This window comes from Manduca sexta, chromosome 7 (assembly GCF_014839805.1).
Source record: "Manduca sexta isolate Smith_Timp_Sample1 chromosome 7, JHU_Msex_v1.0, whole genome shotgun sequence".
Taxonomy (NCBI): domain Eukaryota; kingdom Metazoa; phylum Arthropoda; class Insecta; order Lepidoptera; family Sphingidae; genus Manduca; species Manduca sexta.
The window spans coordinates 1,026,078-1,098,166 of NC_051121.1; the positions used below are offsets into that span (position 1 = coordinate 1,026,078).

The window sequence follows — 72,089 nt, forward strand, 5'->3', positions numbered from 1 at the left end:
CAAACTACCTCTCGAATATGGAAGCTTGCCAATACTGCTATTACCTGCTATAGAAGGAGGAGCGATGAAAAGTGGAATTTGACATAGAAAAATGTTAACAGATTTATTTAGCACTAATGTGAAATAAACAAAAAAAAAAATTGTCAGTAGGAACCGTGTTGGGAATTTCTACCAAACATAAAGCATTTTACGACTATGTTTTATTATACTATTTTCACACGTCTGACCTCGTAAAGGAAACAGATCGAAAACATTAAATACTGTTTTATTTCGTATGTCAGGGGTCAATGCTTAATATATTTTACGATAAGGCGGGTCGCTTTTTACTTAAAAAGTATTACGGATAAGATAATCTGTAACTTATGTAATCTTAATTACGTTGAAATTGTTGTACAAGACATAATTGTGTGATTATATGTCGACGTTCGGTGAAATTATTTCTGACGTGATGTTCGGAACTGTTAGAATATTATACCTTTGAAGAACTACAGTGGGTTTCTAAAATGCAAGAATAAGATTTGTACTGATAATGGCCATTGTTAAACCAAAGGTAATATAGAGCTTCCTGCAAGAGCACCGTGTTTGCAAATGACGTTACTCCCAAACCAACCCATCACGACTCGTCAATTTGTAGTGTTTAGTGTACGGCATATCAAAATCAATTCTATTTGTAAAGAAATTGAGACCAAACGTAGATTTACTTGCTTACATTCGTGTAAATATCATTAGTATATCATTATAGTATGACTGTTTGGTTAAGCAAGTGTTTGTTTCCGAGTATTCGGTTTGAGTTAGTTGTTTAAGTATTTGTCTGAATTTGTTAGAGGATAATACGTCAAAAAAGAGATTTTTGCTGTCAATTCCCATACATTTGTCACTTATTACACGATTTACTATTCGAAGTATACACGCGCGCAATGTATGCTGTCGTGTTTTAATTCCAAAGGCGCTGTTCAATATGAATACTACAATGTATAGAACATTTCATCCACGAAGTCGCGCTCCACGTTTTGAGCGAGGGTGTCTCAGGGTAGGCGGACTGATCCAAGCGCCTTCTCTGATGTTATCCACTCAATAAGCGATTAGGTAAACTAGAAGGGTGCGACTTCGTAGTTGAAATAATCTATACGAAATTATTACTTTACGTTTACTATTACGCAAAAATTCGTGCTAGGGGTACAGATAAAGTTGAATTGAACTGTCGTTTTAAAAGGACATTTTTTTTACTTATTCGTAATATAATTTTTTTTATGTTTTGGTATTTAATATTTTGTATTTTGTGCTTAAAAAATATAGTAAAATTTTTTATCGCGTCTACTATGTCAGTGACGGTGTTCACAATGTAGTGAAATGAGAGGTCACAGTTTGATTCCTACGGAGGAATATGTGGCCTCAAATATTTAAGTTTTATATGTACTATCCTTTTATTCTACAAACAGTAACAATTTAGAGAAACAGCGAGAATTAACTGTTCTTAATCCTTCGAATAAAGCCGTTCAATATATATTACGATTTTCAAGCGATATTTACGACTTACGAAACTTGATATATTTGTTAGAAACATGAGTATAATCGTTTCGGTACGCATGCGTGTAATGCTAATGATAGATATAAATTATTATAGTGCGAAACGTTGTTTAATTAGTCGAATGATTGTCGGTCACGAAGGCTCGTCGTTACGTGCCGCGACGCGCCGCGTGCAATCAAATTCCTATTGTTTGTTTTTATCTGGTTCATGATTTGTTTTAAAGAGTAGTTGGTTAATAAACACATTGATATTTTACAAGTTTGTTCTCGCGGATTCACTCGCATATTTTCCCGGAATAAAAGCCCTCTGTAGATACTTTTCTGGTATTAAAATATCCTCCAACATATTAATCAGCATAATATTACGTTAATTGTCGACGTTGTCAAAACGGTTCAGCGTTAGCTTGTACAAACATCTACACAAACTTCGCATTTGTAAAACTAGGGTTTTTTAATACACAAAAGGCTTTAGTTCATACATTATGAAACTTATTTAATTAAAAGTCTTGACCATACCTCGAGATAAATTTAGTAAAGCGGGCATTAATAAATACAAGGGACTTTCGGGGCCGTATTAGTAAATCAATCTTATCTTTGAGTAGGATCTCAAGTATACAAACGTATTGAACCTTTTGAGAAATAAAGGTAAAACTGATATTAAGAGCTCGTTCGCAGCTGAGACCGCCATGTTTAATAAACAAAACTTAGCTGAAAAAAAATCGTATGCTGTGAAGATATCATTTGAGATATTGTTGATATCTGTTAACTAAATAGCAAGTATCTTAAGATGCTGTCTTTAATTTAACAGCGCCTTAGCAGAAAAAAAATTAAAAAAGATATTGTTCTTCAGAGCGAAACTGAATGGCCCTAGGTTCCACATCTGAGCCCAAAACAAATTTGTCTTGAGGGAATGGATTGCACGCTTTTTTATTTCAAAGGTGGCATAGTGTTTGTTATGCCATAAGGCTGATTCCAAGGGTTGCGAGCGCCTAAAGTGCGGACCTGAAAGTCCGGTGTGTTTGTATAAGCCGACCCTTGTCAGGCTAACGAACGTGTCATGTTAAAAAGAGAGGCTTTTATGAAGGACTAGCTTTTGCCCGCGGCTCCGCCCGCGTTATTAAGTTTTTCAGGCTGAAGTTTTCCGTTATAAAAGTAGTAGTTTTCCGGGAGCCTATGTTCTTCCCAGGGTTTCAAACTGTCTCCATACCAAATTTCATCTTAATACGTTGGGTAGTTTTTGAGTTTAACACGTTCAGGCAGACAGATGCAGCGAGGGACTTTGTTTTATAATAATTTTTTTAGAACTTTTTAAGTGAAACAATCCCGTCATACATCATTGTTGCATAACTTTAACCGTTTACGCAGCGCAGGCAACGGAAGCTCTCAAAACTCATAATTTTCCCCGTTTTTGCAACATGTTTCATTACTGCTCCGCTCCTATTGGTCATAGAGCGATGATAATATAACTTTGAGCACTCCACAAACAATGGACTATTCAATACAAAAACATTTTTTCAGTTCGAATCGGTAGTTCCTGAGATTAGCCATTACTGCTCCGCTCCTATTGAATATAGCGTGGTGATACATAGCCTATAGCACTCCACGAACAAAGAGCTATCCAACGCAAAAATAATTTTTCAGTTTGGACCGGTAGTTCCTGAGATTAGCCATTACTGCTCCGCTCCTATTGGGTATAGCGTGATGATATATAGCCTATAGCACTCCACGAACAAGGAGCTATCCAACGCAAAAACAATTTTTCAGTTTGGACCGGTAGTTCCGGAGATTAGCCATTACTGCTCCGCTCCTATTGGGTATAGCGTGATGATATATAGCCTATAGCACTCCACGAACAAAGAGCTATCCAACGCAAAAAGAATTTTTCAGTTTGGATCGGTAGTTCCTGAGATTAGCCATTACTGCTCCGCTCCTATTGGGTATAGCGTGATGATATATAGCCTATAGCACTCCACAAACAAAGGGCTATCCAACGCTAAAAGAATTTTTCAGTTTGGACCGGTAGTTCCTGAGATTAGCCATTACTGCCCCGCTCCTATTGGGTATAGCGTGATGATATATAGCCTATAGCACTCCACGAACAAAGGGCTATCCAACGTAAAAAGAATTTTTCGGTTTGGATCGGTAGTTCCTGAGATTAGCGCGTTCAAACAAACAAACAAACAAACAAACTCTTCAGCTTTATATAATAGTATAGATTTCCAGATCGTTAAGATAAAACTTGTTTTTTTTTTTTTAAATACTATTTTTTTTATATTATGTGCTCCTATTATAATTATTATAAGGTTTAAAGTCCCTTTTTCGCATTAATTATTCTAATAACTACATACTTATACCTATTTATATTTTTAGTTTCTAACTTGATATAGTCACTTGCTTAACCCAGTGTAATATGTTAGAAGAATGTCACGGTGTTACGCGAGCGCCTTATAGTTATAATATTTGCTGTTGCAATTTTTTTTGTTATATTATTGAAATTCTTTAGCGTACATTAGGACGCCTTGTGGTTAACTAGATAATGTGTAGGTTTATATTTACAGGAATACTGTTATTAAGTTTTGGTTAAGTTTAAGGCAACATATTTTATATGTGTGATCACCAACGCCATCTTGGAACGGCGGCATTTAAAAAAGGAAAGCAGCTATTTTAATTTTAGTAAAATTAAATACTACTTGGTAATTTACTGACGAAGATATGTAAGTAGCCTCTACTGATGTAAATTGTCTGTAAATTCCACCTAAAAAACAACAAACTTTGCACTGCTATTCCAAGATGGCGTTGAAGTTTAGAAATACTATTGGTCATCTGTTTCCAAAACTGCTTTCTGTATTAGGGAATTTCAACGTTTTCTTGCCTGTTACTGTGTCTTAGAAATAAGAAGTGTAGGTTTTAGTGGATGCTACGTAACAGTATTCCCGTAACCTGTTAATTAAAACTTAGCGTTAAAAATTATGTATTTATACGTTATTGTTTTGGGTGCATTTTAATTTTCGGTATATATATATATTTTTTATTTTAACATCACATTAACAATTTGTGATATTGCACTCATTGTTTTATAGTGCAATGTTGACAGCAAAACGCAGGGATGATATATTGATTGTGAACAATATAATAAACATTGTGTAGGTATTTGTATGGTAAATATTTCTGTACGAATAATGTGTAAGTGATTATGAGCGAAAGGATTTAAAGATATTTTATCTTTAACATCAAATCCTAGGCTTCTCTCCATTACTATCAACAATCTGAAGTGTAACTTTTCCAAATATTCAATTAAATTATATTGCACCATCTAGAAATCAAGATTGCGCTTGCACCTTATTCGTTAAGAATAAAATATTGCATGTAAAATAAATTTGATGGTTACATGCAATATTGCTTGTTATCCATTATTGGTTGTTTATATTTTTAAATCCTAATAAAAATCGCCCCAAATCCATGTCGACAATTTATAAACTATAAATTATATATCATAAATATTTTGTTGTGTACATGCCAGTACAAGTTGTGTTAAATATTAAAGCATACAGAGATGTTTGCAACAATGCATAAAAACGACGAATTATTACGAACAATTTGGAAGTATATATTATTCGAAAAATATTTTACAATTGTATTAAGCATTGTAGTGTGGTCTCGGCATATGATGAGCCGATGTTTTCTAAAAGCGGGTGGTAGCTGGTAAGGTACCTTAACACCTAGTTTGGGGAACTCAGAAAACTTAAAAGGGGAATTAAAGAATTTATTTTATTTTTCGAACCAGTGTTTAAAATTATTTTAGATAGTAACTAATACCAATTTATCGAAGTGCGCTTTAATATAAAACAATCCTGATAATTTATAGGTTGTGTAATGTGTATATTACTGGCTTGCAGCTCTGTGTTTAGGTCTATGTGGATATATTCTGGTGATATTAAGTCCGGAACTTGCCATACTTATAAACTTAAACTTTGGTCATTCACAAACAAGTATTTCAGGTGGTAACACACTGTCAAGATCGTAATTTCATATCATTTTACTGTGGATATTCATAAACGGTTTCAAACGCTGTCTTCGGATCATCTCAAGAATATACAAGTATCTATGAAAATAAGTTATCTGTAATCATCACAGTCAAACTTTATTTTAAGTGCTCCTTTTAAATACTGAAGATAGAATTTAAGAATGTTTATTAAAATTGATTTTCAGACTTTATTGCAACCTATATTTTTGTCTTGTTTTGAAACGCAGCTTGTTTTGGGAGACACGTGTATTCTCGGTATCTATGATATGAAAAGCGTCTGAGAACACGCTGGTAACATTCGTTCTGATAGTTGATGTATTTTGTATTAATGGTCTAGACCGCCCTTCGTGCTTATGTGTGGCCAAATCATTATTGCGTTATTCCTTTTATATTGTTACAACAATCACTGTTTTTAAAAAAAAGGTGCTTAGTCTGATTTGCCAGTTTGTAGGACTTTTATTTTAAAATGGTTGAAAAGGCAATGATAAATTGTGGATTTTTACTAATTGTTATTTTGTTGTATCATAAAAACGTTATCAAGTCTGATATTGTGCGGTTCAATTATTTTTCTGTAATGATGGCAAAGCCGCGTGTCATGACTGGTTACGATATATCTACTGTTATTTGATAATGATTTTATTTTTTTTAAATTGATTGTGGTTTTATTAATACCTGTGCATTGGGAATCACTAGTTATTTATTGTTTTATTTGCTAATACCATCAGGGTTATAATGCGGAATGTTCAAGTAAGAATAGAAAAGATGACACATTCATGGTATTTTTAAGAATGTGACCACAGTGTTATGTAAAATTGTTCAAATATAATGATTTATATCCCGACTTTGAATCTAACCTTTTAAAGAGCTATATTGTTTCTAGTAATAAACTGTTTATGGTGCAATTTCGTTTGTATGCTGCATATGTTTGAATTTACTTTTAACAAACTTTGATATGAATGTTTAATTTATTTCGCTATAAAACGATTGATGTCTAATTTTATTTTTTTTTATTTCATTGACAAAATTTGCGCGTACATAAATTAAGCATTTATATGTTTGTAATTTGCCATTTTAGCTTCCGTTACAATAATCATGATCGACATTATTATTGGATCTGAATTATATTAATACTTAATGTTTCCTGTTTGTAATGGAATTAATTCTCACCAAAGAAATTTAATTATTGTAATACTCGCAATAAATTATCACTTTGGATATAGATTTTATTGTTTTATTTTTATTCATCATCATTTTCTTTATTTACTGCGAAAGTCAAAAAATATTCTAACAGGTTATTCTCAAATGAATAAAATAAAATAAACATAATTCATTGAAGTATTATATGCTACAATCTTTGTAAATAACCTAATATTTAAAGCATAAACCTAATCATTTAATTTTTAATCAGATTTTAATTGTACTGTCTATGTTAGATTTTAAATGACATTTAAAAAAAATATGATTAAAATGAGCAATTAAATAATAAATAACTAAAGCAACTTAAATTAAATGGGATTATATGCCTATGCATGTTTGCATATAAAAATATTTAAAATACTCTTCCTGTAGCATCATTGCATATTTTAGTACATTTTCATTAATGGTCCATAAGAAGAGTTCTAAAGAAATACATTGAACAGAGTAACGCCTTTCTCAGTTTAGTATCGAAAAACGTCCGTAACAAATTAAATACCGTATCATATAAAATCTGCATATTGAAGAGATAATCCCAGGGAGATCGCCAAGACGAAAAGTGACTAAAATTTTATAAAGTAGGTAAGTACTTACTTTGCAAGCCAGATGTTTATCTTTTCTTCCTTTCTAATGATCTAACAACACAAATAACCTTGCTTTTATAACAGTGATTAAGGTATAGGTATCTTTTTAGTAATTTTATTATACGTAATAATGATTAGCATCAATGAAAGGAGTAGATCAAATATTAAATCCAAATACAGAAAAATATTCAATAAAATATTTATATTGTAACTTCATCGTTGGATAAATATGACCAGCGACCGCTATTAAATTTCCCGCCGAATTTACTGTTCTTGACATTGACAGTGCAACGTTTCGTATAACGAAGTATTTATATCGCGAAAAGGTAATCTTCAATACAATCGTGACTCCTGCTACTAAATCTACTAGTAGATAAATTATAAGTTATAAAATCTTTAGCCAATTATAACAAAACAAGATAAGATTACATACTGTAATTGTTAAGAGTTTTATTTATTTAGTTTAAATTTTTATTTAAACATAATTATCTAGTCGGTGTAATCGACTAACATTTGCTATGACGTTTCTATCAATTATCGATCCGTTCCACCACCACCACCCTAATGTCGCTTTGAAATGGCCGACGTTTAGGGGGAGTGTCTGCGGAAATTGAACTTCTTAGTATTTTTCACAAGTTAAGGTAAGTTAATATTTATAAATGAGAAGTGTAGTGATAAAGAAATTAGTACGAAATAAAAGTGCGCCGCGTCCTTTTGGTATAATATTAAAATCGATCAATTTCCGGTGTCACAGCCGGTCGAGTTATTCAAAACAAAAGGTGTAAATTATTTTGTATTTTTCCACTAACACACTTATTGTTTTCAAATAAGTTTGTGTATATAAACAAGTTTATAAGAGAATATAATATTTGTGATAAATATTCTTGTCGTATAGAGTGGATATAGTGATTTGTTTCTGATTAGAATTTCAAATTGGTCACGTACGAAAGAAGTGCAATAAAAAATGTAAAGATAATTATAGAAAACGGATAATCTGTTGTCAAGTTGCAAAGTTGTTACCTTTTTGTTTGATTATAATCAAAGCATCAAATCTTTATTCCCTGAGTTGTAGTGTACTGGCGAGTGTCATCCTATTTCTCTCAGCACTTCGATTGATTTGCTGGGTCCTGTTCCAGCGTAACATTTGATCAACGTGTTTTTCTTGCAGCTGCCACAATACATTCCAAATTAAGACTGAGTAACATTTTTTTAACAAAAAGTGGATAACCATGGCGTGGCGTTTCAAAGCGTCTAAGTATAAAAATGCGGCGCCGATCGTGCCGAAGCCCGAAGCTTGTATCAGAGACATTTGCGTGGGATCCTACCAGACATATGGCAATAATATATGTGCGTCGGCTGCTTTCATGGCGTTCAATTGGGAGCATGTCGGGTCCAGCATGGCAGTCCTACCACTAGATGACTGTGGGAGGAAGAGTAAGACTATGCCGCTGCTTCACGCGCACTCTGACACAATCACGGATATGGAGTTCTCGCCATTCCATGATGGCTTGTTACTGACCGGTTCACAGGATTCATTGGTAAGTTTGTTCTGATCCATATTGTATAGTAGGTTTGTTTATATTAGTTTTAATTTTAAATAATATCAGCCCTGTATTATATACTTGCCCACTGCTGAGCACAGGCCTTCTCTACTACTGAGAGGAATTAGGCCTTAGTCCACTACGCTGGCCGAGTGCGGATTGGTAGACTTCACACACCTTCGAAATTCCTATAGAGTACTTCTCAGATGTGCAGGTTTCCTCACAATGTTTTCCTTCACCATTAAAGTGAACGATAAATTCACAAAGAATACACATTTGAACCTGCGGACATTTGTCTTGCCAGTCCGTTCCACACCCAACAAGGATATCGCCGCTTCAACTAGGCTATGGCCTTTTAATTTTAGATATATTTTATTTAGGATGTTCGGTTTCATTACAATCTTAAAGAAATATTTATGTCCCATACATTTTTTAAGGTGTCTTTTTGTCAAAATAAAGACATAATACTGTTGGTCTACATAATATAAAAGAATGCAAAGTTTTCTCTGTAGATTGGTACTGTGCAAGTCAATATATGGTCAATATGCTATTTTTGTAATGGCTATTAACCCCTAATGAATAATTGCTATGCCCTCCCTCTGGGGATACATTTAATTTGCATAGTAGACATAAATATGTCTACTGCCCTAATGGGTTTAACCCCACAGACAACCCTACACCAATTTCAATTGTATTACTTTAAAATTACCTCTAAATATATGGCCCATACAAAAATATTTTTTGTTTTTTACATCCTTCGCATTTGTGTCTTTTCTTTGGACTTTGTCACATTTAACTCTAAATACAATTCATTCATGTGTTGCATGAATGGAAAACAATGGTGTTTACATTCTGAGATTGCCTTCTAATACAATATGTTCACTGCTATCAACATATTATAATTGCTAAGTAGTAAAATTTACATTTTCAATATAAATGCGAATTACTTTATTGTATCATGATACTATGAAGGATGTAGTACATAATTATTCTATCCATGATACATCTTAAGGTGACAAGCATCTTTAATGTCACACAATTTTTTTTTAATGTCTGATATTACATATCATGACAAAATTATGTAAATGTATATGACGGCTGACCCTTGTAGGGAACAAGCGGAGGGATCAATTGATAATATTCATTCATACTAGCACATACTTGAACACATTTTTTGGCTTAAATTCTATTTGCAGAGCAGAGTTGTTATTTCTTTTAGTATGATTGAATATTAAAAATACGGGTAGGTATTCTAAGAGAATGATGAGACAGGACCATAAAATTAAGATAAAAATAGACCACACTATTCTGGTAGCACTTGTGGGCGTACTGTCCTATATGATTAAGAGGGAAAGGTCTTTTTTTAATACATTGCATTGGCTTTATTTTGTTGAGGACTAAGTAACATTCAAAAGGTCTAAATTCTTGCGAAATTTTGTAAGGCCTGGAAATCGTCACAAGAAATTCCTAATTTAAGTTATTATAAATTATGAAATTAAATTCAATATTTCGAAAGTGCGTGCGTGCTCTATGGGTTGGATTCATTCCAATCCCTCCATTCCATTCCCCATTAGGTCATTACTGTTGTTTAAAGGATAAAAAAATGAAATTTTGATACAACAAGCATCATCTCTCACCGTCCCAATTGTGAACTGAAGCAAAAAAAGTAGTTTACTATTTCACCAACGATACCAGTGAAATGTTTTCAGTCACGTGACCAGTGGAGGGTGTTGGCCGGTTACTTTCATGTAAACCTTTCTCCTGTGATAGTGTTTTAGTTTCTTTTTGTCTAAAAGACGAGCAAATGGCCCGCCTGATTCGTAAGCGCGACCACCCACAAACAAAATGCTGTTAAAAAAATTGTGTGACTTTGAACTGCGCTTTTTGGAACATCATTGAATGTGCTCAACATCGTCAGACATTCCATGTATATTTACACTGGCTATAATTTTCTTTCAACCGTAGCATAGTCGTGCTTGTACGCTGTTGCTTAGCGGAGAATGTTGTGGTGTGGTCAACCAAGAACCAGGCATACGTGAGCCCATTATACATGGTCTAATGTTACTAGATAGAAAGCGCGGGAAATTTTTAAAATCGAAATTGTAATTCATGTTAAGTGCTAGACAGATATCACGGGAATGACAAAGTTGGGCGAATAACTGAGTAACGAGATCACGATTACATTCCTACACTGAAATATTACACTGAACATGACTTCTTTGGGTATATTCTCTAAGTATTTAATCAATGCCGTAAGTCCGATGGTGCCAATCTGCTCAGGCACGGGCGCAGACCCTGGGCGCGCAGGTACTTAAAACAGGCCGGCGTAATCGTGCCGACTGGTGAGGGGTAATCATCTCTCGTCAGTCGACGCTCTCTGGACTCCAATCCGCTTACCATCAGGTGCAGTGGAGTCACTTTGATGACCGGAGCCAAGTTTTTGGTGTCATGCCCCATGCATGGTATATAGTCGTACATACAATATTATATATCGTTATATGGCTAACTATTTAAATGGTAATTGTGAGGCGTAAAAACTTGCAACGATTAAGTGCGCATTGAACGCTCGCTGCAGCATTGATAATTATAATCGTTTAGAATGGATCGTCTTTGAATTACTCGAGTTATGCAGAGCCGTATCAGCATAACGTCATTGTGTATGAATCCAGTGTTGAAAATCGATTATTCGTGATATATGCGACTTTCTCACAGGCGTTTACCTTAAATTATGCGGTTGTATACATTTTGCGCTATAACAGTCGTGTTGCGTCGCAATTAACGTTGAAGGAAAAACACTACACTGTTACTTCAAAGTACTATGCACAAATCACGAATCCTCTGAAACTGCACTGTGTTATTGTTTACGGAGTTACAAAAATAAACTTCAGCTTAATGCGTTATTAAAGTATAGTTTTATTTATTGGTCATCAATTTGATGTACAACAATACATAGCATTAAATTAAAATCATAATATAGATCAGCCTAAGTGCCATTGTAATGATGGGCGAAGAATGTATACAAATTGTATATAATAAAAGATAACATATCTGAAATCAATAATATATCATTAAAATTTTGTGAAAATAAAAAAATATTTAATTAAAATGAATGAACTGAATTGTTACAATTAAAAATCTTAATGAATAGTATATTTACATATCTTTAATATCGACATTAAGATTAAGTATTAATTATTTTCTATTTATAATGATATACGTATTTTGTGAAGTATGACAAACAACCATTTCTAATTAAACTAGAATATAAGGAAAAATTATAGATTAAACCTATATTATTACTGACAAACAATGACGCTAATTAAGACTAGAAACAAACAAACTCGTGTAAATAAATATGTAGATAATAAACTCGTTTAGGAAATTACATAAACTGTTGATAAACACTGTATCTATGTGGGTCATTGTCTTGTATTGCCATATATGGGCACAAATTTCTTAATTAAATTAGGTTCACATAATGCTTTCTTCGTTTAGTTTTAACGGTATAGCATATGGGATATGGACTAAGGAATACTGAGTTCGATTGTTATGTCTGAGAATTATTGGTGTAGGTTTAGCTTACTCGAAATCCAGGATTTGAATCTTCTAAAGCGAGTTCCATTTGGCCATTTGGGCTCTGGCCAATGAGATCCACCACGGCCTGTCGATAATAATTAAAAATACATGTCAACAAAAATATAGATCGGATCAAAAAAAGTTCGCCAGAAAGGGCCGTTCGAGTTACTAAAGACGGCCCTGGACTACACGTTACATCATCATTATCATCATCAGCCACGTAAAATCCACTGCTGAACATAGGCCTCCGCCAAAGATTTCCAGACGGACCTGTCGAAAGCGGCCTGCATCCAACGTGTACGTTACAGGCACTTTATAATTATTTTCATATGCATATAATGGCACGTTGACATATAAAATTTCGTGCTCTTTCTCGTAGGGCGTTATTCCCCCACAGTGCAAACTTGTAACGCGGTCCTGTTAAATTATATGAGAAATTACTGTGGAATGCCGTGGTGAATGATCCATATAGCCCTGTTTACGCCGGCTTCCCTTTCGTTATTTATATAAAATCGAATTATCTTGAAACGGTTTGTAGATCAAGTTTATACAATTAGTAGTAACTATATGTTGTGTCGGGTTGCCTTTTTGGAAAATTTCACCCTTCGCCACTGGTGGAATGATATTCTGTATGACAATTTCTATTGTCTCAAACTCAACGTGGCGCGTTACGTGCTTTTTACGCATTGTAAAAATAATGTGTTGCATAGAGACTAAGGCCCCTGGTATGTTATACAGGTAAAGGTGTGGCACATACCGCCCGAGGGTCTGAAGGAGTCTCTGTCTACGGCGGAGTGCACGCTGTCTCAGAAGCAGAGGCGCGTGGAGAATGTGGGCTTCCACCCGGTGGCGGACGGACTTATCCACGTCGCGTCCGGACACGAGCTTGCCCTTTGGGACCTCACCAAGCAGAAGGAGGCTTTTGGTAAACTTATAACGATAAATATGAAGTCGGTCACAAACGTAGCTGAACAAATTCAAAAATTTCAATTGATTGTATTATATTTTTGTGTTCCCACCAACAAGCCAACTACTTAGAGGTTCTTATGTTTAAATTTTAACATCGATGTTTCGAAAAGTGCAGCTTTTATGATCGCGGAGCGTACTCAATGACCAAGATGTTTTTTCTTATTGGAATAAATTACAAATTTTACTTAATTTTAGGTAAAGAAAAACAAATCGTTTAAAATTTGTGTGTAGATTAGAGATACATAATTGGAAATTTTGAATTTGTTCGCTACTTTTCTGACTCTCTCTTACATATCCCTATGTCCCATGGGGTAAAACATGGAGTTTGTACTAAGTGTGACATCATTGACAACAGTAAACAAAGACCATGGGGAGGTGATCCAGTCAACGTCGTGGAAGAAGGACGGCAGACTGCTGGCGACGTCATGCAAGGACAAGAAGGTGCGCATACTGGACCCGCGCGCCGCCGCCGCCGTGCTCGACGTGGCCAACAGCCACCAGAACATCAAGGACAGCAGGATCGTGTGGCTCGGGGACCAGGACAGGATACTTACCACCGGTCAGTGGCGCACAAATCGTTTCTATTGATTTGATTCTTTCCTTATAATATTTCGGCTACAGCTGCCAATCTCGAGGGAGATCAGCCAACTACGCAGGATATATTATTGTGCACAAATGAGTGCGCTATACACTGGTGTATTCCCTGTTCCCTCACTCACGTAGTCTGATGAGACGGCAATCCGACATGACCGGAGAGAGATTAAGCGCAAGACCAACGGTTTTGCGTGTTTAATTTTCTATTACTGTACTGATGAAGAAGGAATGTTTGCTGTGTATATAAAATTATGAGTAGTTAATTTTTGTTAATTTGTTTTTTCAATGCTATGGAAAAAAAAACTTTGGCCTGTATGTGATAAATGTGGCGGCTACCGCACTCAAAGTGTAGAACTCGTCGTATTGGCCTAAGTAACTGTGTTAATCCTGAGTAAATCTGTTTTCGATCAGGCCGAACGTTAACCCTTCTCCTTTCAATGTTGACAATGATTTCAGGCTTCGACTCGGCTCGCCTGCGTCAGATAATGATCCGCGACGTGCGCAAGCTGTCGCAGCCGCAGCGCACCCTGGAGCTGGACTGCTCCACCGGCGTGCTGATGCCGCTGTTCGACCCTGACACCAACATGCTGTTCCTGGCCGGCAAGGGCGACACCACCATACTCTACATGGAGCTCACTGACAGGGACCCTTACCTTATTGAGGGGCTCAGGCATTCTGGTGAGTAGTATATTCTTATTTAATTCATTGACAGATTAGTGTTTCCATAGATTCACCGCTCGGTGTCATAAAATGTGTGCTGACGATGCTGGCATACAGGAGTTGCAGAGGCTGTCTTGTTAAAAAAAATACTTCTTACAGGCAAAGTGTACCAATAACTGCTGAATACATCTGTCAAAGTTATATAACATTATTTTGTCTTGTTACCCTGTGATGGTGAATATCATCTATTATGGTAAGACAACTGAATATAGTGTTTATTACTAAAACATGTAGAGTTATAGAAGTTTGATTGTTAACATCAGGTAAAATGAAGTCACTTTTGTTCACTACACGAGACAGAGACTCGGCATTATCGGTGATGACTGTACATTAATATCTTACTTATCGTTACCATTGCTTCGAATCTTTATCTATCATAAAGATACCGGTCAAATTATCAGTCAGCGATATCGGTTCAGCAAGTTATATCTTGAAATGAAAGCATGACATGTAAACCTTTTAGCAGTGGCTTCTAGCAGTGCTTTTAGCCGCCCGGAGCTGTCGATAATTTGCCGCCTTTTATGCCTACTGCTACCTACTTACCTGCTACTCATCTGCCTACCTGAACAGTTATTATATGTTCAGTCAGGCACAAACATAGCTGAACAAATTCTAAACTTTTAAAACCCTTCTTCACATTGACTTCAATCATTATATTTTAATTTAAAATGAAGAAACCTTTTAAAGTTTATGTTACTGAAGAAAAAACAATTGTTTACACTGACACAAAACTTGAAAGGCTATTTGAGATTATGCATTTGTTGAGCACTTTTGTGGCTGACTACAACATGGTGTTGCTAAATTAATAGGCACAAACTGGACACTTGAAAAGCTATTTGAGATTATGCATTTAGACAAAAAGAGATAAATGCTTATAAAGACATAAATGTGTGCTTCAGGCGAGCAAACGAAAGGGGCTTGTCTGGTGCCGAAGAGGGCGCTGCGGGTGATGGAAGGCGAGGTCAACAGGGTGCTGCAGCTGGCCGGCTCCACCGTCGTGCCCATCATGTACCAAGTGCCCAGGAAGGTGAGACACACTCAGGGGCGCCGGGTGTATAGGATTTTGAGCTTAATATTTCACTGACCTCAGCTTTATTTTCATGGTACTCCACTCCACCTCAGTGGTGTTGTGATACGACTAACGACTGATGAGTGATAATCTCTGATCAGCCGATAGATCTACGCTTGGCTGTTCAAAACCGGATATACACGCATTCATGCATATTAGTATCGATCAGTCTTACTTATAAAAAATTCGCAAAGCTATGCTTAGTTAAAACACAAATTTACTCGATCAGCTGTAAGTCAAAACCCGCCATCTTGCCTCTTAATTAGATTTAAATTAGTAACCGGTGATGTTTTTAACTGCTATTCAGGCAATTCTTAATCACTTCTTAATGCTAAAACAAGTTTATAAGTAAGACGTATATGTAGTAAGTGTATATGTAGTATCGGGTTCCCTTTTTGGGATTTCGTCGCTATCCGGGTAGATAGCCTACCATCTAGCAAACATAATTGTCCCGCAGAGCTACCGCGAGTACCACGCGGATTTGTACCCGGACACGAGCGGCTCTGTGACGTACCTCAGCGCGCCGATGTGGCTCGACAACCAGGACCACCCCGTGCCCAACATATCGCTGCACCCGTCCGCCAACAACTGCGTGCAGGTGGGTGACGTTTTATTATTATGCAGTGTTGATGGATCTTGATCGGTTTATAAATATACAAAAAAAAACAATGGATTTTTTCGCGATTTTTTTTTTGGTGAATGTATTGTAACTTTTCGGAGGATCAACAACACAGTCCGCCCTGAGACGGGACCCTCATGGCTGCAGTCTTCGATACGTCGAAAGTAAAAATTAAACAAATTGATTGCGTAAAGGTCTGTTTTGGTTTTATTTTAATGCCAAACATTCGCCTAAACATAAGAAGTAGCTAAGTTGTCTATTGGTTGATTTCTATAATTATTTTAATCGCACCGTCGAATTCATAGCAAAAGTGGACCAATCAGAATGAAGTTTGACACACTAACAGTTTTTTTTTATTTTATTAATTTTCTTGTGTTTTTAATATTTTTGATCTGTGAAATTAACCTAATTTTCCGGATTCTATCTAAGGTGTTGTTGATTGAGGTGACAACACCTCAGTCCCCCCCGTGACCATGAAGGCTGCAAAGTCTTCGAAACGTCGGGAGAAAAATAAAAAACAAAAAACCGCGATAGAATCCGGAAAATTAGTTTAATTTCAATGTCTAACATTCGCGTAAACATAAGAAATCATTATTTTTGATATGTGTTAAAAGATTTAAAAAAAAATTACACAAAAATCTTCAAAAATTACGTTACGTAATACTTGAATGGCTCCTTATATAAACTGTATTACATGTCATTCATTATTTATAACGCGGTCAAGATCCATCATTCCATTAAATTGTTTTTCAAAGTATGCATGTTATTTTTTTATGTTTGTAGTAAAGCTAATTGGCTTATTATGCGGGAAGTAACGGAAAAGAATATAATTTTAACATAAAAAAAGAAGTTAGTAATAACATAGTAAGGAGGGAGGGTTGGAAATTTATTTATTTTTGTTTTATATGTGTGGGATTAATTCAGTTTTTTTGATTTTTTTTAACTTGTTTTATTAGACTGTAAACAAAACCCACTATGGCGTTTCGATTGTGGTTTTCAAATATAGATTAATAAAAAAACTTGTTTTATAATTTAAGAATAATATATAACATACCCTGTTTTAGCGAACATAAACAATGTTAATTAAAAAAATCTTATAATGTTAATAAAACCTTTTTTTACTTCTTTTCCCGGAAGACAGTATAGTGTACAAGGTTTAATTTGCTTGGGTTATTTGTTTTTTTTGCCTTTTTTTCAGATGTTAGAGCTGATTGATGGTTTAGTGTTTTTTTTTTGGGTTAAATTCTTATCAGCTTGTGTTTTTTTTTTGGTTTTAGTGTAGTGTTTTATTTTGTAGTTTGATGAGTGTAGTTGGTTGATTTTATTTTGTCGTAAGTATTTTTGGTTTAATTTATTTTTCATTTGTTATTTTTATTTATATTTGTGGGCGTGTCGTAATTAGTGTATTTTTTAAAGGTGCATCGTGGGAACCTAGAAGAAGTAGTAAAGGCTATTATAGCGATGCCACCGATAAAAAAGAGCGAAACGAAAAAGCCGGTTTCACCAGCACACATCGAAGAACCGAAGCCGGTAGTCAAGTCGCAGCCAACGCCCGAACCGAAAGACGAAGACCGAATCGATTTCGTCAACGTGAAAGACATGATCAAAGGCATGGAGAGGCAAAAGAACAAAGATCCTAAAGAGACAAACGGGTTCCACAAAAAGATCACAGACAACGGGCACGATTGTTCGGACAAGAAGCCAGAAGACTACGAATGTGATAAGCCTGAAAATAACGAAAATACAAACGAGAAGAGCGCAAAGACCATTGAAAAAACAGACAGCACAGAGTCTACGGAGAGCTCTTTGTCCAGAAGTAACAGTTTGATAAACGGTGTGCCGATGCAGGCGCCGAAACCGCTTCCCAGGTCTTCGATTTCGGAGCCAGGGTCCATGGAGGAGCACTCGGAAGCGCCCAAGCCCAAACCAAGGACTACGTCGGTACAATTATCTGGCTATAAGGTATTGATTTAAGTGGGATATAAGAGATTTGTTTTTGGGCTTATCTTTTTTTTTATTTCGTGAAAAAATAGGTCAGTGTGACACGATTTCTTTATGACAGGTTTGATAAAGAGTTAAGAGTATAAGAGTATTTTGTAATACTTTTTGGTTCCTTTATCTATGTGAACACGTTGATTGTTCACAAGTGTGGCGTAATACCAGCCCTGTATTACTATACCATACATTAGCCCTCTGTTGCTCATGGACCTCTAATACCGAGTGTAAGGCCTCCATCACACTGGGCTAATATGGGTAAGAAATTTCGTAAAAAAAGTATTAGTCTTGGCTAAAGTGGATAGAATGTAATCTTCATTAAAATTTGCTGTAGTCAATATAAAGGATATTATAAAAATAAATTTGGTAGTTCATTATTAAAACGTGTAAAAATGTGTTATGGATTTTTTTTGATTATGACAAATTTAATTGCAAAAATAAAAAAAAAAATGGTAGCTCCTTATTAAAATGTGTAAAAAATGTGTAACGTTTTGTTTTGTTTATGGCAAAATTAGTATTTTGTACTAAATACAAAATTATTTCGTCCAAAAATTTAGTAACGACTTATTCAAGTTTAATTAAAGATAAAAATCAGTATCGTTTGTTTCCAGCCTCGCCTGGGCCCGAAGCCGTTCTCTGCGTCGGCCGGCAGCGACGACTTCTCCTTCGACAAGGTGTTCTCCGTGCCGGCCGTGCCTGGAGCCAAGTCCGACTCAGGTCTGCCATAAACGTATTCTTCTATCTGGTGTTTAGAATATTTAGAAAGGACACGTCATTAATGCTGCGAATAAAAATCCAATTTTTTCAATGTTACAAAACATAAAAGTCCAATACAATACTTATACAAACGTATGCATAAATGAATGTCGTTAATTACTCCTAACATTCACGAATTAGTGATACACCCCCCCCTCCCACACACAAAATCAGGCATTTAGCGATAGTTGAAAACTTGGGTTTTGTAAATTTATCACCAAGATTTTAGTTGTATTTTCGACCCATTAATTATGCACGTTTCCATCACTAAAGCTCAAGGTTCAGGTACTTTAGTATCAAGTAAGACGCCATACTTGCATATATGTTATAGTAGTGTGTAAAACAAAACAAAAAAAATTGCATTACTATTTTTTTTTTATTGTTGGCACAGTGTCCTCGCCGTCAGCGCCAACAGCCACGACCCCAGTGACGTCGACCCCAATCGGCAAGTCTGACGAGAAAGAGAAGTCACTATCTCCCACCAGCGACATGGACATCGCGCCTAACAAAGGTGAGGCTGTCGTTAGGTGTAGAAAGCACTTTATACCCTATAAAGGGCCTTGTAAGACTCATTTTACCGTCCACAATTTATATAGCGTGAGTGTGTAGTGTGAAGCCTCCTGCTCATTCCCTGCTGTACAAAATTCTATAAGGTAAGGATTGGGTCGGGAATCCAAAGAAGGCCTGTTGGGCTTAATGCAAAATTCGTTTACGGCTAATGTAATAAACGATCCGAAACTTAATCTGCAATCCGATGTCGAGAATTAGTCAGAGTCGAGTAATTAGAAGAATCCGATGTCGAGAATTAATCAATTAGAATATTTAGTTTTTAGTGAGCGTGTCAAAAATATTTGTTGATAAAAAAGATTGGATCGTTAATTGAAATCGTCCGTACGCGCATTTTGTATTACGTCTTACCGGCGATAATTGAAAAGTATTTATTCCTTATAAAAATACTAGACTAAAATATTTACACTGTTTATTTCTGCTGAAAACTGCAGCTCGTAGTTTTTATTTTATTAGGTTTTTTAAGACCAAGGGTGATTTTGCCACGGAGTGCTTTTTTGTGTAGTAAACATTTTTAGAGCAATGTTTTTTTCAGAGGAATACACAAATGGCAAGTCGGACACTAGCCTGGAAGAGGAGGTGAACTCCTCCGACTCTGGGTACAGACCGAAGACGCCCAGCACAGTGGAACGACGCAAGATGTTTGAGAACACAGAGTGAGTACATTATCTCGCCATATTGATGCATGCGGTATGCTTAAATACGTATCCTTAGTAAAGTTGTAAAAAAAAGTTTTTTTAATCAAAATTACATATGTTATCATTGGAAAAGCACAGAATGAAAAGTTATTTTTGTAGTCAATAATTACATATTATTTTATTTTTTTTAAGAATTTTTCCTTTTGGATATTGTTTTTTTGAATGAATATTAAAATGATTGTGCGTATGTGCAGCGGCAACCAGTCGATAGCGGACCGGCGGCGCCTGTACGAGCTGCGCTCCGTCAGCGCGGCCGAGCACGCCGACGCGCCCGCCGCGCCGCCCTCCCCCGCGCCGCTCCGGTACGCACACACACGACACGACACACACCACACTATGGCGGGTTTACACCGTATGTACGGTGGTCACTATCCAGGCGTATACAAATATATTCTACCACCAGCTTAATGTAATATATTCTACCACCAGCTTAATGTAATATATTCTACCACCAGCTTAATGTAATATATTCTACCACCAGCTTAATGTAATATATTCTACCACCAGCTTAATGTAATATATTCTACCGCCAGCGTCATATATTTAAAAATCATATAAAAATTACATTAGAAAATTACAAGGATAAAAAGTAGCCTATGCGTTAATCCAAGATATGGTCTATCCGTATGTCATATTTCATCGAAATCTGTTCACCTGTTTTTGCGTTTGCTTCCAACAAACATTAAAATTATTTTCACCAATTTTTGCATTAATTATAATATTATTTAGATTAATAAAAAAAATAACAATTACGTTTGTAGACGTCGCGACTCGCTGAAATCTCGCAAGAGTCCAGACCGCGAAGAGAAACGCGCTTCTGTGCCGAACGTTACTACTAAAAGGACTTCTACTGTTTTTGGTAAGTATCTGGTTTTTACACACACTCACGCCTTTTATTCCCGAAAGGGTAGGCAGAGGCAGAACCCACTCCGGTGGACTCCCAACTGGTTATTCGGCACTTCAGTTGTACCATAATACAACTATGGCACCGAGGCAGTTTTATAACATAGAGATTACTATGACGCTTGCAACATAAAAAAAATGTTATATAAATATTTTGAATCGCCAGATTATTTGTGTCGTTTGATCTAGCTTTTGTATTTCTAACATTTTTATAAATAGTGTTATTGTTATAGATTTTGTTATTAAAATCAAAACATTAAATATTTCTACTCAAAAGTTTATTGATTTTCATTTAGATATGATTCCGTTCCGTTCCATTGAGTCTGTGATCAGTCTGTGTATATGTGGTTCCAGCAGGCCGGCGTAATTGTGAGATAGGCTACCGGACTCATTTTTGTTCTTTACTATTATGAAATATTTACAAAATATAAATTATAGCACTGAAAGAATTATTAAAATCCGGGAAAATATCAACAAGTTATAAGTCTTTGAATTTCGGTGGAAAGGGTAATTTAAAAGAAACAGAAAAGAGACGAAATACGCACATGTGACGTCATCGGGAATTACGACTCGTGCTAAAGAAAGAGATGAAGCGATATCCCCACATCGCGCCCACTTCTGTACATTACAATATTTTAAATATGAATTGCTCGCTCATTTTTTAACATTTTTTTATGCAGTTTTCGCAGCAGTGCTTCTTTTTCGTATTATTATACATTATATATAGAATAATGTACAAAATCAAGCATAGGCCGGTCCTCTATTGTCGAGGGGTAATCATGTCTCGTCAGTAGACATTCTATTGGACCCTACATCAGGTGCAGTGGGGGCTTTTTGCCATGTGAAAAAAAAGGATTGTCTTACAAACGTCCATTAAAACTATTATTTATACCTTTAGTTTTTAAAAACATTTCAATGTTTTGTTGCTGTACCAACTTAAGTTGACCTGTTGAAAATGCTTTTGAATGCTTTGAGTGATGTATGTCTTAACAGACGTTATATAATGTACAACATTTAGATAAATAAACGCATTCCTGTTAAAAGTGGAGGTTTTTTTATAAATTATGTATTCATTTCCACAGGTAAAGTGTCCAAGTTCCGTCACTTGAAGGGAACGCCCGGCCACAAGTCGACGCACATTGAGAACATAAAGAATATTAGTCGCCAGATATCCGGCGAATGTAACGGCTTTTACGGTGAGTAATTTTTTTTTCTAGTTTTGATAAATATAATTATTTATACGATTCACACCATGTGCAATACATTTTGGCAACCATGGATATAATAGTAATTTCTTTTTATTATATGTGTTCGGGTAATATGACCGAACACCTTAGTTAGCATAAATGGACGCGGCGCATTTACGTAAAAATTGTGTTTGGCAATAGCGCTGTAGTTGTAAAACAACCGATTACCGGGGCAGTCGGGTCCTGTCCTCGGTATCTTAACATTAATCTAACATTATCTTAACATTGAACATTAACTTAACATTAAACCTTAACTTTAAGAGTGACGAACATTTGCAAACATTAATTTGTGAGTGACATTAAATAAGTTATCAAAACTCAATACTCTCTTATTAATTACACATTGCATCCTCGCTATTTACTCGTACAACATGAATCTGAATTACATGATATTTTAAAAAAAATAATATTAAATTGTCGTCGTAATCAGACAGTGTCATTGTCGATTTTTGGGACAATTATTGTTAATACACCAACGGCTCAAAAGCCACACAGCCAGAGCGTAAGAGTAATTTGTTACGTGGTCAGCGAACGGCGTGCGTTGCGCGGTGCCGCTGTCGGGCGGCGGCGGGCGCGTGGGCGTGCTGGAGCTGCCGCGCGGCGCCTCGCCCGCCGCGCGCGCCGCGCCGCCGCACCCCGCCGGCACGCACCCCGCCGCGCTGCTGCACCCCGCGCCGCTGCAGGACTGGGCCTGGGACCCCGCCGACCCCGCGCGCCTCATGGTCGCCTGCGACGACGGCGACGTGCGCGAGTGGATCATACCCGACGGCGGTCAGTACTACGACCGATGGGGTCGATGCGGATTAGGAAATTTGTTATTTTAAGTGATAATTATTAATTCATTTCCGATTTTTATCTTAAGATTAGCTTCTCTGTTCACCTCATTTCAACTTGCATCAAATTGATATAGATGACGAAAAAAATAATTCAGTAAAAATTTTCACAAATAATTAATAAGTCAACTCAAATGCTAGAAAGATGTATCATTTTCATCTTCACATTTTCTTATTTACTTTTTACATCTGCACAACTTTGTAAGTAGTGAATTCCTGCATTCAAAATATCAAATCCTCGCTCAGGCCTCCAAGAATCGACGAACGAGCCAGCCCGCAAGTTCTCGGCTCACCCCGACAAGATATACATCATCAGATTTCACCCGACCGCGTCTGACTTACTCACCACCGCTGCCCACGACCTCACCATCAAGATCTGGGACCTGAGCCCCGAGGAGCCTAAAGCTGAGATCACACTGACCGGCCACACGGATCAGATATTCGCGTTGGATTGGTCGCCGTGTGGAGAGTACTTGGCTACTGTTTGCAAGGATGGATTGATTAGGGTGAGTTTTTAATTAATATTAGGGAGAGGGTTTCTAGACAGATAGACCGATAATAAAGTTAAGTCCGACCCATAGTGTGGTTGGAGGTCAGAGATCTAATAAAGTGGCTGTTTCAAACTGCTCTGTTGTCAAGAGAAAAAAAAAATCAAGCAGATCGAACTAACTTTTTACTTTCGTCAGAGTTATCGATTTATTGTTTTATGCGGGCATGGTACAGTATCACCATTACACTTTATGACAAGAGCAGTGGGATTCAGAGAGAATGTCGGCGGACGAGTGTTGGTTTACTATTAACCCATCGCTATTCAATATAATTATGCTGGACGGTTTGAAACTAACATATTCAGGCACATCTTGGCTTGGCTATTATGGCGGGTTTTACGCTTTGTTTACGGTGGACTGGAGGCTATCCGGGTGCTTTTATCTTAAGTTAAAATGCCTTCCTTGTTCATTATTTTGTTTCTCGCTTTGGTATTGAGTGTTGGTATTACCAGTCTTTCCATTTGATTTATTTCGATGCAGGATAGACAAATTAGTGTCCCCTGAGACTTGCAGATCTTCACTGCTCGGTATCATTACACGCGTGCCACTGCTGATCCTGGCTTACAGGAGTTATAGTAGCGGGTATAGCGGGGGAGGGGGGGGGGAGGTCTGTCCTATCACAAGTGATGTGTGTGCGCAGGTGTACAAGCCGCGCTCGTCGCCCGCGCCGGTGGAGGCGGGCCCGGGGCCGGCCGGCAGCCGCGGCGCGCGCGTGGTGTGGGCGCTCAACGGCACGCACCTCGTCGTCACCGGCTTCGACAAGTACGTATAGATCATTCCATACGCGAAGACGCAGCCCACTACTTTTAATAATCGTTTACAGTGAACGTGTGTACCTTGTGCGCACACGCACACTAAGATGGATAGCGTCGGGGAAACGACAATTGGAATTATCAACATGGTATTAAAAAGGACAAATATTTACATATTTTTTTTTAAATAATTGTTTAAGGTCTACTAATTTTGATCGTTTATGAAGATTGTAATTTTGTACATCTACTATAATAGTACTATTTTGATATCGACTCTGCGAATGTTTGGTTTGTCACCCTGCGCAATTACTACTCAATTTACGCAAAGATAGACACTCCTAGTACTCATTGAATTTCATTATGGTTTAACAAAACAGAACTTCATAATATTACAACAAACCTTTGATCTTGTTTGCCCAACGCAGGGTGTCAGAGCGTCAGATCTTGTTGTACAAAGTGGGCTCTCTGTCGGCGCCGCTGTGCACGGTGGGGCTCGACGTGTCGCCCGCCATCTTGCACACGCACATCGACCACGACTCCGCCACCATATTCCTCACGGGACGGGTGAGTACAAAATTATTTTTAACTAGCTGACCCGACAGACGTTGTCCTGTCTTAACTATGTATGCACGCGCATTCTGTCGATCGCTGACAGTTATTTCAAACCACTGACAGTTATGTAAAATTTATATTGTCCTTAAGTTTCCTTAAATTTTCTAATTTTCCGCGCCATTTTTTGAATTTTTTTTCGGTCGGTCCAGACGTTTACGCGTAATGGCGTGACCAAGGTAAATAGGGATTCATTTTTATATATATAGATATATGGGTCCATCCGTAAATTACGTCACAGCTATCTGTTGCTATAACACAATTTAGGCAAAAATAATACTAGCTGACTGTTTTAATGAACTTTGCCGTAATAATGGCGTCAAACTGACCACTAACGAGCATGCTCACGACTCGTACCTTCTCTACAGTGTGTGTGTGTGTGTGCAGGGCGACTCCACGATCTACTGCTACGAGGTGACGTGCGAGCCGCCGTACCTGTGCGCGCTGTCGCACCACCGCTGCGCGTCGCTGCACCAGGGCATCGCCTTCCTGCAGAAGAACCTCGTCGCTGTCGAAAAGGTTACTTTACATTTTTTTTTGCTAAGGCCAGGATGTGGGTATGGGGCCGTTCAAGTATTACGTAACGCAATTCGGTCGGGAGGGGGGTCCCGTACAAAGCGTTATGTAACATTTGTTTTTATATTTTAAAACAATAACGAAGGTATTTTAGCGACTTTACGGTATTTTGCGTAAAAAAATTGAGAATATTACAAAAAAAAAAATCATTTTAGAGTTACATAACTTTCGGCGGGGAGGGGGGGCTGGGGAGTACAGGAAAACGTTACGGCGCGTTACATAGGGGGTGGGGGGTTACAATCTTCAAAAATTGCGTTACGTAATACTTGAACGGGCCCTATCTGGTGGAAGCCAGATCATATTTGCAGAAGCGATGTCGGTTTTTAAGGAAAGGAATTGAGATTAAGATGATGGTTTGATTTAGGTATTATGAAGTCTCACTCACTATAAATGTATGGCGTATTTTTTTTTACATAAATGGACAATACAGTTAATCGTCTTGTTGGTCTAATATCTACTTCCTTTGCCAGGGATTTTCGCTGTAGTGAACTTATAAATTCGATACCTAGATTAGAAATATTATTAGTTATTTGAAATTGAATTTTGTTGTATTAAAATATTATTATTATGTTTATTTTAGGTGGAGTTCGCTCGCGCGTTGCGTCTCACGAACGGCAACATCGAGCCCCTTTCGTTCACCGTGCCTAGGATAAAGGTAAGGTTTAATATATATATTCCTTTTTTTGCAGTTTAATTAATTTTGTATTTTTCAATGTAATATTTTGTTTTGATTGTGACTGTACAGAAAGTAATTATCTTTCAAATACAAAATAGAAATACAAAAACATTTATACGCACACCATGGCATAATCAATTTACAAACAAACCAAGAAAGGAGAAAAAAAATTGTAATAAAAAAACACACACACAAATAGACGAAAGTTTACGTCAATAACATAAACACGGTATGCTTTCCGTATATTGCGTTCGTGTGTGTAATTAATAAAGATTTATATTTATTTATATAACGTGTTATTAGAAGCAGTTTTACTATGTATCATGAATACCACATTGTGTCACAGAGCGAGTTGTTCCAAGACGACCTGTTCCCGCCGACGCTGGTGACGTGGGAGGCGTGGCAGAGCGGCCGCGAGTGGCTCGCGGGGCTGCACACGCCGCCCAAGCTAGTCAGCCTGCAGCCGCCCGGCATGGAGTCGTGTACGGACATATACTCTTTTATTGACACATTCATCGCGATTCAACAGTCGTGTTATTTAGGCCGGAACGCGCATGCGGTGTCTACACAACTGGAGTGTTAAAAATACCTATCTATAACTGTCTCACTCACTCGCGTCGCGCAGTCTAAGGCCAGTGCGCGACAACACTCAGCGCGTGGCAATCGCACTGGTGGACAGTTTATTGTTTTGACAGTCACAGTGACCTGTCAAAATATTGTACTCATAACAAAGTTCTTCATTCAACTCCTTACTCCAGTGCAGCCTAAGCAATACAGGGCCCTTATTCTGTATGATATTGTAAACGCGTAACGCGGCCGTGTCATGTTATCTTCGAGAAATGTGTGTGGAATGGTATTCTGTAAGCCAAATTTCTATAGTCCTAAACATGATGCGTTGTGTTACGTGCTTGTTACGCACTGTTAAAATAACGTGCGGGATAGAGAATAAGGCCCCTGAAGCGTTTATTTAAACTGGTTCAGTCTTACGGTTCCGCTCGTGTGTTTCCTATGCATTATTTCTCCAACGAAAATACCTCAAATATAGCCATTAGATAATACTTGGTAAGTGAATTTCACACGACAGATACAAAAAGTGATAACCTTGCTTGGTAGTCAGTGTAGTTTAGAACTTGCAAAAGTTGACGTCCGCGAGATTTTTTTACCGTTAAAATACTGCCTAACTATCGAATTACTGTCGCTAGTGTAAACGTATCTGCAAGATTTGGCGTAATATATGGCTGCAAAAACATATTAATATATACTTAGTTTAAAATCGACTGCACTGTTGTAATATAGTCTCTTGTGTGGTGCAGTGTCGTCGCAGTCCGGTTCGTCGCCGAGCTCCCGCGATCCGCCGCCGAAGCCGGCTGCGCAGAAGCCCAAGCCGGATCTCATCAAATCGCACGTGCCCATGGACGCCAAGGAGAAACAGGAAAGCGTAAGTACATACATACAGTCTCTGCTTTTGGCAGTCCGTGGAGCCAGATACTAGAAGGGGCCTAGGGCTTAGGCGCAACAGGCTTGAGCCCGATACATTACTCTTATTGAACGTCAGTTAATATAAGATAACTTTTGGTGGCAAACAAGCAAGCGCCGTGGCGGCTAATACTCTCCATAGTTAACGCATTTCATAAGTGTCTTACATGACATTGCAATTTAATACAAACACAAAAAAATTAACAATATAATATATCTGTGCCGTGCCGTTGTCTCAGATCATGAAGTCGCTGTGCGCGAAGGTGCAAGTGAACATGAAGCTAGAGCAGGACAGCATGGAGGGCGTGGACGAGGCCGAGTGGGACCAGTGAGCCTGGCAAGTGCAATTCATACGCTTAGTTACTAGAGGCTCGCAGGCGACACAGTCCGCGAACGTTCGCGTTACGTTTGCGTTCGTACGTTACGCACCGACTTGCGGGTTTGAATGACGTCAGTAACGTTAACGCAAATGTAAAGTAAACGCATCAGTCCCATAGCTCCCCTTGTATCTACACATCTATATTAAGACTGTAATACAGACGTATCCCTTTCATTTTGTATAATTTTTAATATCTTTGCGTCATTATACACTTGTCCATTTAGTAGTAAGATGGCTTATGAAGATTTTTTGACATGTTCTGACCCATATCGGCTTAGATACGGTCGATGTGACCAAATTCACTAGTGCACCTCTATTTTATCTCTAAAGGGTATTGGTTCTCATACAAGAGCAATCGATTGACGACTCTATAGTTTTTATAAGAAGAATCATTATGGCATTAGATTATGTCACTGTATTACTTTACAGTATTTGAGATTTTTTCTCACATGTTTTTCATCTCTAAAATTATAAGGATTGTCAAAGTATTAATTTTTTGGACACACAACATATTTATGTTTAGATTAGAAAGACGGTTTTGGATAATTAATAAATAGTAGACGATTTAGACTTCTTTGGATCTCTGTATGTATGACGATTGCTCGTGTATGTGGAACACATACACCAGATTAAACAATAGTATCAGCCATGTACCCTCTTATGAGAATGTAAAATTATACCCGCCATTGCGCGACGGATTCCCAAAATATTTTATAGAATTTTTTTCCCCCGTTGTATGTATGGATTTTACATTTTAAACACTTAGTAATACCTGTAGGGTAGAGTAATTTAGTAATTTAGGCTAATTGTAACAACAGCACCCAAAGTTCCAAATTTTCATACGAATCGGAAAAAATATCGATATTTTTTTATCGACAATTGTAACACTTTTGATTACATAATGTAATGTATTTATTGGCGACGTTAAACTGTTTTCAAATTAGTATTTAGAGAACCCCAACTGAAGTTCATGAAAGAATTGTTTTTTAAAACATCGATAAAAATTTACAATGAAAAAAAAAATTACTTTGTTCAATATAATTGTATGTTATATTCAAAACAGATCGGCAAATGGCAAGAAAATATCTCAAAAATGTCTCTAAAATTTTACTAATTTGAAAATAGTTTAAAATATCGTGATCTCATTGACATCCGACCTAAATCGTATCCTGTGACCAACAATGACACTTGCTCACTTTAAATGCTCACTTTATGTACGCATTTTGTTTCCATTTGAGTTGTTTTGGGTGGAGCTTGACATGTTTGTATTAAATATTGAAATGTGTTTTGTCAAAATGAAAAAAACATCTTCCAGAACATTCCAATATTATTATACAATCCGGTCTAAATCTACCAGAAAAAAATATATTTTTTAAACTAAAATTTGTTATATTTCTGCTGCTGCTGAAATGTGTTATATTTCTGCTTGACACCTAATAGAGGATGCGTGATGTTATGTTCATGTGAAGACAACAAACTTTCATATGGTAAAGATTATATAATGTCAAGTTTTCACCACCCAAAACATCTCAGTCCGTCGACATTCCTACATTTGCCATAACAAGATGCATTTATTTACAATAAGTAATATACTTATGTACTGTACCTGTATAAGGAGACATAGGGTACCCATATGTTAGGGAATTGATAGAAACTTATTTTATGCATAACTCTTTTGTACTTACTGTCATACAACCGTTTTCAATAAACGATCTAAATCTCAATTTTCAATCCGATTTCAAAATAACTCATTTGTAAGTTTGTCAAAAAAGCTTTGCTCTGATTGGTAAATTTTGGAGAAAGATCGAAAAGAAGATTGTGAGATCGTTTGTTGAAAATGGCGGTTAGTTTAAAATATATTATTGCGTTTATTTCGAATGGCAATTCTCCTTTATTATATTAAACACTAAAATACAGAACATTTTTACTTAATTTGGAATTGTTAAGGTTATACAGTATTTATTTATTTTTCATGAGATTATGTAAAACTAGTAAATATGATGTCGGTACGAAAGAGTTAACGTAAAATACAAGACTGTCGCGGCATTCGTTGCGAATGTAATGAAACATGGAAAATGTAGAAAGGTGAATTTTAATAAATGTGAAGGTACAGTTCACAATACAACCACTGCGACAAATCGCAGTACCTGATATATTTTTCTAGGTAAAGTCCTTATTTTATCGTAGTAAGGTAATATTCCACACGAACTGGCCTGGAGACACTATAATCGTGTTGCGTGTCGGTTTGATTCTATTCGTCAATGGTTTCGCGACAGTCTTAATCTGGTGGTAGTTTCGCAAAATGTTCCAATCCACAATATTTTCTATGGATTAAAATATATAGTTAACTATCCGTCGGTATAAAACGGCTATTTATTGATGAATAACTAGGGTCCGTAGCCAAGCCGCCGTTCTACAATCGTTCTCGCTAATAGATTTTTTTTTTATTCGGACAAGGCAAAGTGTCGCCACTGCATCTGATGCCCCTCGGCAGTCGACACAATTATGCCGGCCTGTTGGAACCCGATATACACAGGCTGATCCCGGAACGCGACACACTTACGTGTTACTGCGTCGGGTTTTAACACCTTGTGTACGGTGGTCGCTATCTGGGCCGATATAAAATATATCTAGCAAATTTATGGGAATATGTCGTGTGAAAAACTTATCGTTCAAAAATGTCATTCGTATATATTTTGATGTTTTCTATAAGCGTAAACGATTGTAGATTGTGTCTTCGCTACAACTCTTCATCTATCTTTGAAAGTTGTCCCTAGAAAGAAATAAATTATCAATAAATGTTTTTTTTATGACCCACTCAGGTTGATTGGTTACTTTTTGCAAAACTACGTTAAGTATATGTGTAAAATTAAAATATATAATTCGTCTAGTACCGCTAGTTGATGCCATATTCACTCGTCACATTTTGCTCAACACGCCAAAGAGTAATGTTTTCTTGTCAAATTATGAATTTATTTTGTGTATTTGAAAATTAAATAGTTTTTTTTTTTCTAAAAATCTAATGACTTACGACACCTCTCTGTCGCTTTTGCTTTTTCGGTTGGGAGCGTATGTTACTTCTGTCTGTTACACGCAATAACATATGTATGGAAGAGAGAGACAGAATGTTTTAGTATTACCTTCCTTTATGCACTGAACCCACGAGTTCCCAACCTTTTTAATTATGATGGAAAAATTAAATTCTTTGTAAAAATGGTGTAGTATTAAAATAGAATCTCATTAAATTAATTTAAATACTAAACAATGAACTAATAATTTAAAATTTATTTATAAATTTCATTATTATTCGAATGTATTCTTGCATCAGTGGGCCTATGTATGAACTTCGTTCTTCCGTCTCTCTCACACGCGATGTGTGCGAGCAGTACGGCAACACAAGAAGTTGCATTCTAAAGCTTTCGTATTACTTAAATATAGACGTAATTCAATTCGCTAGTCAAAAAGTTAATTCTTTGAAATTCTTATAACAATTTCTAAAAACTTATGAATAAGGTTTTCTTTGTATTTGTTTATTTTTGTTTTAATCTGTATGTCTTTGTGATTTGACATTTTGTAATATCCATAATAAGTTACATTAATGAGTTATAAAAACCAATAGAAAATACAAAATAACGGATACCTTTTCATTAAATAAGAAATGTTGATTACTAATTGTGTATCCTTATAAAATATTAAAAATAATCCCTCATCAATTAGCTTCTTTAAATGTTAAATCACACAGACAGACAGACAGATATAGTGTTAATCAATAGTGCACATATATTCATATCATATAACAGTTATAAGGTTTGTAAATCACCGTATAAAGAATTGTAAGAACGCACCTTCGGTATATAATAGTGTACTAAATAATCCTACAGCACAATAGAAAAGCAGGAGAATGTACTATATGACGGCTGCGGTCAGGCTGACAGCGGGCCATTGAGCGTAGCGGTAGCGGAAGCGATTATTATACATAATATCTGGAATAAAGAATGGTGCAAGTTCGGTGCATTTTTTCAACAATAAATAATATTCATTTAAATAATACTTTTTGGTAGTTGTCCAAGCTATTACATTGATACAAAAGCCAGTATTCACGCTATCCGCTTCCGCTTAGCAAATCGCGTTACCGCTGTCACTCGCGCCGCAGTTTATTTTTTTATGATATTCACACAAATAAAAGAAGACTTGGCTTTATTAAAAACATGCACAACGTTATTTTAATCCTTTCGGCTTTCTAAATGAAATCATTTCCGTACCAAAGTTGTGAAATGACAATAATGATTTCTCGATGTGAAACATTCCCGAGTTGTTTTTATTTGGTCACATGTATTTGCTACAAAATTGGGTAACCCAGTGCCAATGTTTTCAGATTCATTTGTGAGACAAAATTATTATTGCTTTTTGTTAATCTGTCTTTATTGAATAATATTTGGTGAAGTTATGTGGAGAAATTGAGATGATCTTACAAGTTTAGAATATTTAATGAGTAAAATTGTATAAGGAGAATTGGAATCAGAAATGGGTAATTTCTTTATAGAATATCAAAGAAATACAGTGGATTAAAACTTTACTGCAGGAAATAAGACTACATTTATAAATAAATATTAGAATAGCAATATTTTTCAGTAAAATTTCATATTTGTATATGATCTCAAATATGTAGTCATTTTTTAAATCAACAAATGATCTCAGATAATGTAATATTTTTACTGATATTTGCAGAATGAGATGTTTCTGGGTGATATGAAGAGGGGTGCATTCCCAGTACTGACTGGCATTGATACTACGTTGTACATTAGCGTCATACTCGTTGTCATTCAGTGAACAAACTATGACGCTAACCTAAATTTTCATCAAAGTATTGTTCAGTATAAGACAGGTGCATCATGTAATGTATTGTATAATATGTCACACATACCCGATGTCGTGTGAGTGCGTGTTTGTATTTTTGGATGTTGAAGCCAACAGATATCCCTAGTGTTAAGACTCAATATTTGGAGATATTTTTATTATTTTGCATTTTTTTATTAAACTCTTGCTAAATTTTGTTGCGTTTTAATTATTCACCTTTTTTCGAGCTGTAGATGTGTATATTAAGTAGGTATGTATGTAACTGCTTCGGTGGCGTAGTTACCTCCGCCCTACGAATATGACTAGTGCGCTGAGGTTCTGGGTTCGAATCCCGGGTCGGCCACAAACAGCTGAATGAATTTTTCCACCTTAAAAATTACTCAGTCGCAGTTCGAAATGGTCCGTTCCTGCCGGCTTTCCTTTCGTAATTTATTTAAAAAAAAATAATTAAATCAATTTTCCTGACTGCATTAATGCATATTATTAGGACTTATAAGTAGTGTCAGGTTCCTTTTCGGAAAATTTCCCCCTTCGCTACTGAAAACTAGAGATATCTCTATTACGTCGCAAGTAACAGAAATATCTAGTAAACTATAAATACACAATTGGCTGGGTTTATACAATATTAATTAATGCTTTAATGAAAACGCGTTGTTTGCGCGGGAATGGAAAAACAAATTGATTTAATGTGTTCTTGGAAACGGCGTCTTTGTTAATTAAAACACAAATCTATTAAAAGCTTTGTAGCATTGTCAGTAAAAAATAGTAAATCTGTCTGTCTATGCTAATGGGACCTTTCCATTTTTCAAGAACATTATCTCGGATTATCTCTTGTAACGTAAGGTTTTTATAGATAATATCCTACTTATTCTACTAGAATTATAAATGCGAAAGTTTGTGAGGATGGATGTATGTACATTTGTTCCTCTTTTACGAAAAAACTACTGAACGGATTTGGATGAAATTTTACAGTAATATTGGTTACACATTAGAATAACACAAAGGCTATTATTTATAATGATTTTGTGTAGTTTGGTCATAATATAACGATACATATCAAGTAAGTCAGGAAAAAAATATCCCGGAAAACTCCTTCACGCGGGCGAAGCCACGAGCAAAAGCTAGTACTAAATATCAATATGGTCTTTAGTAATCTAAATGTTTCGACATTTTCCTTCCTCTGCATTGTTTTTGAGAAACCAAAAGTTATACAAGTTTTGTAAAACAAGCAATAGGATATTCGATCTAGTGATTCATAAAGAAATTAGAACTTTCTTGCGGTTGATTTTAGCAGTCGATGTTGTTTCGTGCATGTAATTTGTATTACCACGAAAACTTGAACTTCCTAATTGTATAATAGCGGATATTTCGGAATCTGTACAAATTACTTATCAACAATCTTAATTAACCGACTTCAAAAAAAAGGAGGAGGTTATCAATTCGACGTGATTTTTTTTTTGTATGTTTGTTATCTCAGAACTCGATCGATTTCTCTCCAGATTGGTCCCATATATTTTTTTTCAACATCGCTTCGGTAGTTTGGCTTTTAAATAAAAAACTAGAATAATTATGTCGTTCAAGAAAACGAAATCATGAATTTAGCTTTCCTGTGACGTATTTAGTTATGTTTTTGCATTGAGTTTGGTTGACTGTACTTCTCACATACTAATACATATAACATAACACCGTTTCCCCGTGACAGGGGTAGGCAGAGGCGTAACATTTCATCGCGATAGTCGTAATGTGTGTGAAACATATCAGTAGGGTTTTTGGGTTGGGTTTAATTGACTCTACTTCTTACATACATACATATATGTATATAGCATCACACCTTTTCCACTTTTTAGGGGTAGGCAGAGATGTAACACCACAGCGCGATAGTTATAGTATGATCGAAATATATCAGTTGTGTTTTTGCGTTAGGTTTGCTTGAATCTACTTCTTACACACATATATATAGCATCACACCTTTTCCCCTTTTCAGTGGTAGGCAGAGGTGTGTTACACCACAGCGCGATAGTTGTACTGTGAGCCAAATATATCAGTTGTGTTTTTGCGTTAGGTTTCCTTGAATCTACTTCTTACATAAATCTATATAGCATCACCCCTTTTCCCCGTGTCAGGGGTAGGCAGAGGCGTATAATTTCATCGCGATAGTCGTACTGCGTGCGAAACACATTAGTTGTGTTTTTGCGTTGGGTTTAGTTGACTCCACTTCTTACATACATACATATATGTAGCATCACACCTTTTCGCCTTTTCAGGGGTAGGCAGAGGTGTAACATCACAGCGCGATAGTTGTACTGTGAGCAAAATAATATCAGTTGTGTTTTTGCGTTAGGTTTGCTTGAATCTACTTCTTACATACATATATAGCATCACACCTTTTCCCCTTTTCAGTGGTACTCAGAAGTGTAACTCTTCAGCGCGATAGTCGTATCGTGAGCGAAACACAACTATGCCATTGAGACGGTCTATTTTTTATTTATTACTAACACAAAAAAGCAAAAAATAAAAATAATTTTAACAAAAAATGAAACCGCCTTAAAAAACCACTCAAAACCAAAAAATTATTTTACATAACAAGTATATACTTATTGGATACCAAGTTTGGAGTCGGTGCCTAATTAAAATTGCTAGTTAAGCTAGATAAATACATTAACGAATATACGAAAACAATGTGCTGCCAGCGTACAGTCAGCAAGTTAGATCGTCACCGGAGATAAACACACCGCCGCAGCACAGCAAATGGAAGCTATTAAGGAAATATTTAAATTTGTGAACTGTACACTACCCAAATTCTTCCCCTGTTACATATAGCTGGTCAAATGTGGGTGTATTACACTTCCTGCCTCGAAAAAAGAGGAAATAAAAAGATGAAACACCATACATGTGCTTGGTATTACACCTTTCACTGTGTACGTTTGTTAGTAGTACACGCAAACCTACTCCTTTTAATTGATTTGAAAGAAATTTAGCTCAAAGATGGACTATGCAAGAAATATAGCTAACTAGCAATTTTAATTGGGCACCGACTCAAAAATTGGTATCCAATATATACTTGTTATGTAAAATTATTTTTTAATTATTTTTTGGTTTTGAGTGGTTTTTGAAGGCGGTTTAATTTTTTGTTAAAATTATTTTTATTTTAATATAAGGCTTTGATTGTATTTTGTGCCTCTTATACAGTCGTGTTGTAGCGCATTGTGGTACATATTATATATGCACGAAATTGGCAGAAAAATGCAACTCTAAATGCGTAAATCAGCCATACACGCGCATGTGGAATAGACCTTTCATTCGAGGCTCATACGCGCTCACCAAATACTAATGCTATCAGCATCAAGATGGCAATAGACATTGGCGTAGCTAAGGATTTTGAACAAGGAAGGCAGCCAACGGGGGCAAAAAAAAGCTTTCCGATTTCGTACGTAACAAAAAAGAAATCCTCGCAATACGAATCCCCCGTATAACTCGTCCCTCGTATAGGAGGCTAGTTCTAGAGTGAGGCACCATCCACCCTTGCCCCTCCCTTAGAGCACTTGAGCACAGACAAGGAAATAGCGTTACGTTTCTTAGATCATAGTTAATTTGCCTTGATAAAAAGATCCGTTACAATAATAAAGAGCAGAACGCATTATAACGTCATCTGACATTGAGTCGGTAGCAACTGTGGTATCAAATTGATTAGTGCTCGCATAATCCTGGGTTCAGGGGCGGGTCAGAGGAGAAGCGACCTCGCGGCACCGCGCGTGTGACCAGTAATTGTCTATTCGCACGCTTTCCGCATACGTGTGTTGTTACTAGTGTTATATTACGTCCATACATAGAATTGAAATGAATTGTGGGACTTTTGGAGAAGTTGGGGCAAGATGACCCGTGACGCAAAAGTAATGAACGGCCTCTGTACCTATATGTGAAGTATGAGTCCTCTTTTTTTTTTAATTATAGAGGCTAATGCAAAAAAGAGTTAAATGTTAATTTTAACATCATTGCAATGTAGCATTACTTGCGGATCAAATAAACGCGTTAGGTACCTCTTTAAAACCCTTTTGACTTTCAGGTTTCACATATTGTTATGAATGAAATATTCATCATAATGTTAGACGTTACATTAATACTTGTCAGATAAAATCAGAACTTGACATAGAATGTAATATCAGTTTTTATTACGAGCGGCCTTCTTCTGCCTACATATAAATGAATAAGCATCATACAGAATGACAATAAGACGGTGTCTTAAACTCCCGTGATATCATATAGATGTATGTGATGCCATGGGTTTGTAGTTGTTGTATAATAGTTAAGGTCTAAATATATTATAGAGTTATAGGGAATATTTACTTAGTGAAAGTAGTAAAATTATAGCGTTTAACTCGGTTATGTAATTTATACAAATATTACATTTTAATTAACAATATCAGCCTTGAATATATTGTCCCACTGCTGGGCACAGGCTTCCTCTACAACAGAGAAGATTTTAGTCCTTAGTCCACAATGCTGGTCTACTGTGGGTTGGCAGACTTACATACCTTCGAAATTCTAATGGAGAACTTCTCAGCTATGTAGGTTTCCCCACGATGTTTTTCTTCACAGTTAAAGCACGCGATAATTGATAAATAATACACACATAACATTAAAAAAGTCAGAAGTGCTTGCCTTAGGTTTTGAACTCACGTCTCGGCAGTATTTTCACTCCCAACTAGTCTATAGCCGCTTTATAAGCTTTTAATTAATTGTATTGAATATTATATCGACGGTTGAGAGTCTAATTGACTTGTCCGACCTTTTTTGGCGACACTAAGTTCCATACATATTTAAAATCAGGACGTTTTATGTTATTTTTAAACTAGTGAATTTTAATTAACTAGTGAAATTTTTCGAAAAATATGTCGTTTTATCCAATTAGCCTTCCAACTGTCGATATGCTCATTTCTCCTCAGGAAGATTATAAAGGCATAATACTTCTAGTATAAATCTATTTCCAATGTCTGGCAGCCTCCTGCAAGTTCAATTCTATTTCCAATGTCTGGCAGCCTCCTACAAGTTCATTCGTTAATCTTACGATTTAACCGCTACTGTCTCCGGTTTGCAGCAAAAAGTGGTATTTATTGGGTTATCTCTGGCGTTTTGCTTTTCAACGACAATTCAATAAACCCTATAGATTCAATGTTGTATTTTGTATTAAACGAGCGGTGTTCACTAATTTCTTAGTGTTTTGATTTTTTCTTGTTTATTTTGAATTCGTTTATTTGGCGTCGGGTTTAAAGAGTATGTTGTTGGTATTTATATTAGCATGAAAATAGTGTTGGTTGTGGGGTTCAAAATCACTGTCTCAAAATCCTATTAAATTATATAAGATTGATTATTTAGTAAATAAAGACTGCTTATCCAGATATATGTGGGATGTTATTTATTTATGTGTGTATTATATAAAAATCCTTGAACGTATACACAGATGATACAAAAATACGTGTATTAAAAAAAAAGGGAATAAATCTCAGCCAATAACTCATTTTCGTGTCTGACTGTAATAAATTCCTATGATCCCAGCATTACGGCTGACAATGCCGACTCGGGGCACCTAAAACGTCTAAAACTGAAAAATTATCCGGCAATCAACTTCCACTTATGTTGGTCCCCGGCAAATGGGGCTCATTCATCTGAAACTAGTTCTTTTCTCGCCGCGGGGGGCGATTTATATTTCCTCGGGGTTTTTGTGAGATACCTTTTCAAAGTTATCCTGACATTGAATTCGCATTGGGTTGAAGGGAATTTAATAAAAACCTTTTAGTTTCGCTGAGAGTTAACCACGGTAGCGTTAGTACTAAGGGCTCTATTTCAGATGTGAAAATTGCACTTGATAATAAATCCAGTGTAGCCTACACTCCTTCACCAGTTCCTAAACCTTTTAAATGAAGTACACTATATCATCAGCTATACGTTTTAAATGAAGTAATATTATTAATTACTTAAATAGTATAGATGCACGGGATATATTTTCATAACAGCAATTTGTAAACAGATGGATACAATTTGTAATGAAGCAAAACACACAATCATATAGAATGTTCTGCTTATTAATTATTAAGTCTTCTATGCGATATTACAGAAATATTCTCGCGTGTTTTTCAAGAAATGTAGGAAACAATGCAGGATAAACATGTTCTACGCGACACACGCTTCTAGAATTAAACTCACGGGACTATGTGGGTGCTGTCAATCGAGATTCAACCTTGTGGTTAAACGAAGCGATCCTTCATAATATGTCTTAGTGTAATGTAAAATCATAAACTTGTACTATATTCTCACGCGTTATACGATGTAGCGTCCTAAAATGTTACTACAGTCGATTATCGAAAACACATTTCATATTATTTCTTATAATAACAATAAGGCTGGTTCCGAAAATACCTATCATTTGAACCGAGTCGTTATAGTTCTTGAGTTACTCTTATTGACTTTTTTCTATACAGAAAATATTTTTATCAGCCGTCTATTTCTCTGAAGTGGGAGAAGTGTCGAGACTAATTGGAAACAACGAAACAGCAATAAATAAGAGTTATTGTTTTCTAACGTTCTCTTAGTTTATTGAGTGTCATTGCACGAAGGTATACCTACAAAAGTTTTCGAACGAACCGCAATGGGAATTTGGCATTTGCACGTTATTAATAAAATACTGATTAATAGACTGTCTCCGTGGCGTAGTTGTCAAGTGTACTGAATGCGCGGTACGACAGCGCTCTGAGGTCCTGGGTTGGAATGGGTCAGGCAAAGTGATATTTGGGTTTTTCTGCTCAGTATCAGGCTATCAGCTCGGGGTCTGGAATTTGTGTCCGATATGGTGATAGAGTCGGTCCCGATCACATCATGGGACGGAACACACTTAGCGAAAAGTGGGTGCCCTGGTTGCGCCTCTGCATACCCCACCGGAGATAAACGCGTGATGTTGTGTTTGTGTTGATAAAATAATATAAAGCATAATTTTCATTTAATGAGTTTCATTCCAGCAAAAGTGTAATCCCGTGTAATTAAAATCCAGTGGTAATAGAGGTTTACACATTTCGCCTCACATAAAAATAGTGTGTGAATAAATAATTTTATGAAAACGCTTATTTAAATTACATCAATTTCATAATAATTTAATTTATTTTATAATTATATTACACTTTGGTTTGGAGGAGATTATAGCCAGTTACTGATTGTAGACTTTATTGTTGTAGGAGTCAGAGCTCCAACTTGAGGATTCTTGATAATGAAACATATAGATGACAAGTTTATATTTGGAAGCTTCATAAGTACGTTATATACAGCATGGTCACTTAATTCAAAGAGTTGCGAGCGTGTACGAAAAGTCCTACCTACCTAAAAGTCCGGTGTATTTGTATAATCCGGCTCGTGTAAGGCTAAAAAAATAAGTTTGGTTCTAAAAAAAAAATAAGGTGTAGACTTATCAAATGAGGTTCATAGAGAAGTAGAGCTATCGGGCGAGATACTTGTTCGACACCTTATGCCTTTGTATTTCACCGTACACAACCATTATTTTATTTTATCGCTTTGAATGATGAGACGAGCTTGGCGTTTGTCTGATGGTAAGCGATACGACCGCCCAGAAACGGAAAAAACATCATCCAACACCTTAAATTACAAAGTATTGTTTGGTATTCTACTGGCATCCTTTTTTTTTTTTTTTGGTTTCGCGGAGAAAGTCCCTTATTACTACCGCCCAGCCTTCGTGGGGGGCGACTGAGCGGTTATGCTGGGGTAACCGTGCCTTACGGCCCGGCGTTGAGCCGCCCGGATTTGATGACGACCTTCGGGCGACCGCCGGGTCGAGTCCCTAACCCGAGTACAACTAACCTATGCACGGCCTACCAGCTAAAACTCCGCGGTGGCCCTCTTCGGCGCATTAGGGACGACTGCGGGCTTCCTCTGACGGAAGTGTCTAAGTATTCGTCCGCAGCCGCCCCTGCGCGGTGCCGCCTTGCGGCCCGTCTCCTATGGGGGGGGGGCTCAGAAGCCCCCATGCACCGAAGGACGCCCTCGGCGTCTACGGCAGCATGAGGCCAACTACACTCTGCCGTCCATCCCGGGGGTCAACCGAAAAATGTGCAAGGAGGCACAAAAATGCACTAGGGCGGACAGCCCTCTGCTGCCCACCGACGACCCCCTTCGTGGCCACTATTAGTCGCCTCTTACGAGGCAGGGGATACCGTGGTGGAATTCTTCAAACGCCCCCATTCCACAGGGCGGATTCTTCTGTCATCCTGAGACATGAGATGTTAAGTCTTACAATGTTCTTCAAAACGGAACACAGCAGTGCTGTTTGGCGGCAGAAATGGACATATCGGTGGTACCTACCCAGGCAGACTCTTACATATGAGAGACCTAAATGAAATACATAGAAATGTATTTAATTTTTGTATATTTTTCCGTTAAGGTACTCCTGCCCTCGCTTCCCATATAGCGTTAATTGGACAGATAATCCGTAGCCATTTTTAAATTGACTGGTATCTAAACTGTGCCGAATAATGTTGAATCATATCTCTTGACCCAATTTTTTACTTTTGTGCGTAATAGTACAGAAAATAGCAATTTTTCGGCATTATATTTAAAAATCTAGTATTCATCAATGGCAAAGGGTCCATAAACCGGTTATGAAGAAACTAATTTTCATTAGAATGATTTGCATGCCGCATTAATGCGTATTAGTAAGTTTATGTATTGAGTCAGGTTCTTTTTCGGAAACTTTGCCTTTCACCACTGATGTCCATTAAAAAAAAAATTCTTTTACTGATAAAAACAATAAATGATTACCAACTAGTTCTGCTCTATTTACATTACCTACTGTATTTTGTATTTTAAATAAAAATAGTCAAAATACTACATACTGTATATTTTATTTCAAATTACAATCTAATACACGACCCAAAAATATTTTGTATTTTGTATTAAATACATGCGGTTAGGTAATATGTTTTTTAATTAAAGCATGTATTTTGCAACTCTGTTAATAGAGAATATGCATAAATTGTATTTCTGCTTATACAGTGTAGTTGTGTTCACTGTCCACTCGTACAGCGTTCATAGAAAGTCCTTAATTATCTGTAAATTTATACAAGAAGACAAAACGTAGTACCTCCTTCTAAGCACATTGCGCGTACGGTGGAGCGCGAGATTCGGCATAATTAAAATTCGTATAGAGCAGGAGCGCAGAAAATTAAATTTATTTCTAATATCTATGACAAATATACAACTAGTATAAATTAAACTACTAAAATATATACTACTAATAGCATTTATTACCAAACGACTCTACCTATACATTGTGCCGAATGTAACTCCCAACCAACTTACCAGGGCTCACCGAGTTTATATGGATGTTCGTCTCTGTCGGTAGAATATAGGTCAATGCCAGGGCTAAACAAATCTTAAAAAAAAAACTACACAATTATCAATAATATATAATATATATAACACTGCCTTTTACCTGCGGCTTTATTCGCGTGAAAAGTTTTTCCCGGATAAATATTTTCCTAGAACAAAAAGTAGCTTATAGCCACAAGAGTAATATAGCTTCTTGTTTATGAAAAAAAAAAACTATTTAGTAGTTCATGAGATAAGCGCGTTCAAATAAACACTTCAGATTTATAAATAAGTATAGATTACCATAAAGCGATAGTAATATTAAACATTTGTACGGAAATGTACCCACGAAACTTGTCGATCTGTTGTTCTAGTAAAGGTGGGTCACGATGAAAAATGCAAAAAGCCCGCAACTGGGGCGCGAGCGTCAAAAGACAGTTTAAACGGCCTACCAAGGGTGGAGACACCGCGTGAGTTTATTGTGTGGGGCTGTGAAACGAGTGGTTAAATCGCTGGATGCAGTATTAGTTTTTATAAACATAGTAACATGTGTATTAATTTAATTAAATTATTATATGGAGCGGCCATGTTGTAGTTGGGTGTGGAACGGATTGCCGAGACAAACCTTTGACTTTTCTAAAAGTTTTGTGTATTCTTTGTGAATTAGTACTTGCTTTAACGGTGAAGGCAAACATCATGAGGAAACCTGCATACCTAGGAAGTACTTTATAGGAAATTTTAAGGTGTGTGTGTTTGTGTGTATTTCTTATTATGTTAATAGTTATACTACTTTGAATGCGCTGGCTGGACCAGAGTACCTCCATTTTATAACCAACGTGTATCAGAAACATCGTGAACACTGTGCAAGCTTGTGAAGAAGTTAATGTTTGGATTTAGTTTCGACACGGTTGGTTGCGAAGTTGTCTGAGTTTTCGCAAATATCGACAATCAAAACGTAATTTTATACGATCTTTTATACTAAAGATCAGATATTTTTACCATAAATAAAGTAGCCATTCGATACTCTATCCGGACGGTATCGCGCTTACCATTACGTGCAGTGGAGTCATTTTGTGGTGCTTGTTTTAAAAAAATATATATAATGTTTGCAGTGGCGCAGGGTCCAAATAACCTGATTCCTGCTTGCTTCTCTTTCCATTCCCTTTTGTAATTTATGTAAAATCTAATTATCATTGTAAAGATTTGCAAACCTCATTTATGCATGTTAAGTACCTATATGTGGTGTCGGGTTTCCTTTCGAAAAAGTCACACTTCGCCACTGGTGTGTGACTATATAATATCAAATCAAATATAAATCAAATCACAAATTCACTATTATTAGGTTACTACTACTATATTATAAGGTTACGTGCAAATTATTAAACATAGGGAAGCTTATGTGAAAGATGAAGTATGGATTACAGAATTAAAATGTAAGAATAATATTTTTCGTGGCCGCACGGTAAGGCTGGAATTCATTAGCCGCCTGTCTTTCACCAACAGGATATTGAGATTACAACCACCGTTAATTTAATTGAATTGCACTCGCTCCGACTTGGATGCGCAAATAACGATCACATACTTTTATTATTTTAATATACCAAAATAATCTTGAAGAGTTCGTAAACAGAACCTTATTTTATATCCGCCCAGATAGCGACCACCGTACACAAGGTATTAAAACCTGCCATAATGGCTCACGTAAGTGTCGCGGGATCAGCTTGTGTATATCCGGTTCTTATAGGCTGGCATAAGTGTGGGATCAGCCTGTGTATGTTCTAAAAGGCCGGCATAATTGTGTCGACTGCCGAGGGGTAACCATCTCTCGTCATTTGATTGGACCCCACTCTACTTACCATCAGGTGCAGTGCGCACTTTGTAGTGCACGTATGTTAAAAAAAATGTGACGCAGACTAAACTAATATGAAACTCACTTTATTTATTTGCAGTTAAATGACGAGACGAGCATGCTTCTTACCTGGTAAGCGCTACGACCGCCCATAAACAGTAGCAACACCATATAGAAATTATATAATAAAATACTGCGTGGCACTCCTCTGCGCTCATCTATATCTATCTATACTTATAATAAATCTGTAAAGAGGTCAATTCTGTACATGAAATATATTTCCAAAATAACTATCAGGGGGTGATTAGGGATCGATACTGATGCCAAAAATGCAATTAGTAAAATTTTTGTCTGTCTGTCTGTCTGTCTGTCTGTATAACCGTTATAGAAACAAAAACTACTCGACGGAGTTTAACGAAACTTAGTACAATTATTTGTCATACTCCTGTGCTGGTTATAGTATACTTTTCATCACGCTACAATTAATAGGAGCAGAGCAGTAAAGGGAAATGTTGGGAAAACGGGAGAAGTTACTCCATTTTTTAAGCTTCCGTCGCGTGTGTAACTTTAATGGTTAAAGCTACACAGAAATCATGTATGACGGAAATGTTCTCCTTAAAATTATGTAAAAAATATCCCACGACAGCATATGTCTATCTTTTATGGTTGACTCACAATAACACGTGTAACTCCCGATAGCTTAGCAGTTCGAAGCTTTCTCATTATATTTGTCTACTCTTACGTTTATAACACTCTCAGTCATCCCTAATTAAAAAAGTTAACATTGTTAAATATTTCATAAAAAAGAATCATAGAAATCGGTATAGAAACACCAAAGTTATACATGAAATACGCTAATAATAAGCCATCACGCGTGAATACTGAATCATGGTATATGCTTCCTTCGATTTCACCAGGATCCCATCATCAGACCCTGACCGGTCAATCTGACCACCTGCATACCACCATACATTAAAAAAACATCCCGACAAATTGAACACCTCCTCCATTTTTGAAGTCCGAAATCCACGCGGGCGAAGCTGCAGGCGGAAGCTAGTCATACATAAGATGTTAATCCTCATAATTTCCTGTATTAACGTTCGCTACAATGTCCCTTAAACCGGATCACAACTGCATGTCTATTGCAGCTTGGCGGTTGAAATAGAAATTGCTATGGTAGCTACACTTCCTCTTGTATACAAGATTTACCACCACTATAGACTGAAGCTACTATCATTTTCATAATAGTGTAGAGTTAGCAACACGTCTTCGCGGTGCTTTCGTACGAAAAGGCCTAGATTCGTATTCAAAAATGCATGTGCTGCTGCAGACATCATTTAGTTGATGATAAAAATGATGATACGTTAATTGGCTACATTAGTCACGTAAGAAAGTATTCAAAGGGCAGAACAAAGTCTATTGGTTGCCCAGACTTAGTTTTAGTTGTCGCTGTGGCCGAAATTACTTTGGAAACATCATGTTGAGACATTATAAAACATACTATCTTTGTTATAATTACATCGTGATACTAGCATATTGTATTTATTGTACAGTAAATTACATCGCACCCAAAAGACCAGCTGCTAGACTTCAGGACACTGAGCTCATTCTGCGTAAATCGGATCGTCAATAGTTAACAATTTTGTATAATTATAAAATATAGGTATTGCAACTTTAACTTGGACGACCAATACTTCAGACCCGTGACCATGAAAGCTGCAGTCTTTGTAATGGGAGAAAATTATAATACAAAAAAAACGCGATAAAATCCAAATAATAGTTTTATTTCGATAAATTCGCAACACTGCAGTATTTGTCGCTGTGAGATGCATCAGAGAATATCTGGCCAGGCAGGCAGTATGTAATCCAATCGAGCTGTCCTAGCCACATACAGCTTTGGAGAGCCTGTCCACATGGGTTTACTGTAGGAATCACGAAACAGTTTTGACAATAGCAGTCGCGTTTCTTTGCAATTTCATTGTCTTTGTTGAAAGCTTTGTGCAGACATAAATTCCTAATCACTATTCTGGTCTAATAATATATACTAAATTCAGAGACAATGGAAGGTTGCTGATGCTTATAGCTTAGGTTTTCCTTTTTAAGCACCGGCAGCACGTTTATATAGCTACTACTAGTATTGTCCTACACTAAGTTAGAATTAGCCATTATTTATAACATTGTTGTATGTACTTTGATATTAATAATAAATAAATGATTAAAATAAATAAATAAGACTTGTATTTCCAAAAATACAATAAACGATATAGTTAGTTATAGATCGATCATCAGGACCAATTTGTGCTCTAAAATTTATATATTAGCAATAAATAATTCGTTGTTTGAAATGTCCGTGTGACAAGATGTCACAGCGTCCTTAGATATTAATACAAAAATAACATATTTACAGAAAATGTGCTAAAAAAGCATTAAAAATGTGCAAATCACATGCATTTGATATCTATATATATAAAAATGAATCCCTATTTCCCTTGGTCACGCCATCACGCGTGAAAGGCTGGACCGATTTTATATTTTTTGTTGTTGTGTTTGTTATTATCAGGAGAAGGTTCTTATGAAAGAAAAAAATAAAAAAAAATGCGCGGAAATATAGAGAATTTAAGAAAACTTAACGAAAATATGATTACTATCAATTATTTGAAATAACTCTTAGCGATTGACAGAATGCGCGCTGCAAATTTATAGTTAAGACGGGACAACGTCTGTCGGGTCAGCTAGTATTTAATAATTTTTCAACACGAATATAATTACTTACAAGTCTAAATTTTAATTATGTAAATGTGTATAATATGTTTTTAGTTAAATGTAGACCAGCTTTTGTTCGGTCTGACTAAGACTGTCGGTAGCTTAGTTGTATTGCGTGCGTGGGATGACTACAGCCGTGAGGTCTCGGGTTCGAATCCCGTGTCTGGCAGTATTATTAGGTTTTTCTGCTGAATTCCAGTGCGGGGTCAAGAATTAGTGCTCAATATACGAAAAGCTCTCCACCTATCACATTCACATGGAAGACACATGGCCAAAAGTAGGTGAACAGTTTGCACCTCTGCCTATCCCTTCAGCTATAAATACGTGATATGTGTGAGTATCAGTTGCGGACCTAAACGACGCGAGGAGAAAGCAAAAAGAAAACGATGCGAGGCGCCAAGCGAAGCAAAAAAAAGTTCCCCAGTTTTAACATTTTCGTCGGTAAGACCGTAAACCTTAAGGCCGCCTCTGGTTATTATACTGTATCACTTTATATACTTATTATTATGTGGAGCAGAATTATATACCGATAAATAATTGTAGTATAGCCGTCCATTTCCGTGCCACAATAGTTTTTTTATTGTTTTGATCGGTGCCGGTGAGTTGCCGAATCCGGACCTTTTGTTCGGACTCACCATCCGTGTTAATATTCGTTGATTAGAACAGGGAATGTGTAGAGTCGATGTATTTAAACAAATCTAGATAGTAATTCGACGTTCTCTAATTTTATATAAACTCAAATTATGTTAATTTTTTCACATATTTATTAACAATACTTGCGAATTTAGTAGCCTAAAAAATCGTAAAAATATCTAAGCAATTCTTGTATATTGTTTTTTAAAACATTCAAGTTTAAAACTTCGTCTATTACAAGTTATCTATAAAATATATTATTAATAAAAAAACATCAGTATTTTTTTTATAGCTCAACACGTCTCCACACCTCCGCATCATAAGGTAACATTATATTCAACGGTGATGGAGTATCGCACGCACTGTCACACAGACTTGTAAACGACGCGCGCGTGTACAACAAATACTTGTAAAATATATTGACACGTTGACTAAGGAACATGACACAAAACAGGGTGCACTGGTATAGTAATGCTGTTTCTGGATCCGATCTCGTGTGATTAACAAAGGTATGTATTTTTAACTGTTTACTTTGAAGAGCTTTATGCGATTTTTTTTATAGTATTTTGACATACTTTTATTAAATTTTTAATCACAAAAAATATATTAGATAAATTTTATAATAATATCAGCCCTGTATTATATATTGTCCCACTGTTGGGCACGGGCCTCCTCTACTACTGAGAGGCATAAATTTTATTTTATATATATATTAAGTAAATTTCACTGTTCTCATGATAAGTTAAAATAATTTAATGAAATAAAATTAAATGATGATATAAAATTTAAAAAATTTAAATATAAAAATAGCGATAAAATAGTTTAATTTTAATGTCTAACATTCGCGTAAACATAAGAAATCATTATTAAACTATGTCATAATGGTTCATTGTAATAAAAATGATTTTTGGATATTATCGGCTTTTTTATTTTTATATTCTCCTGACGTTTTGAAGACTGCAGCATCATGATGTCTGAAGTTCTTCGAAAGGTTGACAGAAAAATAAAAGTAAAAACCGCCACAAAATGATAAAACTAATTTTATTACAATAATCAACATTCGCGTAAACATAACAAATCATAATGATTCGTCCGAATATAAATTGAGAAATTAACCCTAAGAAGGATCAGAATAAAAGTTCCAATGCGAATGAATACGACAAAAAGTAGTTTGTATTTAAAATTTTTGACCTCTATATTTGCCAACCTTCCAAATCCATTATAGATGTATATACGCGTTAACTTCTATAAAACGTCGAATCGTACAAACATCATCAAGCCATATTTATAATATTTCTCGACGGCTTTTTTTATAACTTGTTCTATTTCAATACCAACTCTATTGATTTTCACTGGAAACAAAAGTCAAAGCAATTATTATTGATTTTACTTACATAATTCAGGTCAAGGGTCTTTGAAACATCGTCATGTCTGTTTGAAGCTTTGAACTTAACAAGTTGAGTGTTTGGGAGAGATTGCACGACGCGTTGACGAGAAGTGAACACAATGTTTGTTTTAAAAAATCAACTCGAGTGGAAATCTTATCCCAGTATGTCCTTTAATATGTTAAAGTATACGATGTCCTATAATATTATGTTCATCTAGGATATTGTACCTTATTTCATCCATATAACTTTAGTAGTTTCTGCGTTTACTTATATCTAAATGTCGACAGAAACTTTAGCAATTATAATATTATTGTAAAGTATAATTTTGATATGCCAAATTATATCTCAATCTATTTAAGATTAATGTGATAATTCAATCATAGAAAAATGTATAGTGGGGCATTTTTGTAAACGTAATGTTTAAAAAATGTAAAAAAAATACTTAATAAATTCAGCTGCGAGCCAAACAGTAACGAAATTAATTATCAAATATCATAAACAAACTTGTATTCACAACAAAATAGACCCCAAAATTGATTCTTACCAACTTTTTTTTCAGAATTAAAATGAAATACCTAGATCGGAATTCCAATGTATGTTGTAAGTGTCTGGTCACCTACTTTCATAAATAGGGCCATATCTATTTATAAACAGACGACCATGAATGTCTCACCGAGGACCTTATGATGCGTCACGTAATCAGTTCCGTCATATGTCTAAGAAATGAAATCATAGCAGATATTTATGTGACATGATATTTTCATTTTTAACTAGCTTTTGCTCCCGGCTTTGCTCTCGTGAAGGAGTCTTCCGGGATAAAAGTCCCGCTATATATTTTCCTGGGATGTAACGCCTATGACTTTCCCAGGGTCTTACACTATCTCCATACCAAATTTCATAAAAATCCGCTCAGTAGATTTAAAAAAAAAACGATAATTTACAACCACACAGAAAAGGGGACTTTGTTTCATAATATGTAAATGGTATTTACTTATAAGTTTCTGGCTGTACGTGCCACTTTGTTTTATTGTCTTCACTTTCTAATTGCCGAAAATCAATTTCTATGAGAATGACAGTTTTTTCAGTATCTTCCAATGATGAAGGGTTCATACTACCAGATTGCTGCCGGCTTTTTATAATTGATGTAAACTAATTACCATTTATGAATTATCGCTCGCTTTAACGGTGAAGGAAACCATCGTAAGTAAATCTGCATGCTTGAGAAATTCTCTACAGGAATTTTGAGGGTGTGTGAAGTCTACCTATCTGCACGAGGTCAGCGTGGTGGACTAAGGCCTAATCCCTCTCAGTAGTAGAGGAGGACTGTGTAGTGGGACAGTATTTAATATAGGGCTGATATTATTAATCATTAAAACGATTTTTAGATCGCATTCATGCACATGAGGATTTATATAATGGCTCGGGTACCCTTTCAAAAAATTTGACCTTTCGCCACTAGTATCATCATCAACTGTTCCATAGTTCCATTAAACTAGTTATCAAGATCTGCGACGACATAGCCAAGCAATGACCCTTGTTCTATTTTGAAGAGCATTGGATCTTGTGAATCACAAAGAATTACGAGCATTACTTAAAGATGGGGGTTTTGAATATTACTGAATGAAATGGGCAGACTGGTACACATAGCAACAATTGAATCTCGTAAAAAAAATCCATTTATTGTTGCCAAGGTAAATATGAAGAGGATAATCAGCAATGCACCGATACTACGCGATAGGGGGCGCTCCCCTCATAATCATGGATCATTTGCTGGTAAACAAATCTGCAGGAATACTGCATATTATAACATGTAAAACAAGGCCTATTGACTCTTATAGAATGGAGAACAATAGCAAGGACATAGAGAGTAACATTTAGAATACATTGTTTGTTCAGAATAGTAAACATTACTTAAATTGTGTGCGACTTCAACAAAAGTATTATATCTAACGTTGCAAGTATTAAAATAGAGTCTTTGAATCAGATCTCTGAAAATAAGTGGTCAACTTAATCAGCAACACTTCCATACCGAAACGCGTATTCTAACGATAAACAGCGAAGTAAATTTAGAATGAACTTTGTTATAAAAATAGCATCAACCTTATTTCCACGCAGTGAACGCACCGAATTGTGCGAATTCAAAATATAAATAGTAAGGTCAGTGGCAATTATTGAGGGTAATTCGGGTTGAACTGGCGATTTCCCGTGACTTTGGTTATTGTGCGGGATTTGTTTTGGTGGTAGTAGAATCTGTTTGATAGCAACGGCCATCTATAAGATATAAAATCCGCCAATGTGACCTAGTGGTAAGTGTCGCGTTTCGGGATCAGTCTGTTTACTGCAGTACTGAGGTCACAGGTTCAATCCCCTGATCGGGCAAAATGATATTGGACTTTGCTACTCAGTATCAGCCCGGAATTTGGAAGGCGATAGGCTCCCTTTCTGTCATATCATAGGAGCGGTACACTCGGCCGAGAGTGGGAGCACTTGTTGCGTAACTACCCACCACTTTGGGGGTAAAATGTGTGTGTGTGTAGCAGTAAATTAGATTAGTCTATTGAAATTATACAAGAACAAATTGCAAGATAATCTAGTGCGTTTTTCTTGCGTACAAGTTGGGATTGTCAATATCTACGTGGGGTACCTTATTGGTATACTGGTACATGGTATGTTTTGCAAGAAATGTATTTCTTTATGTCTCACCCGTCCTCTTGTGTACAAAATACATTATAAACCACATTTTGTGACGAACACAAGTGATATTTTTGTAGATCAGATGTTATACTCATAATATGTAATAAAAAAACAATGTAAGTGTGTCTAGACTCTAAAAGCAAAATAAAAAAAAAAAAAATCACGTCGAATTGATAACTTCCTCCTTTTTTTAAGTCTGTTAAAAACGGTAAAAATTACTTTAAATGTAAAATAATATATAATAATATTAGTACTATATTATATATCATAACACTGCTGGGCACGGGCCACCCTCTACTACCGAGAGGGATTAAGACTTAGTCCACCACGCTGGCCTACTGTTTCCTCGCAATATGAAGGAAACTTCATAGTTAAAGCAAGCGATAATTTGCAAAGAATACACACATAACTTCAGAAAAGTGTGTGCAATCTAGAATATTATGATATATGTTATGATATATGTTTTTTAATAGAGGGATCAATTCCAATTCGAGCCAACTTAGGTGTGTATGTATGGCCGAAGACTGGGTAAAATGGCGCATATTGGAGGAAGCCTATCTCCAGCGGTGGATAAAGATATAGGCTGATGATAGATGTGTATTTTTATTGAAACCTCGCACGTACTACGCAGCGGAATAGAACCCGCAACCTCAGTTCTCTAAAAACATACCATTTAATTCGCCATTAATATCAATAAAGTGCAATAGTTTTTCTACAACGCAACCTCCAATTCTAATTGCTTTAAATATTTAATAAACTGACGTCATACAATGGTATCGATTTGCCGGTACTGCCCCAGTTTTGTTCGCAACCTCCGCTCGGTCGGGCCGCGTTGCAGTGGACCCTTTGAGCCAAATTAAGGGGTTGCATGTTGCGCCTTTGATATGTGAGTGTTTGATTTGAGGTTTCGGGATTATTATTGGCGGGGATTTTCGCTCGTTTTTACAGGTTAGAAGTAGATGGGTATTTTTTTTTATATAAACTAATAGCCAAGAGAACGTTTTGAACTGTTTTAAAAGTTATGAATGGTCGTATTTTTAGACAGAAATTAAATTAAAATTGATTTACATATGACATTAATTAGGTCAACAAATATTTGCCTTTGTTGCTAAATTTTGGCACACAATTCAATCAGTGTGACAAAAACAACAGCCATTTAGCATCAACGGTAACGCGTCTAGATTTCGCAATTCCTAGATCCCTATGTAACTAAGCTTCACAGAGAGGTTTGTAATCGGATTCCCCCGCGAAAAGCTTTGTTAGATACTAACATTGGCCCAAATCGTTTCACCACACGCAGGTCTTATTGGATTAGTTGTTAAGCTGTGATGAATTGATTATATTCATAAGGATTAAGGACAACAGCATCCCAATGCCCGTTGTCAATGCTCGCACTCAATGAAACCCATATAATATAATACAAATACATTTGAACATTTCTACCGAAACGCAAAACGTATTTTTCTTCAGATCATAAATTATACCATTCTAGGACATCGGGGCCGCAACATATATTTCTTGTTGTGGAGATTCTCGGGATGAGCGGACCTAGATCGAGTCCGTTCATTTATCGCCCATTCAGCGGCTGACATGACATTTTTTACCGTACTTCTGACAGTACCTCCAGTGGGCGGACACTGATGACCACTGATGTCATGGCGCATATTTTCCGCTGATATCGATCTAAATACTTATATATTACCCCACGTCTGTATATATGAAGAGTTACATAGATAACATACAGTACGGTGCTCTATTTCCGTCACAATAGGTAATGAATTCGTTATACCATTGGGTATAAATACTGAATAGCTATAATAACTCAGTTTTGAAATAGAGACGCACACAAACTTTGACTCACTAAATCTATACCAGTACTTTCTTTATTTTAGTAACGGAAGTACTTGGTGACTCAACAAAGAGATTGATTTAATTATATATTGTTACAGACATGATGATGATCCTCCTCGCGCTGCTGGCCGTTGCGTCGGCGGCGCGGATCGAGATCGAGGTGGCTGCGGAGTGCGCCTCGTGCGTCCTCTTCGACAAGATCTGTTACAACGTCACGCACCTCCTCGACCTCCAGGCGCCTTTCAGAAACAAAATCGTCATACACAAAATAGACTTGCTGAGATACGAGAACCGATTGTTCTACAGTTTCGAACCGACCATCGACGACGAAGAGTATTACAAAATTGGTTTTGTTAACCTCGACGATCAGAACATCAGCGGAGTTATTAATGGAGTACCGAAGTTGGTTGTTAATATTGGTACTTTCGCCATTGATCAGGAGAACAGGCGGGTCTACTTAGGTGGAGATGGTGGAATAGTGTTGTTAGACGCGAAAACGAATATCGTGGTGCCGTACAGCAGCCTCGGGGATGATATACGAAGCCTGTTCTACAAACACTACGTTTACTTCGTGAGGTTCGACGACCGAGGTGTGATTGTCAAGAAAGGGGATTATTTCAAGACTTTACTGGAATATATGCCGGTGAAGACCTTCGTAGTTAATAAAAATGATGTGATTGTTTTCCTGAATAGCTACGGGTTGTATGTGGGTAAGGATGCCATCACACACAGGTTGTCGATAAATGCGTTCTTCCGAGGACTTACCATTGACTTGGATGGTGAGGTGTACACTTGGTGGATAGACGGTATATACAGAGTGGTAATTGATAAGAATTTGTATAGGTCTAAGATAGTGAAAGTGGCACATCTGACCTCCATTGGGGCGATGACGTTTGATAATGAAAATAATATCATATTCACAATGGATAAGTCAGTTTATAGGTTGACAGAAACTAAATATAATTGTACGATTATTTGAATGGTATTGTTTGTTTTTAATATATTGTTTTTTGTTTTATTCTGTTTTAATTAGCTATTATATTTGTACCACATTTAAGCAATTTGATGATTTTATGAGCATTAATAGTTATGTTGAGTAAAGATTTTACTGAGTGTTTAGTTTACACATAAAAATCTTCGAGTGACTAATGACCTAGTCCTTGAGACGTGTCTTTTTTCTTTAAAGGTGAAAGCACAAACGACATAATGGGTTACCTAGTAAGTGATTGACGCACATGATTATCCACATTGCAGATTAAACTACGATTTGCTAGCTTTTAGGTTAGGAAAAGGCTCTGTTCTTGCAGGTCTTTATTGTTCAGTCTTCATAATAACGAGGAACAATAACATATAAATCCTATATAAATAAAAATCTGTTGCTACATGTATCTAAAAGTATTACTGGAGAACGGCTGAACTGATTTGACTGATTCCTTTTTTGTTGTGTTCCTAATTACCAGGACAAGATTTGTATCAAAGAATAATTATAATAAATCAACGCGGAAACACAGGAAACGTTGACAATTTGTTTATTTATACACTATAACTTCTAAAATCATCTAACAGATTAATGATTTTTCAGTGACAGTTTAGTTAGTTGCAGCTTGAAAGTTTTTGGACCCCATAGGTGGCGCTGTAGTCGTGACTAAAAAGTAGTTTACATTAAATGCGGTGTGGCAGGATATCTGTCAGGCCCACTACCACAACAAATATAGGTTGCGTCATTGATGAGGCCCCGACCTTGGTGAGTCGTTTTAATCGCCGCCCGCTGAGAAAACTGTTAATTGACCCGACTCTTAATGACAACAATGCGTTAGTTGGTGGGATATTAATAGATACTGATTGTGTATATGTTGTATCCGGATTAAAAAAACCCACGTCATCTTTTTTATTTGCCAGCAAACGAACTGGCATTATATAATAATATCAGCCCTGTATATTGTCCCACTGCTGGGCACGGGCTTCCTCTACTACTGAGAGGAAGGCCGTCCACTACGCTGGCCTAGTGTGGATTGGTAAACTTTACACACTATCAAAATTCATATAGAGAATTATCAGGTATGCAACTTAATACCTTGTGTTATTGTTGTTGAATGACGAGACGAGCATTCCCCTGATGGTAGTAGAGAGAATGAGCATTAACGCGGGCGGAGTCGCGAGCAAACCTAGTTGTTTGTATTTATGCTGTACATCCCGGAAGGGGCCGGCATAATTCTAGCGACTGTCGACAAACGACGGACAATAGTCGAGATTATTTGATTTACATTCTTCTTCTTAGGCTTTGGTAGCCCACTACTAAACATATTCAATTCGCTTCGATATTCCCAATTTTCAGACTAACCTATTGGAAACAGTCTAGGTCCTGTGGGTTCATACGTCCACCATTAAGGAGGACGTCCAACGCTGCGCTTGTCAGTTCGTGGTATCCCCTCGAGGACTTTTCTACCCCATCTGTTATCAGTTCTAGGAGCTATGTGCTCTGCCCACTGCCGGTTTAGCTCGCTAATCCTGGACTATATCGGCGACTTCCGATCTTCAGAATTACGTTACACATTCCACTACTTCGGTGGCTTTGTAATGCTTACGCGATACGATTACGACTGCCGCGCTGAAGTCCTGGCCTTAAATCCCGGGTCAAACCGGAAAAAATTACTCAGTCGCAGTTCGGAATCAGGAAGTTGGCGGTGTGATAGCCGTGCCTCAAAAAGCATGTAAAGCCGTTGGTCCTGCGCCTGATCTCTCTCCAGTCATATCGGATTCGGACAGAGAGTGCACGTGTGTATGGCGCGCATACTTGTGCACTTTAATGCACCTGGTTGATCTCCGTTGAGATTAGCCGCCGTGGCCGTTGGCCGCACGTTACACTTACAGATTTCAAAGAATTTGCAGGACGTCCACTGCTGAACATGGGCCTTCCCCAAAGATTTCCAGGTCGATCTATTCTAAGCGCCAAAGAATTTGTATACAAGGGACGTATCTACATATCCTGCTCAAGTCATCAATTAAAGATATTCACGAGATCATTAGAGTTCCGTTCAGTAAACACTCAATTTTCCTCGCAAAATCTATCTTGTGAAAGTGATTTTTAAAATTGAAAATGAACGAAAGGGAAAATAAAGAGGCACTCAGTTCATCATTTTTTATCATAATAATAATCGGCGTGACTTGGAGGGATCACCTTTTTACTTACTCCACAGGGAAGGAATGAGGTAAGCAGTAGGTGGGGGCGTAGTTGTAAATATAGCTTTATAAAATTGATTCTCACCATTTAAATTAAACTATTTTACGAATTTTATCGCGGTTTTAATACTTTTACTTTTCTCTCGACATTTTTAAGACTTTGCAGCCTTCATGGTCACGGGGGGGACTGATGATTCTCACCATTTTTATTAAAAGTTATTAAACAGTTGTTAATTACATCAAGGTTTTGATTCTTTTCTCAATTCAAATGTTAAGCAGCCTTATTTACTCAACTGTTTTTTTTTTAATCTTGGTTTTAATTTCGGGGTAAATCTTTAGCAGACATGAGAATTGTGACGTGACCTTTTTTTTTTTTTGTTTCGCGGAGAAAGTCCCTTATTACTACCGCCCACCCTTCATGGGGGGCGACTGAGCGGTTATGCTGGGGTAACCGTGCCTTACGGCCCGGCGTTGAGCCGCCCGGATTTGACCTTCGGGCGACCGCCGGGCCGAGTCCCTAACCCTATATACAACTTAACCTATGCACGGCCTACCAGCTAAAACTCCGCGGTGGCCCTCTTCGTCGCATTAGGGACGGCCGCGGGCTTCCTCTGACGTTGAGGTGTCTAGTCTGCGACCGCAGCCGCCCCTGCGCGGTGCCGCCTTGCGGCCCGTCTCCTATGGGGGGGGGGGGCTCAGAAGCCCCGCGCACCGAAGGACGCCCTCGGCGTCTACGGCAGCGTGAGGCCAACTACACACACTGCCGTCCAACCTGGGGGTTAACCGACAAATGTGCAAAGATGCACAAAAATGCACTAGGGCGGACAGCCCCCTGCTGCCCGCCGACGACCCCCTTCGTGGCCCCTATTAGTCGCCTCTTACGACAGGCAGGGGATACCGTGGTGGAATTCTTCAAACGCCCCCATTCCATAGGGCGGATCGTGACGTGACCTACTCAACAGTTATTTAAACTAGTATCTTTAAATATAGCTTTATAAAATTAATTCTCACTCTTTTTATCGAAAGTTAATAAAAGTTCGTTACGTACGTTAAGATTATGATTATTTACTCAATTCGAATGTTATAAGCAGTTTTATTTACCTAACTATTATGTAAACCAGTACTTAGTATTATATTACATTTATCATAATAAAATCAAACAAAAATATTTTTTCAAACAACGTCGAGTACGCTCCTGTGATAATGGTTCGAGGATATAAAAAATATTCAGTCGCGAATTCGAGCGATAATGTGAGCTGCCGATTTGTTCTCAAAATGTTCCTGCTGTGTAAAGAAATGCAGACTTCTCTGTCTGAGGATTGCTTTTTGTGTATTTTTTTCTATTAATGGAACATGGTAAATGAAATGGCCTTCAGCGCATATCTATATCTTCGTGTCTGTTGGTATTCCACGCATGGGTTGGGTTAACGAATTCATGTTTTTGTAAGTTACAGAATTAATCAAATAGTTTTTGTGACACAGAATAATAACGAAAATATAAATCATAAAACATTTTCTGTGATATCAGCATCAAAAGTTGTTAAAATTAAAGCAGGTATTCATATTTAAAATATTGCAAGTAAAAGTAGTGGCATGGTGAGGTTATCGCGCTATCTCTTTCTGAGGCATACAGCGTTATGGCCCGAACAGCCGGTGACGTTACAGTTTGCTACTACTTCTTCTCAGCTACCCCTTCCACCAAATTTCAAAGCTGTATAACTTATTGTTTATTGTATGGATGTTGAAAATTCTTTTTCAATTATATTTAAGATGACATACATTTTTGATAAAAGTATTTGAAAAAAGTATTCAGATACGTTGTTCTTGCATGATTCTCGCAGCTCATTAAATTCTGTAAACGGACAGGACATTTATAGGAGTGAGTGTAAGGGAAGTTTTAATCTCTACGCATGTATCATAAAATATAATTCTTATTCTAATCTGACTTCTTACCAGTGGCGAAGGTCTATATAACTCGATTCCAGCCGGCTTCCCGTTCATAATTAAAATAAAATCTAATTATTGCTAGAACGAATATTAGACCGCAATAATGCATATTAGTACCTAAGTATATGTTGTGTCGGGATCCCTTTCGGAAAATTTCACCGATTGCCATTTTTACTAACATAATAGGTTTGTAAAAATGTTTTAATGTTTGTAAGAAGTAAACACGTAACCGCTGAACCGATTTGGATTACTTTTAGCAAAGAAGTAAACCATGATATGAATTAACATATGGTTACTTTTATCCTTATTTTTTTAAAAGGTAAAAGGTACTTTTACTTCCGTTAAGCAGCGTATATTTATTATTTTATACTTATACCGTGCACCGTAAACGAACACATAACCCACACAAATAGATTAACAATCGTTCCATATGATAAATGACGTCACACACTCATTACAAGCTCATAATCGTACAGACACCCACTTGACAAATTAGTATCATTGTTCGCAGAAACAAATTAATTACCGCGATCGTTTAGACGTCGTGAGTTATAAATTGTATCGTTTTGAGGCGTACTGCGCTGTTTCCAACGATTTAGGATGTTTATGAGATGTTTAAAGAGCTAATTTGCTGACTGGAGGCGAGTTTTCGATTTGATCGCGTAGGGAAATACCGAACATAGACTTTTCCATACCTCGGTGAGTGACTCATCTTCGGCTCATAGTTAGAGACCACGTCTCTGAAGTAAACTGAAGTAGCAAGAGAAGAAAAAGAAGCTGAAGAACATGTGCTAGTAAGCATGGTGTGAAGGTCCATCTACAATATATGGATGCCCGCTGCTTCTAACAGGTGATCTGGGAATCTTTACGTTAGGCCTATGTTCAGCAGTGGACTTCCAAAGGCTGAAGAAGAAAGACTGTGGCGTAGTTGTATAGCGTTATGACTGCCGTGTTGAGGTCTTGGGTTCGATCTGTTACGGGGAGGGCAGGTGTGGCTTTTTAAAAAAGAAATTTATTAAAAATACACTTTAACTTTAAGAAATAAGTATTACAAGTGTCACGACCCGATGGAAGTCCGATCCAATGAACTGTCCATTAATGAATAACACGAATAAATAATCGTAAACTTGAGATATTGAACTCGGTTTACCATTGCAATGACGTCAATGCAATGGGAAACTCAGCATTTATATTTCATATTCAATTCAATTTATTGCACTCCACAATTGTTAAAATATAGATTTTACAAATTAAGGAAAGTACATAATCGTGGACCCTGCAGGGCGTATTAATAAGACCATGTAAGTAGGGATGTAACAGATTCCTCCCTACCTACCTAAGTGGTTTGATAGATGCTATATTTTTGTAACCCTTATATTTCTATGTAATAAAATAATAATAAATGTACTTATATTTGTAAGTATCTCTACATCATTGCAAATGTTAATCATGAATAATACTGACAGTAGGATTACTTTGAACTAGGACAGAAAATATAGGTTCATAACATACATTTTGTAATCGGATTAAATCTTCCCGAGGGATAGGTGATCGGAAATGCAGCTACAATCCTGTAGCAATTTCGGACGAGTAATGGAGTAACTTTAATGACGTTTAGATTTTAGAAAACATATTAAACCTTATTCTTTATTGCAAAAGAGCTTAGTGGAACGGACGTATCTATACTGAACAAGGGCGGCGCCAAGGGGGGGGGCAGGAGGGGCAGCTGCTCCCCCCTAGAGATTCTAAAAAAATTGCCCAGTATAAAACAACCAAAGTTCTAAGTCTTTGTCACCAATTCCATTCCTAATATTCTGTACGGTCAATTCGCTCTGCTCTATGTTAATGTTAAAGCGGGAGAGAAACATGTGCTCTTGACTTTACCTACAATTCATACTTTTCTTATTCTCCATATTAAATTGCTCCCCCCCCCCCCCTAGGCCATCGGCTGGCGACGATCTTGATACTGGAAGCGTACTTGGCTTGTATTGCGGGTTTGCAAGTGTGATTTTTTTAATTTGGCAAAAACACCTGAGTTACTTCATATTTCATCTATAACGTAAAGAATAGAAAGAAAACTGTTTATTTCATCCTATCCAACAATTTATTAAAAATAAAAACCTTAACCCTTATTTAAAACTATTATTGACCTCAAATCTATCATCTTAAGAGGCTAAGAAAATATATTTTAATAAACGGTGTTGTGAGGAAACCTGCATACCTGAGAAATTCTCTACAGGAATTTTCGAGGGTGTGTGAATTCTATCAATCCTAGGTCAGCGTGATGGACTAAGGCCCAATTCCTCTCAGTGGTAAAGGAGGCCCGTGCGCAACAGTGGGACAGTATATAATAGAGGGTTGATATTATACACGGTGTCATTAGCTATCTCTTGTACAACGCACTTGGCCGGTTTCGTGCCAAATTGACTTCTAGACGACCTGTACTAACATGTTATTATGAAAAATATTCAATGTACACGGCCTCCGGACGGGTGCCGAATATTGATGCGTATGTAAATACTACATAAATATAAGGCAGTTACAATACGCACTAATAAAGTGTGTCTGTCTGTTTACTAGTCACTGAACTAATTCTTTGGTAAATTGAGATAGAACTATTTTTCGGATTTTATTACGGATTGCTATATTTTTTTTTAAAGTGAGGCCACTGCACCGATGGTAAGTAGAGTGGTGTCCAATAGAATGCCGACTAACGAGAGATGGTTACCCCTAGCCAGTCGACACAATAATGCCGGTCTGTTGGAAACGGATATGCACAGGCTGTTCCTCGAACGCGACACACATACGTGGGCCACTGTGGCGGGTTTTAACACCTGGTGTACGTTAGTAGTTATCCGGGGCGATATAAAATTTATCCTACTATCATCAGAAAATATATAAAAAGCGTTATATGAACTAAATAGTGGATGAAGTCAAAAGAAAAACTAGATGACAATGTTAGTTCACGTTCAAGATTTTTTGTTCACGTATTTTTGTTTTTGTCTGGCCGCCATGTTTGCTTTTTTGGAGACATCGAATTCTTTATTTTATGAGGTCCCTAATATGACAAGTCTGCTTTTATGATATGAAAGCTAATATAATTATATTTATTTGTGAAAAATATTATAATAGAACTTTATTATATGTGACTACTAGGTTCAGATCTTTCCTACTCGTGAAAAGAGTTATGAATCAAACTTCAAATACCTTCGTTTGTCTACCTTCTTATCATAAAGATAATTCTCAAGCATACCTTTTCATATAAATGTTTCTTTTACCGCCAAATACCTCATGGCTTATCGGGTGATAAAAGTAAGATTTAAGCGTGTGCAAAATTCCGTTAAAATGTCGCACATTTCCATTCAAAGCTGACTTTATCGCTTGCACAAAAAACACTACAGAATTTCGATTGCAGAGAAAAACGCTCCCATAAAAACGCTAGTGCGTCGACTGCCTAAGATGGATTAATGTCATCATCCAGACGTTTTTATTACTACAATACGTCACTTTTGAGCTCTTTCGATCCATTTATTTTTGTTGCAAACAAATTTAGCTCTTCGCGCATAGATTTCAACTAGAGAAGGCAATTTGTCACGCGTCGTCATTTATTTTATGTTTATGTAAGGCGTATTACACACGATCTAAATTTCGTAGGCTAATGGCGTTGAATTTCGAATTAACTATTTCGTTGAAATATTAGGTAATTAGATAGGCCATTGGATTAAAGTGGATTTAGGGTTATGTATATTCTCGAATAGTTATTTAGTTTAGTTTTATGTGTGTTTGTTGGAAGGGTGAAGAACGTGGCAAACATTAAACGGAAGATATTTCATCAAAATTATCTCGCAAAGTGTAATGTAGTGAATGACGCGGCAGAGAGGATTACATTGTGGCTTGTATGAGAATTTAGCGTGTCCCGTAATCGCCGGGATTCGTCCGTAATTCCCGGATTCCGGGACATTTCGGCGTGCATTCCCTTCGGAGTTGGTCACGCGAGGCCGATTCGCATGTATTAGCGCGATTCGTTCATAATTTTCCATTAAAAGAGATATTAAAATGGGCCTATTATATTTCAAACGGATAATCTTGGTAATTTTTGAATAATAATTTAAGTTCGTTGTTCTAGCATGTACATGGGCAAGATTGGATCAGGGTTACATTCTCACTTCGGGTAATATTTTGTTTTTATAAAAATAATAACGGCCGCAAACTCAAAAATGTGATATTAACGGCTGTTTTTAATAAACGATCTCAATCTTAATTTTCTATCCGATCCCGAGAAATTAACCAATCAATCTATTCGTAAGCATGTCAAAAAACTTTGCTCTGATTGGTTCATTTGCGCGACGCATTAAACAGCGATTTGGACATATATTCAAAATGACAGTCAGTATTTTATTTAAACATATGTAGGCTGTATGTTTCGGCTTCCTGGGTGTACGGGATTAAAATAAAATGACGGCAAGATGGCGGTGTGTCGGGAAAGCCGCGCAAGGTGAAAGGAGAACGGTGAAAATGTATCTATTTATTTATTTATTTTACACTTTATTGTACACCATAGGTGAAAATACAAACATAAAACAGAACTAATAATCAAATTTACACTATAATACAACTGGCGCTCTTATTGCATTCCGCGATTTTTTCCAGACAATCTCAGTATGGAATGGACAAGATTTGAGATATAATAGAGGGGTGTCGACTATGAAGGGAAAAAGAAATATACAGACGTATTTAATAATGTGGTATGCCCTAAGATTTAATATTATATTTCGTTATAATACTAAATAGATAATATGCATACACTAAATAACAAATATAATTTGTTTTAAAAGTGGTAAAGTAGTTTACTTAATCCTGTTTCCTGACCTTAAATCTACACATATTATAAACCAAAGTCCCCTTTTCTATCAGTCTGTATGTTATCGATTTTTTCAAAATCTACTGAACGGATTTTTATGAAATTTAGCATGGCGATGGTAAAATTATAGGCTACTTTCTATCCCGGGAAAATATATAGCGAGACTTTTATCCTGAAAAACTCTTTCACGCGGACGAAGCGAAGCAAAAGCTAGTATATTACAAGAAAAAAGAGAATTTAAATTAGTCAAAAACAACACGGTTTTACTCACGTATACAAACACGTATGTTTTGTATACGTGAGTAAAACCGTGTTGTTGTTGACTAATTTAATATGTCTCGCGTAAGTTTTAATAATATTATTAGAATTTAAATTATTGATAAATTTCCAAACAGATTCATAAATTAAATAACAGTGATATTTGACAGTTGCAAATATAACTTTTGATTAAGTTACCGACAGTGTTGCCAAGCACAACGGGTAGTTAATTACCTCAGTGTTATTGTTAGTACGTTTCGGGAGCGAGGCGTGTGTATTGCGACACGAGCTTATATCTTAGTATTTAGTCTAGTTAAACTACAGTAATGCACTATACTGGTATGGAATTAAGTTTTAGTTGAATCTACTTCTGTGACGAATATCTGAACCCCATACGGTACATTATTCGATGAATGACGAGACGAGATTGTCTTTCGCCTGATGGTAAGCGATACGACCGCCCATAAACAGTAAAAACACCATCCAACACCTTGCATTACAAAGTGTTGTTTGGTATTCCGCTGCGCTCGTCATCCTGAGACATGAGATGTTAAGTCTTATTATATCCAGTAGTTACACTGGTTATAATGTCGTTCAAAGCGGAACACAATAATGACTACATACTGCTGCTTTGTGGCAGAAATAGCCATGGCGGTGGTACCTGCCCAAGCGAACTCTTATATACGAGAGACCTACCACCAGTAATTCACCAGTAATTCCTTGCCAATTATCGCTCGGTTTTATAAAAGATCGGGATGAAAGATGGCGTAGTTGAACGGTGCGCGGTACAACACAGAGTTCCCAGGTTCGAATGCCGGGTCGGGAAAAGTGATATTGGTTTTTTTTTAAGTATCAGCTCGGAGTTAGAAATTTCTGCCTGATATGGCGCTAGGCACGCCCGCTTTTACATCATGGGACGGAAGACACATGCAAAAAATATGTGTCGTGGTAGCATTTCTGCTTACCTTTTGGGGGATAAGGGCGTGAAGTATGGGTGTAATATATTGCTTTGTAATTCAAAGTTGGTGTGTTGCAATTATTAAGTCATTAAACCAATACCAGGCAAATCGATAAAAAAATACAATTGTCGGATCTGAACCCAGGATACACAGTTCCAATCAATAACCCAAAGGGGCGTGACGTTGAAACAATTAAAGATATGTCAAGAATCGCACGTGATTACATTAACAGCAAAATTTGTTGGCAGATAGTTTTATTGGCAAATTAAACCGATCGGCGGTCACCGCGCGCGACCATCCAGTATCGAAATTAAAACATGGATTTATTTCACTTTCCACGTATTTCGTAACCGTTTAGCTCCACGCAGTAAAGTTTCATTTTACAAGTTTAAGCCTTTAATCAGTATTCCTGAAGTCGGAGCAACTATTTACGCAGTTTATTTTAGGAGAGGAAGGCTTTAAAATTAAACTATTTTTCGATTTTTAATGCGGATTTTTTATTTTAATTTTCTTCCGACTTTTCGAAGACTTTTTAACCATCGTGGTCACGGGGGAGACTGTGGTGTTGATCATCCGCAAAGTCAAAGTTACAATATTTACCTACGTTTTACAATTACACAACATTTTTAATTTTTTTAGCTGTTGGTAGCTATGTACGCAGAATGAGCTCACAGTGTCTTGTAGATGTAGGTTTTTAATTAATGATAAAATGTATATTATAGCCCCCTTATTCATAGACGTTATTTATCTAAGGACGGAACATTGCTGTGATAACAAGTCTGTTTCTCAGTGCTGACGGCATGGCAGCCTTCGCAGTGCGTAGACATAGGGCTGTTGTGATTGGCTAATATTGAGATACAACTTGAATCTAATTGGCTGTCAGATAAACAAAGCTGAACAAAACGGCAAGCTGTCATATAAACAAAGCTGAGAAACAGACTTGTTATCACAGCAATGCTCCGTCCTTAGATAACTAACGTCTGTGAATAAGGGAGTAGGTCTTTAACGATATTGATATACGAGTAATTAGGTGTGATTAATGGGTAAATAAATAAAATACCTTCCGTATAAACATAATACATCTATTTTTATGTCTATTTTTTGCCTTAGTAGGCAAACGAGCAAACGGTCCGTCTGATAGTAAGCAGCATCTGCCTCCCATAGACTTTGTAATGCCAGAGGCACAACCAAGCCGTTGTCTACCGGTTTTATGTAAAGGAAGTCAAGAGAGACTAGGAATAAGCAAGCTACCTTGAAAGCGGCACTTTAACTTTTCGTATTAAGTTAACATCTGTACAAGAAATTAGTTCTGCAATAGTACAAGGCGAGGTGTTTTATTTTCCTGGTCAGATTATACCGAGGTTTCTATTCATGAATTTTTTGTAGATTACCGAGACGAATGTCCGCAGGTTCAAAACCCAAGGCACGCACCTCTAACTTTTCTAAAGTCATGTGTGTATTCTTTGTGAATTATTGCTTGCTTTGACGGTGAAGGAAAACATCGTGAGGAAATCTTCATACCTGAGAAGTTCTCTACCAGAATTTCGAAGGTATGTGAAGTCTGCCAATCCGCACTAGGCCAGCGTGGTGGACTAAGGCCTGAGCCCTTTCAGTAGTAGAGGAGGCCCGTGTAGCAGCAGTGGGACAGTATACAACACAGGACTCACATTATTATTATATAAAATAAAGAGTGTAAGTACATGGCCAGATTTGCCTCGTATTGATCTTTGCAGCCATAAAAGCCAATGTCTCAAAACAACCTCCAACAGTCCACAGTTTAAATCTATAACTGTAACAGGCCAATATTTGAATTAAAATATTTAAATATTGCTCCGTGTGTCGCGAAATGTTAAAACAGCCATTAGGAAGTCCCGCGGCGCGTCCCATGGCTTTTATTCAATAATGCTTGATTTACGCTCAGCCCGCTCTTATCGTATTTATTTATCGCTTTTAATGCTTTCAGGCCGTGTTTTTTTAACTAATTGTGGATTGTGGTTGTATGGGCCGTGTACTGGGGCTTGGGTTCGAATCTGGTTTTGCGGTGTCGGATGTGATGTGGTTTTTCAATATTGTTGGGATTGGATTCTTCAGAGCGGATTAACAGCATTAATACATTATGAAAACAATTTGCAAAATACTGGAAATAGTTACACCGAACCCACATTAGCCAATATAATCGCAAGAAGAAACTATGTATAGCGATTTCTAATGTTTACACGAATGTTAGACATTAAAATAAAACTATTTGGTCGCAGTTTTTTATATTAAAATGTTCTCCTAACGTTTTGAAGACTTTGCAGCCTTCTTGGTGTGAAAGTGACTACTATTTAGTAGAATTTCATCCAGTTTTAGCCATTAGTCTCCAAAATGGAGAAACTTATCCATAAGAAAACTAAGTTTTGAAGTATAACAGTTTACGGAGAAACAAAGGCGTGTTCCGGCGATGCGCGGCGTACAATAACTTCATTCATTACAGGCATTACATTATGCGCGGGCCGGCGATTATTTCTCGTTATTGCAGCGACAACCCGACCCTTACTAGGAGTACTCGATTTATATTAGAGTTGAAATTTTGAGGATAATAAATTCTATTCTGGAATTAAATGTAGCGTATTATGGTCATATTGTCTTTTACTAATGGTACTCGATTAGATTATGAGCTAGTATTTGAAATTGTTGTCATAAACTTAGGAATAAAAGATGTGTTCGTGGTTAGTTTACTAATATAAAGTTTGATGTTGGAATGGTTGGTAGTAAACGCAGCAAAATTAATTAATTTAGCTCTTGGTTCATGGTCTAAGTTGACTTTTTTTACTAGAAAAGTACATAGTGCGATATTTTTCTGGAAAGGGGCCGCTGAAGTGTTATATAAGGATAATTTTAGTATTTTTTAACCCCCTGTCCCTATTGTCAGCAAAAGTAAGCATAGTTCACAGGCAGGTATAATGTTATTTAAGTCAATTTAAATTTTTTAGTTTTATTTATCAAAAAATAATTAAATATTGTTGACGTAATGTTTAGACATCCCCGTTTCCCATGTTCTCTAAAATAAGCACACTATACACCGCCCCCCTTAATTTAATGCTTACTATACTTGACCGGCCCCAAATCGTCTTGCGCGCAGACGGAGTCGGATAAAAGCTTGGTATACTAGGTGGTATGTGCGTGAGTTCGTACTGATTAATACCTATCACTTTTATTCACCCTTATATATGTATTTATTTATACACTTTATATACGTTATATAGACGGATATAATGCCTGAGGCATTTCTACCAGTCGACCATAGGGTGGTGCAGAAACAAACAAGGTAGGTGTCGAAATAGGTGCATTTGTAAATGGTGAAGTATTTTTTATTAACTGTATATATATTTTTCGTTCCCTATTAACAAGAGTTGATTATATTATACGCTATTTTTAATAAACCTAATCGCTTTTTTAATCCTTCGCAAAAATGAACCAATTAGGCGAAAGTATTTTATGACATGCTTGCAAAATTAGTTAATTCTCGGCATCGGGACGAAGAGTAATATTGGGACTGCTGATTCACACAAATCTCGTCTAATCATCCGATGATGATTGTGAGCATATGGTAGTGGTGTCAAATGTCGTTTGGCCACAGTGCGACCGCATAGTGCCGCATTAAAATCGCATTACGCCGTCGATATTTTACATCGATATTTGTTACATCACTAGCGTTCGGCGAATATGTTTATTTGATATCGTTTTATTTCGACAATTTTACTTCCTTTATGCGTGCGTTTGGCGTTTTCATTTCCTGATTTTGAGCGAATGTAGATGATAGACTGATAGTTTGTTGTTGTTGTGATATTTATTTATTTATTATTTATTCCGCTTTCCCGCTTAACAATACGAATACAATAAATAAAATAATTTAACTTATAGCTATAATGAAAGTCCAAGTTAGGAAAACTTAACAAATAATTATTCAATATTAATTTAAAATTCTCTTTCAAATATTTTTTTACTAAATTTAATATAAAAGCCTAATTTTATACAGAAAACTGGCATTTTTAATTGATTGGTTTTGTATTTTATCATAAGAATAAACATATAACTACAGTCATTTCACATTGGAAATAAGATGAGGAAATTACATATCAAAGAAGCCTGAACACGAAAACACAAAATATTGCAACTATTCAGTAGATATTACAACACGTCGGCAAAGGATTTGTTGGTGGGTTTCCGGAATACCGGGATTTAGAATACCGGTAAATCCCGGACCAAGGATAATGGGTGGAAATTTGCACGGATCCCGGCTCGCTCGTAAGCTCAGATTTGCCGTACGTTTCGAAATCTAAGTATAAGCTGACGTTTTTCTTAATTACCAATTAACTTGCTAAGCACAGTTTCGTTAAGATTAATGATAAAAAAGATTTCTGTAATTAGAGGCTGGCTGTATTTTCAAGTTAATCTCGATTCCCTTTGAGATCTTTCGCAATATAAATTGCAAATGTTAAAGCCTGAATACATGTTTAAGCTAAAAACAGATCATTTATTTAATTCAATGTCTGATTAGGGGTCAAAAATGCTTTAAATTAAATCCAAACTTAGAATGTTAATTGAAATTAATTACCTTGTCCAATATTGCGATATACACTTATGCTTTAACAAAATTTATTGCGATAAATAATATTTGCCATGGAAACTGACAAATATGACATTTATAATATTAAAGCAATGAAAACGTTTAATAGTATTAAGATGAAGAAATTGAATACGTTTTTTAGATAGATGAATTTAATAAATATAATATTACTCATATTAATATTATAAATGCAAAGTTTGTGAAAATGTTTGCATATTTGGATGTTTGTTGGAAGTAAACTCATAAATAGCTTAACGGATTTGGATGAAATTAGACACACACATAGACCATATCTTGGATACACAAAGGCTACTTTTTATCTTGGACATGATTATGTTATTTTTGAATAGGTGGCTCTGGAGTCGTTTTCGACGTTGTCAACTTCTGTAGCTTGAAACGCTTTTGAAGCCGGCAAAACAGCGAACAACACTTGATCAAAATTGAATACGCTTTCAAAATATCTCATAACTTGACTTTCAACTGTCAAGCAGCTGAAGACAGCTAGTTCCTCTTGGGCAACTTTAATGGGCACGAAATAAAGTCTGTTTTTGTAATTAAATTTTTGATAACCGGACGATACGGGGCTCATTTTATAACGGCGCGGCGTTGGCTATACTTGTTGGAACTCAAACTGGTTTGGTTATTTATGTCAAACAATCTATGATATATAGACTAGTTTGTTATTAGATAATAAAAAGAGTTAAAGCATTATTACCGGATTTCATTAGAATGCATTTTCACGTATTACATATTCCTGTAAATCGAAATTCATCACACCAAAGGCACATTAATTAAAACGCAACAAAACAGCAGACACATAAATTATGTTACCGATATTTCTTGCTGCCTTTAAAGACTCCAAGTTTTCCTCAGCGAAATCAATTAGAATAATTAATCATCTTAATATATAATGGAGTGTTTGAATGTTTATCGGGAGATGGATCGATTTTGATGAAACTTTGCGCAACCGTTAATGAGTTTTTGAGACGCGGAAGTTTAGTTTGTAGTTTGTAGAGAAGATTTTATAATTATGTTATGTCATAATGTAGTCAGTTTTGTTATTAGCAAGATTGTACGCCATTATGTTCTTTATGGGCATGGCAGTGAGTCCATTGTCTTTAATGGTAAGTGAAGTGGAGTGTCGAATAACGACAAATGATAACCCCTCGTTAGACGACAAAATTATGACGTTCTGTTTGAATAGGATGTACACAGATATATCAAAGTGACCCCAATGCATCTGATGGTAAGTGGAGAAGGTTCCAATAGAATGTCGACTGACGAGAGATGATAACCTTCGGCAGTTGATTAAATTTTGTCTATGTTTAGGAACTGAATATACACAGTTAACCATCGATATTCTACACAATTATGCCGGCCTTTAAGAACCAGATATACATAAACTGATCCCGGAACGCGACACTTATTGAGCTACTAGGATGGGTTTAAGTTTAATAATATGATAATAAGTTTATAGACCACTTATCCATGGATGCTGAAATCTATTACCCGTTTAGGACAATATGGCCTTTTATTAAATTTGTTAGAGATCTATTCTGAAGTTTGTAAAGTACGTAGTGCATTTGGACGATAACATGTCTAGAAATAATGTGATGAAAATATTTTACATATGTTTGGGTAATATTTAGAATTACTACCAAGATAATTGTCATGATGATCTAATAAAATTTATACCATTTACAGATGCACCTACCTTGTTTATTTCTGCTATACCTCTGGGTAACTGGTAGAAAATACCTTTGCCATGAAGTCCGCCTATATACTTCTCTGTTTAAAAAGTGTTAAATAAATAAATTAATGTCAATGTTTGTAACCTTACTAACCTGATGCTTTTTATATCAACACTTTATATCATACTAGCGACCCGCCCCGGCTTCGCACGGGTGCAATATTTCTCTACTATTTATTGGATGTTATTATACATATAAACCTTCCTCTTGAATTACTCTATCTATTAAAAAAAAATACATCAAAATCTGTTGCATAGTTTTAAACATTTAAGCACACATAGATAGGGACAGAAAAAGCGACTTTGTTTTACACTATGTAGTGATAGTTTATTCAACATGCTTCAAATACTGTGTTATGTTAACACGTATAACACAATACCTATATAACACATACGTAATAGTCTGTAATAATTAAAGGCGGCGAAAAAAGTAACCAATTCGAAAATACAAGTCTCTACTAATGAGAGTTACAACCAGAAAGAATTAATCATTCCAACCATAATATATCAAATGGATTTTTCGGTTTATTTAAAGAATAATAGCTTCACCGCAGTAAATTAATCGAAGTGGACTCGGGGGCGTGTGCTAGTATGCAATAAATCTCCTTGTGTGGCGTCCTGTGTACAGGAATTTGGGATTTTAGTATCGGCAAATAATTCAATATCGCTAACGAATTTCAATGTACGGA

The 72,089-nt window shown here is 36.6% G+C and overlaps 2 protein-coding genes across 8 annotated transcripts; both read left to right on the forward strand.

Moving 5' to 3' along the window:
• The first annotated feature begins 7,850 nt into the window (after window positions 1-7,850).
• On the forward strand, window positions 7,851-33,484 carry LOC115447406 (coronin-7). Of its 3 annotated transcripts, none has more exons than XM_037447609.1 (23): window positions 7,851-7,970; window positions 8,498-8,867; window positions 13,185-13,371; window positions 13,771-13,974; window positions 14,466-14,687; window positions 15,629-15,756; window positions 16,256-16,396; window positions 17,834-18,379; window positions 19,024-19,129; window positions 19,560-19,679; window positions 20,271-20,391; window positions 20,628-20,735; window positions 21,195-21,292; window positions 22,419-22,532; window positions 23,112-23,354; window positions 23,663-23,922; window positions 24,605-24,726; window positions 25,142-25,280; window positions 25,713-25,844; window positions 26,482-26,556; window positions 26,924-27,059; window positions 27,891-28,015; window positions 28,293-33,484. In XM_037447609.1, the coding sequence occupies exons 2-23, from the start codon at window positions 8,559-8,561 to the stop codon at window positions 28,383-28,385; spliced, it is 3,729 nt and encodes a 1,242-aa protein (XP_037303506.1). In that variant the 5' UTR covers window positions 7,851-7,970; window positions 8,498-8,558; the 3' UTR covers window positions 28,386-33,484. The 3 variants fall into 3 exon arrangements, with proteins under 3 accessions (XP_037303506.1, XP_037303508.1, XP_037303507.1); XM_037447610.1 differs by having other exon boundaries at window positions 7,965-8,108; XM_037447611.1 differs by lacking the exon at window positions 17,834-18,379.
• Window positions 33,485-48,250: 14,766 nt separating this feature from the next.
• On the forward strand, window positions 48,251-54,941 carry LOC115447419 (ommochrome-binding protein-like). Of its 5 annotated transcripts, none has more exons than XM_030174451.2 (2): window positions 48,251-48,409; window positions 53,932-54,941. In XM_030174451.2, the coding sequence occupies exon 2, from the start codon at window positions 53,934-53,936 to the stop codon at window positions 54,810-54,812; it is 879 nt and encodes a 292-aa protein (XP_030030311.2). In that variant the 5' UTR covers window positions 48,251-48,409; window positions 53,932-53,933; the 3' UTR covers window positions 54,813-54,941. The 5 variants fall into 5 exon arrangements, with proteins under 5 accessions (XP_030030311.2, XP_030030310.2, XP_037292188.1 ...); XM_030174450.2 differs by lacking the exon at window positions 48,251-48,409 and adding an exon at window positions 50,971-51,061; XM_037436291.1 differs by lacking the exon at window positions 48,251-48,409 and adding an exon at window positions 52,085-52,098.
• The last annotated feature ends 17,148 nt before the right edge of the window (window positions 54,942-72,089 follow it).

Excerpts from the sequence above, each read along its gene's own strand:
- LOC115447419 (XM_030174450.2), top strand. The coding sequence starts at position 50,986 with ATGAAGAGGATAATCAGCAATGCACCGATACTACGCGATAGGGGGCGC. Across the intron at positions 51,062-53,931 it reads TAATCATGGATCATTTGCTG|ACATGATGATGATCCTCCTC; the intron begins GTAAACAAATCT and ends ATATTGTTACAG.
- LOC115447406 (XM_037447609.1), top strand. The coding sequence starts at position 8,559 with ATGGCGTGGCGTTTCAAAGCGTCTAAGTATAAAAATGCGGCGCCGATC. Across the intron at positions 20,736-21,194 it reads CCCTCCCCCGCGCCGCTCCG|ACGTCGCGACTCGCTGAAAT; the intron begins GTACGCACACAC and ends TTACGTTTGTAG. Across the intron at positions 26,557-26,923 it reads TCACCGTGCCTAGGATAAAG|AGCGAGTTGTTCCAAGACGA; the intron begins GTAAGGTTTAAT and ends ATTGTGTCACAG.